This window comes from Ptychodera flava, chromosome 13 (genome assembly GCF_041260155.1).
Source record: "Ptychodera flava strain L36383 chromosome 13, AS_Pfla_20210202, whole genome shotgun sequence".
Taxonomy (NCBI): Eukaryota; Metazoa; Hemichordata; class Enteropneusta; family Ptychoderidae; genus Ptychodera; species Ptychodera flava.
The window spans coordinates 41,397,812-41,469,900 of NC_091940.1; the positions used below are offsets into that span (position 1 = coordinate 41,397,812).

Below are 72,089 nucleotides of genomic sequence, written 5' to 3' on the forward strand. Positions count from 1 at the left end.
CTTTTAATTTTACATCTTGTACATCCTTTACAGAGTTCAACTTTTACCATGTGTTTTTATGTTGTGTCTGAAGAGTGGCAAATGTATATTCAACTCTAATTTACTCATTTTAATATTGGACAATTCATCTTTCAAGCAATTTTTGTATTATGAATGTATGATAGAAACTAGTAAGTCTGGCCTTCATTGATTTCCACATATCTTTATCTAAATGTATTCGATCAACACTGATACCTTTATTTGTGAACAGAACAAAATCACAGAATGGTAAGTGTGTGACCCCTAATTGACCCTGAATTTGAAAGTACCATTTGGAAGTTTTCTTATATTATGAATATCTGTTTTGCTACTGGTTCATTTTCTATACCAAATTTGATGGCTTCAGAAAATATAGAATTGGAGCCTTTTGAAAGAATTCTAGAAACTAGATAATTATTTTTGTGGTTTCCCTGATAATGAGAACAATCATAAAATAGACTGGCAGTCAGACGGCCTTGTCTGTAATCAAACCAATGTTGTGTCTCTCTCTGACCAACAGTAAATTCATTTACTGTTGAAATATGTGTTCCATCAACATTGTCCTTCAAATACTGGAAGAAATCTGGCTCACTTGATGTTTTGAAACCTGAAACAAATTCAAACATTGTTTTGGGTTTTTCACTTGAGTCATCATCATCAGACATGGTATCAAGAGTTTGAAGTAGAAGAGAATTGGTACCAGCACAAGCATTATACATGTAAGATCTGATTTCATCTGGTGTAAGTAAAGGATTGCTGATGGCAGGATTATAGGTATCAATGAGTGGTTCAGGTGGTAATGGCACTGTCCTGTTTGTCCTGATGTCAATGTCATCAATAAGCATAGGTGCTGACTCCCTCCTTGGTTTGTCCCAAGTACATACTCTATCAGTCCCTGCTTCTGTATGACGGTCTTTATGCCGGTCTGTGAAACTACTGAGACTGAACAGAAGGGCGACGCAATGTTTACACGAACCATCATCCCTGAAAAATTTAAAATAAAAAAAAAAAGGTATATTTTTGTAGTAAAATTTTCATTCAAATTAAAACATTTGGATGAAAAAAAATTCATACTGGGTCCAAACATGCCACCCACCTCTTTCCTAAAATATCATGGTTGTGGAGAAAATGTAAACAAAACATAATGGGTGACACTGAGATTTGACCTCTGATTGTCAATAAAGTAACAATGTAACGCTGCAACTGTGTGGTCAATTTGCATTGCATTAGCTGACTAATGTCTGGTGTCAAAGGTAATTTTTATCAAATGTGTTATACCTACCACACATCGCCCTCGTGCGTCAACAATAATTAAATTCTTTCGTTTTCAACTAACTCGAATATAGCGTATTGGCTGATATAATTCAGAATTCTGAATTGTTTGAAGTTTTTGACTTTCATTAGCAGACAGGCCAAAAGGAAAACTGTTACAATAATTCAAACGAGACGTGATGAAAACGTGAATACGTTTCTCAGTAGTGCTCTCATCTAAGGGAGGCTGACCTACTAATACATGTACTAGCAACATGAGCCGACACACTGCTGGCTGTATCCATGCTAACACCAAGATTACGAACTGTTTTCGAAGTATGTATGGTGACATCACCAATCCGTACATCACAGCGAGACACCGGGTCGACACCTTTGAATTTAGATGAGAAATGTACAATCTCTGTCCTCCCGCCATTGAGAACCAGCATATTTTTTTCTCATCAACCCTCGGATATCCTCCACACAAGACTCGACAACATCAATAGGATGCTGATCGCCCTCACAAGTGATATAAGATTGGGTGTCATCTGAGTACATCATACCATAGGGTATTCAGTAGTCATCAATGATAATGAAGAAATATGAAAACATATTATGGAAAATCTGAAAATTATCAAAGAAATATGAAAAATATGAACATCATTATTGTTGTTGTTATTATTATTTTCAGCATGTTCATCATCATCATCATCATCATTACGAAGCACCATTGGCAATGTTGAATTCCTACCAAAGTTCGCATGCCGAGCGAAAAGTTGGTATCTACGTATGTAGGAATTCAACATTGCAAATGGTGCTTAATAATGATGATGATGATGACGATGATGATGATGATGATGATAAAATAATAAAAGAACAACAATAATAATTTCATATTTTTCATATTTCTTTAATAATTTTCAGATTTTCCATAATATTTTTTCATATTTCTTTATTATCATTTATGACTACTGAATACCCTATGATCATACAATTCATCCCGTCCTTTAATGGTGCAATGTATAAACTGCAAAGAATTGGTCAAAGGACCGAACCCAGGGGACATCGCATTCCACGATCTGTGACTTTTCTTCCGACAGGACTGACTTGACACAATCAGACTGTGTACGCCCCCAACGTAAGAATTGAAACACATGCGATTCCAAACCGATGACGCAGTCTGTGTAACAGAATGTCATATATGGTCAGTCGTATGGAAGGCAGAAGAAAGGTCGAGTAAAATCAAAAATACATCTGAATTACTTTGAAAGATTCGAGAAATTCACCAGAAAGCAAAGGCTTGTTTACAATTACAAATACAATGTTTCCATCTGGTCACAACATTGCTTTACGAATGTGGTAGGAATTGGATCCGTTTCCATTCAATTCCTGGTTAAGGGGTAATTCTAAAGGCAGTATCTATTTTCATGGCGACATTTTGAGATGAGTTCTGATCGTTTATTCAAGAGGTTAAACTTGTTAGCATTGATAATACGCAGCTTATCTACCAGACACAGGTTACATCTCTTTGTTGCACCGGAGTATGCGGTGGCATGCCACAAAACAGACCAGCTAGATGTGTACTGTATATTCTTTAGGTTTCAGCTGTGTTTAGAAAGATTTGTATTGTTTTTTTTGTTGTTGTTGTTGTTTTTGTTTTGTTTTTGTTTTTTTTTTTGCTTCTCATTGATGAAAGAGTGTACAGGGTTAGAGAAGTGGGTTTTGAAAGCGTTTTCTGTGAGGCCAACGAATTTTTTACTGCTACCGTATTTCGTTGATATATTGATTGGTATTGTAAATGGTGTTCCTAGTTTGGCAATCACCTCTGGGTGGACATTTATCTTTGGCCTGACAATTGCAGTCTGCGTTATTGGACTTGGCGTAGTGTTCGGTGGAGACCCGTTTGTTGTGTGATTTAATTGCATATGCCATGTTCCCATACAGCTATAACTGTCCTTGATTGTATTCTTGTTGAAGATGTTGTGCAGTTTGGATTTGTTTTGAAAACGCTTCTCGATGAGAAGGAATGTTTTTCCAATGTTTGTCTCAACACTTTTAATGAAGGGTGGATTGAACCAGGTGATGTTACGTTGTCCCTTTCTTTCCCGGTCTTTAATTTATATTCTATTTATTTATTTATTATTTATTTATTTTAAAAGAAAGTACTGGTATTTCCAATAACATATATGTTGTATGTCATTTGATAAAATATCTTTCAGCTGCAACCATAAATCTCAGCAAATAATTTCGTTTTGTATTATTTATTGTACATGTAATTACATTAACTCCAGTCTTCTGTCACATATGTTGAAGAATACATACAAACTATGTAAAACTTTGTTGAACTCAAAACAAATTTACAGACTTTCTAAAAGTAAACTAACTGTACTCGATGAAAGGGCAAAAATGTGACCTACAACATCTTCTGTTTAACAATATTTATAAAGATTTTATATAACGGCAAATTTCGTGGGATGCTTTGTGACAGAAAACTCAAACTTTGAGCAATCATGAAAGCATTTTCTACAGAATATTTTGTTGATATCTGAAAAGCGAAGCTTTCCTTAAATCAACACCGCTAATTTTGTCACAACATACAAGTTTTAGTATCTCAATGTGAATATCTGTAAGAACCAGCAAAGTAAATTTCAAAAAAAGAACTACACAAGCTCTTTCTAGGAAGATATATGACTACCAATTAAAAATAAAGACAAACATTTATACGAAATTGCAGAGTTGTCGAGGTAATATTAGTGATGATTTATATATATTTAATAATCAAAAAGTGTCAGGATCTGTTTTAAATAGGGAAGGCCTGCATGATGTATCTCATGCAAGACACTAGTCTTGTCATTTCCAATTTAGTGATGTTCCAGTAATGAATATGATTTGTACCTTTTAAGATGCCTTGGGAAAGTTGACAATGCCTCCCATGTGTTTACAAATTCATAGACTAGTTTTAAAAAATTGAAAGCACACTTTTAAGCACACTGTTTTGAATTTAAATGATTTGGAAAATTATGCTTGATTGAGAAGAAAGATTCCGTTCACAGCAATACAGAAAAAATACCGTCAAGGACTGTGTGCTGACATTCGGTTTGAATTGGTAAATTCAAGAAATATTTAAACCAGAAAAATAAGAATGACAAAAGCAAATAAGGTCTGCAACTTAGGTACTGGAGGTCATCTTTAGGAACATTCATATCAACTTCTATAGCAATGGGACAAGCGGATGCTACATACATAAGCAAATGTCAACAAAAAATTAGCCAGAGAAGCTTGACAAAAAGAAAAGGTGGGAGAGTGGGGAAAAAATAAAGAGTGGGAAAAAATGTACAAGGGATCTGGTAAAAGGTAACGCTACCTCATCAATCTTCTATCCCCTACCCCCTCCTGAATATCAAATGTTCCACCCCTTATATAAGACCAGCTGTCATGGCATGAAATGTATTTACAACCTTGGGGATGTTTATAATTAATGCTATGAGTGCTATCATTCGAATGTCAACAGGACTTAAGTCAGTTAGAGATAGTGAAATGCCTTCCACTGTGGGGGGGGGGGGGATTACGACATCTGGAATTATCCTGGATCCTAATTTCTCATCAGTTCTTGCGTGTCTTACATGCAAAAGTTGCAAAAATTGGTCTGCAATGAAAAAATTTACCTCAGCTTTGTTTTCTGGATCAAATTTTACTACAAATTGATACTAAATGTGACAAAATTATGTCTACAGCCTTCAAAACTCTCTCACAACATATCCTGGGTTGGTGTAGGTCATTTAAGGTAACAAAAGAAATTACCTAAGATATAAAAATTTGGGGTTTCCCAACACTTTGAGCAGAAAATTTATCTCATAACATCCCTCATGACTTTTGTACCAAACTAAAAAGCTATCAGACAAGTAATTTTGAGAACAAGTTTTCTTGACCAAAAATGACAAAATTGTCTTAAAAATACAAATTTGTATATTTCAGGACAATTTCCACATATCTAACTATTGTCATCCCTGGACATCTGAACACCAAATATAAAAGCTGTACGTGTCTGTCCAGGGGTTTAAAAAGAATATATCTTTTAAGATTTTTGACCAAAAATGACAAAAATTGCCCCAAAACAGTAATATTTCCAATTTCGTTGTAATTTCAACAATAAGAAGGGTAACACCCTTGCAAACATCCAATCCAAATTTGAGAGCAATTGGGCTAGCAGTTTCAGAGAAAAAGAAATTTTACTTAAAATGAGAAAAGTAACCAAAAAATTCAGCAAAAATACAAAATTCAAGATATCTTCACGACATTAATTAAACTGATTTTGATCAACCTTAGAGACCTGTATACCAAATATCAAAGCTATCACATTAGTAATTTTTCAATAAAAAAAGTTTTAACCAAAAATTTGGAAAATTGCCCCAAAATTACAAATATTAAAATTTCAATTCAATTTGTATACACTTGACTGAGGTCATCCTGAGGAACATGTATACCAATTTTCAAAGCAATCAGATGAGTGGTTTCAGAGAAAAACATTTCTTGACTAAAAACTGAAAAAAATAACCCTAAAAATAGAAACATGAAAATTTCATCCCAAATTCTAAACACCTACTTTAGAATGCCTAAAGGAACCTGCACACCAAGTTTCAACCCAATCTGATCAACGCTTACAGAGTTTTAGCAATTTGCAGGGTTTTCCTTTTTTCCCCTCAATTGCATATTTTTGGCACTGACATGTTCATTTGAACAAATTCACATCTCCACCCCTAGGTGCACCTGTACACCAAATACTAAGACAGTAGGTGCTGCGGTTTAGCTGTTTTTGACATACATACATACATACATACATACATACATACATACATACACACACACACACACACACACACACACACACACACACACACACACACACACACACATACATACATACATACATACATACATACATACATACATACATACATACATACATACATACATACATACATACATACATACATACATACATACATACATACATACATACATACATACATACATACATACATACATACATACATACATACATACATACATACATACATACATACATACATACATACATACATACATACATACATACATACATACATACATACATACATACATGCAAATGGCATGCAAATAAACTGATTCAGCTTATACGATTACCTCACATTGGTATACCAAATGTGAGCTAAAAAGTAATGGAAAGCAGGGAGACTGGTTGCACCTGTTTCATGAAAAGAAAAGGATATCATTTTTTTCCAATGGAAATGACAAAAGAAAGTTACTTGCTGACTTTTTCGGAGAATAATCCCTTCGTTTTGACATAGCTTAATTCCCAAAGATACCTGCAGAATGTATGACTTTAATGGTAATCTAATGATTATTTTGAAATTTTACTGAAATATATCTAAACGAGCTTTTACTAAATATTATTCGAGAATTTTATATGCTTTCCGTTACTGCTTATATGAAGAGGGTGAAATATTATAAGAAAAGCAACCTTCCTTGGTACAAATCAAGCAGAATTGTGTGTAATATATTGTGCTGTTCGTGTGCATAGTTTGCTGATCAGCAATTTTGTTTATTTTGTGAAAAATAATTGCTTTGACTATACTGGACCAAAAGATGTTTCAAGGTAACCTTTGGAAAAACTAGCTGCCAGGATGATTAAAAACAACTGCTGCCATACCCATTTCCACCAGCTTCATCCCCCAGAAATCAAATGGTCCATCCCTTATTTTGAGCCTTTCTCGCCATGCGAGCGACGCCCGGACTCCGTCTATGGACGTCTTAGAAGTTAATTGTCGGCCTTTGTGTTTAATTGACCTTTGCTAGTTAGACTCATCTTGGTGTCGCAACCGTATCCCGGCTCAGCATTAAAATTTAAGCTGGACTTTATTCTTGGTCTCCGAATTCTCCACCCCATCACATTTCTCATTACATCACAAATGCATCACCTATTTATTCCATGAAAAAGAATACCAGCGCTTCCGTTAACGCGAAATCCTTCGTATTTCACGCATAATTACGCAAACTAGGTTGACATCTGCGTAATCCGATAGGCATTGAAAAATCAACCGTCTCCGTAACAAAGACATGATCACAGTCACGTATAGTTCCCTCCAATGTGTAGTTTATCCATGACTAAAAAGAAACCGTTTGCTGAAAAAAATGTTCATTATTTTGAAATATCTTGTCCTACATCTTGTAAATCACGTCGCGTAAATTGCTTCCTTCACATTGAAAATTCTTACGGAAGCTCTAGAATACATTTCAAAAACCTGTCGTCATCTGGCAAGGCACAAGTAAACGATCCGTAAGTTTCTTCTAGCCTTGCGAAGGTGTAGAAAGACGGCGTTGCCATAGCCGGACACTTTCGCCCAGCGATTTCTCATGGGTGCTAAGAAGGCGATTGGAACTAATTTGGGATAATTGGATTAACATATTTTCAAAGTTCTCAAAAGCGTTAGATGCCATATAGCTGAATGTTGTAATATTACAAATTAGGCCTACTCATGAAAACAAGTGTGTAATGTAAAAAGAAAATCAGATGAGCTTACATTTGCAGGTTAAAACGACATTCCTGCATCATCCAATTATCCCAAATATTAGTTCTAATCGCGTTTAAGTTAGTGCCTGTAGATACCATTTGCCAGCACATTTGCGTATTTTTCCTTTTATGGTTTCCAAGGGAAAAAAATCTTTCGCAGTAGTCAAAATGTACAGGCAGAATGCGTCCAAAAATTGTCCCCATCTTTGATTGCAATGTTTAACAATACTTAACATACATGTAGCCATCAACAAAATCCCAAGACAAAATCAGAGTTTCCGGGAAAATATGATCGGTTGAGGTCGTATAAGGTCACCGCAGTGTTAGTTTATTTCCAAATGACATTTTTTACATCTTGAGTGTATACATTCATCTCAGGAAATATAAACGCCGATTCTACCGTGGTTAATGTACCGAAGAAAATTCACGCGCCGTTCACAAATTCATAGGCGCACGGCGAATTTTAAAATCATTTGTCTGTATTTTTAATGTTGAAATATGCATTTTATTAATAACTGTGCAAATGGTGCGGACAACTTTTCAGACATCCAGTGAACAGCACCCATCAGTGCAGTGCACGGCTGTGGCCGCTCAGCTCTGCTGTTACTTATACACTCGGCGAATTTTAAAACCGTTTGTCTGTAATTGAATGATGAAACAGGCAATTTAATTTCGTTTATTTTGCCGTTCAAAGTTCCGACATAAGTTGTGTCGTCGTAATAGACCAATTTTCACTGCCATTCGGCCCACAGCTATCCGTGGCGGGTTGACCTTTTGATGACCCGCATAGCGACGCACGCTACCCCTCCATCAGATAGCTGCGTTTCCACAGCTAACCTGGCGACATCCGCTAGGTTTGCTTAATAAAATATTTTTGGAAGAAAGTGGTACCACGTACAACTTAAACCGCTGTGGAAACATCGCCATGGATTGTTGCAGTGCAAAATATCAAAACACATTAAAAACTATAAAACATAACACAACATGAGCGTGTGGTGTGTTATAAAACACCTGTAACCTGGTCTTCATTGGGGCTATAGCGCCCGTTTATTACCCCTGGTGGCCGTGTATTACCAGAAACACATCAACCCCTCGGCCTACGGCCTCGGAGAATAGCGATGTGTTTCTGGTAACACACAGCCCCACGGGGTAAAAGACGGCCGCTTTAGCCCTCATGACCAGGCAACAGGTGTTTAATTTCCGTATTAACCAGCCATCTCTTAGTAGAGACTTTTTACCAAACATCCATAAAACGATTTTGATGTCAAGTGTCCTTTAGATCATGGCATTAAGATCGCGTTATTCTGCTGACGAGGTAGTGCTGCAACCGAAAATTTCAGTGACAAAAATCTAGTATGTGGAGAGCAAAAGTCTAGCTGACAGTAAGCGATAAACTTATAAATGCCAAACTTCACAGAAGCAACAATAGTCCGCACTGCGAATCACATATAGCATTGACAGATGTTTTGAATTAAATTTTGACATCACCAAATTTTTCAGGCCGCCACGCCGAACGTAATTAGGTGTCGAATTTCTTTCGCAGATTTTCACTCCTCCCACAAATATAACACTCGCTTCGGAAAGATCGCGTATTTTTACAAGGTTATGGGGGAAGGGTCGTCGGAACTGCGCGTGTACGACTTTCCTGCCTATACCTGTGAGACTTCATTGTTTACAATTCATTCTGTTTCATGTACGATATCTAGGCATATCACCATAGGGTATTCAGTAGTCATTAATGATAATAAAGAAATATGAAAAAATATTATGGAAAATCTGAACATTATTAAAGAAATATGAAAAATATGAATTGTTGTTGTTGTTGTTGTTTTCATATTATCATCATCATCATCATCATTATGAAGCACCATTGGCAATGTTAAACTACCAAAGTTCGCCAGCCAGGCGAAAAGTACTCTATCTACCGGTACATACATGAGTGTATGTAGATAGAGTACTTTTCGCCTGGCTGGTAAACTTTGGTAGGAATTCAACGTTGCCAATGGTGCTTCATAATGATGATGATGATGATGATAATGATTAATGATAATGATTAAAAATAATAACAACAACAACAACGTTATTATTTGTGAAACCGAAATATAAAATGGGAGTCAAAAGAATCAATAAGGATATAGAAAATTGTATAGTTCTTAAAATGAAAAAAGAGTTTTGGGGTGTTGAAAGATTTCTAAAAATAGGGATAAGCATGTGATTTTTGGTCTTGCCAAATATATTCACCACGGTATAAACAAGAGAAAGATGTCAGAGAGACCGCAAGTGTAAGTTAGATATATTATAGTACGGCGAGTGTGTCTGTCTTTTTGTAGTTTTCTTTTTCGGTAGATTTATAATTGTTACTGATAGTGTTTTAACCTTTGCCCCTTCAAAAGACTTATGTATTTCCTTTTATAGTTTGTGTAACGAAAGGCCAGTGGCCTATGTTATTGAAGCAATAAATTCAATTGTATTGTATTTAAACCAATACATTAACAACAACAATAATTATTTTCATATTTTTCACATTTCTTTAATAATTTTCAGATTTTCCATAATATTTTTTTCATATTTTTTTATTATCATTAATGGCTACTGAATACCCTTATGGTATCACATCAACTTTGCAGCAACATTTCACATGTTTCACTGAGTATTACCGAGTGCATCATAACAAACCTGTTTTAACATTCGATTGTACATTTAAATATTTACTATTTGGATGCAATTCCACCCTGCACCATCTTCGCTTGCCAAGGTCTCCGCTCCGGGCAGCTGGATTAGTGGTTAGTGGTTAGTGGAAGACTCCTGTCTGGCTAACGAGCCGTGCGAGCGGACGATGACCCTGCACCTACGCGGCCAATAGACGTGTGTGTACAGGCCTACAAGACGCGTAGGGGGAGAGCGCAATATGTCCCCTTAGACTCTCCACAGTCGCTGTGCCTTGTTTTGTGCGCGCCAAAGTTGGGCCTGCATTCGAAGGCTACGCTGTGCAGCTGTGAGCACGCGCTGCCAGACACAGCGACTGTCAGTTCTTGCAAGTATATGAATATTCATAAGGGTTGTGACTTCAGAAGAAACACCTATCTAACTGGGCGGAGAGAATTTGTACTGGTAGCTAGTAAACCTATATACGCGGTATGGTTTTATTTTTCATTTTTCATTTTATTTGGCTATGTTACGTGTCGTTTTTGTTTCGATTAAGGATGTATGATCGGTAAAATTAAAAGTAATGTCATTCTCTAAATTGTCAATTTTTGGATTCTCCTTTGTAAGTATTATCAAAATGTGTGATAAAATATAGGGGTCACCGCGCTCGTTTGTGAGATAAATGACCATGAATTTTGCCATTTGTGAGAAAAAATGCTGAGTCAGCATTTTTTCACCAATGCATTTTCTATGGACGAAATAATTCAATGCGTTTATCTCAAAATTTAGCGCGGTGACCATATAATTTTATTTCATCAGTATTATTTATTTTTCTAGACTGAGCTTTGTGCAAATTTTCATAAAAATGACATTAGTAGAAATTGATTTTCCAGAAATTTCAATGTAATCCTATGGGAAGTGACAAATTCCACGCGCGCGTACCGCTCGTACATCCTTAACAGATGTGTGGGGTTCTATAAAGTACCCGGATCAGGCAGAAATCCGACCGGTCGCTTGCAAGAACGTCCAGACCCTGGGATTCGCGTCGCGTCTCTGAAGGGCGCGCGCGTGTTCCAACTGACTGACACTGGGAAGAACGCGAATCGCAGGGTCTCTGCCAGACTATATGTCCCCTATAAATGATGTAAACACGTACGGCAGAAAGGGGACAGGGCCGCCGGCCGGAACCAGACTAATTCAGTAGGCCTCAAATGCCTGAACTTTGACCGCGTTCAGTCGTTAGAAGGGCATTCTGGGTAAGATTTCATGACGAGGTTGGGTGAAAACCTCCGTGTGATGAGAATGTAGGAGCAAGCTTCGTTTTCCCAGTGAATATAAGTAAGTTATCATTCACACTTTTGTAATCTTGTAATTTATTAATCGAAGTACCCGATTAACAATCCAAAGACATCGAAAATACCGTTTCAGAAGGCAGATGGGTTGTCGCATACTCATAGACCCTAAGGGAGCCGTCATTATTTATGGCCGGGGGGGGGTCGGAGGAATCTGAGGGGGGTCACTCAAAAAATCGAAAGCTACAAGGGGGGGTTGCTCAAAAGTGGAGAACAAGAAAGGGGGGGGCTACTCAATTTTGTTGACATGTATTGAAGCATTTAGTGGAGTTACGAATTAATACAACAATAATAGTAAAGATATGTATATTCATACCAGGTATTTGTGTACACACACACACATACACACAATATATATATATATATATATATATATATATATATATATATATATATATATATATATATATATATATATATATATCATAATACAGGTGGTTTCAAGTAGAAACTAAAATCTCATTACACTATGTGTTTCACGTTATTGTGATCTTCAGACGAGAATGATCAGCGATTCGACGTGGCAAGCCGTATGTTAGAGGCTAGTACTGAGTACATTTTTCAGTATTTCCTGATTAAAGATTGATATACTTGCCTGATCATTAATAAGAAACGTCTGCTTTCTATTGTATAGGTTACCGATAGGGGAAAATGTGTAAAGCAAGCTTATTCTGATGCTATAAAGTTTAAAACCAGTTGAATGCCTTGACAACAAACCCATCTTTTATTGCAGGAAAATAATAATAAATAATAAATGTGAATAAATGTATGTCTGTCGCTATTTTTTCGGTTTCAACAAATATAGTTGAAATCAGTGAACTGAAATATAAGTTTTGGAATACTGTCTCAGATTTATTTTCCTTTGAGTTTTTTATACGAAAAAAATACTCCCCAAGTGCCACCAAATAACACCATTTTAATCTCTATTTTTCAAAAGCTCCAATGGCAGGAGGGGGGACACCCCCCTCCTGACCTCCCCCCGCGACCGCTTATGCGTTCTCTTGTGGTGCTTTTGCACCACATCTTCCCCCTCTTGAAAAAAAATCCTATAGAATAACTGCATGTCACCACAGCACTGGATACAGACCTGTACATCAGCCCCTGCCACAGCAATTGGAACCTCCTTCCGACAAAGACCTATACCTCAGGGTTTAATAAGGGTCTGTACAGGGCCTGTCGCAGCAGCAATCCATTTTACTGTATAGAAATTTAACTTTCCCAATTTTTTTTTTGGGGGGGGACGGGGGGGTCACTCAAATTTTCTGTAGCAGAGAGGGGGGTTACTCAAACACGTCATGGTTGGCAGGGGGGTTACTCGAAATTTTGGAGTTTCGAAAGCAATTCCTCCGACCCCCCCCCCCAGGCCGTAAATAATGACGGCTCCCTAAGGTTCACAACAGGAAAATACGATCCGTTGAGGTCGTGTGAGGTCACCATAGTGTTAGTTTATTTCCTTATGTGACGTTTGTGGATGTGTAAACGTCTTTGTAATGGTTTCTTAATTAGTTAAGTGTCTTTTAATTGTTGTGTTTACGTTTAATTATAGTATCGAGTAGAGTACTGTCCTTGGTACATGCACTTAAGAGGTCAGTAGACATATCCGATGACATGACTGGACTGCATTCCAATGCGTCTCTTTGTCTTAGAGTGTGTAGTCATTTATCACTTCTTCTGACAGTTGTTTTTGCCAACGTGGCAGTATTAGTATTATGATGATATTAAGTAGGGATATTAATATACAGATTAGGCAATCATAATGAGCAAACTATTGTATGTCATTGGCTTAAGGCTTTGTTCGTGTGCAAAAGTAGCTTCTGATTGGCAGAGAAGTCGTACTTAAAGCCAGTGTTTTGTGTGATTTTGTTGAGTTAGCATCGGGCGCTACTCCACGCACAGGGGAAGGATGCTTTTATGCCCAGCAGTAGTAGCAGAGATCTCTAAGCTCTGGACTTAGAGTTTTGTAAGCAGATAGACGGAGTTGTGAGAGAACGGAGTTGCTGTATGTGCACGAGACGTCTCAGACGTCTCGGCGGCAAGGCTTGCAGATATCCTGAGCAGCTGCTGACTTAGCCTCGAGGGGCTTCAGCATTGATCCAGCGGCCAGTGTGCCAACAGCCAACCCCACTGAGACCAGGTTCCTGTTAAGCGAGCAGAGGGGTCAGTCCAGTTAAGGAATTGGTTAATGGCTGTATGCTGCTCGTTCCTGTTCCCAGAGTATCACCGTAAACTCTTGTGTTGCTGCCGTAGCCTTGCCAGATTGTCTTAACAGAAAGACAGTTCATTCCAGTACTCCGTTGCTGTTGAATAGTTCCAGTGGGCATACTTGGCATTCCAGACATTCATTCCCTGCTGAGTGGAGCTACGTACGATCCTGAGTAAAGTAAGCAGAGAGTTTAGAGAGCAGAGAGTTTAGCAGTAACGCTGTTGCTTTAGTTCCAGTAAGCTGTTGCTGTAGTTCCTGTTGAATGCTGTATTTAACCATTAAAGAATATAAGCCGAATGGCAGAGAGCTGTAATTCGCCGGCAGGTACCATTAAGTCAGAAACCCTTACAGGGCCTCTAAGCAGTGTAGTATTACTCAGGCCGGCTACCACTTTCCTGTTAAGATATACTCACTGTGTAAAGCCCTGTACGAACCCGACTCACGACACAAAGGCCAGAAAGATAAAAAAGTGTCGCACTTATAATATTTTTTACATCTGAAGGGTATATTTTCCGCTCGGGAAATATAATCACCATTTTTACTATGGTTAATTACCGAAGAAAATTCACAAGTTTCACAAAATTCATTATCAAATTCCACTGTTGCCTTTAAATTTTATACAGTTGTATTGTCGGTGGCTTGCATCCTACATTGTGGCTGGTTCTATGGCATGTGACGTCATTAATGGGACCTTACCTTGGTGGCTCGTGGTGTCGTACACGACAAAGGACCCGTAAACCTGAAAGGGGGACTTTGGCCGTGTGTCTGGCGACAAGCGATTATGCAGCTCAAACTGAAATCAATATGCACCTCAATAATATTCTGACCATAGGACGGAAGGATAACAAGTAAACTATTTAGAACAGAGATCAAATGATACAAATGACAATGATTTCTGATAAACCAAATGTTCCTGACGTTTTGGACACGGTACACTCAGTGTGACAGTTTTTTGACAGGGTAGTGAATTTCGTCCAAAGCCGTTTCATAAATGATGAGCACTACGAAATCTTAATACTACACCCTTTTGAAACTTGTTGTGTTTATCCTCAAACTGTTAACACGACGGAAGTGGTATTAAGGTGGTCAAAGTTGCCATTTTTTGACCCCATGTTAGAAAACTGTATGTAAATATTTTGTGATAATTAGTTACGATTAATCCATGGACGACTCAACAATATTTTGACGCATGTGGTGCTTACCTACCAGACACATTGGCCGTCTCTGTGTTTTGTTTTCAGCACCTTTTATCGTATGGCCTGGCTACCTTTGCCAATTTTGTAGCGCCCGAAATAGCTTCCACCTAAAAACTATCCAAAAGGGGACAGCAGTATAACCTGACTTAATATGCAGTCATGTGAATTGTAAAACGCTATCAGTACGGAGCAAAGCGAGTACAACGAACAGCATCAAATGTCCGAAAACTCAGGTTGTCCGAAAACTGTCACACTGAGTGTAGACTTCAAATTAACAGATTAAAAGTACATAAGGTGCAACTTTTTGCCACAGTCCATCTATCAGCGTGGGACTGTCTTTTGGCATTATTATCATGATCTTATATTGACATTAAAATAAGTTCATACAAATGTTCTTACTCAGAGATGTTTAGTCAAGTATAATTATCCACTGAGTGGGACTGCATGGGGAGGTTTCAGTAAGACAAATAATAAACAGGTGCCGCACCCAAATATGGCTGCCTCCATACAACTACATGATAAAGAGCATGAAGGGTGCATTTATACATTTTAATCTTTACAAATACAACATATTGCAACCCACTGAAAGGATGGGAAAGGGATTCACTCCACTTTCACCAAAGTTCTCTTTTTTTTCACTTAACATGGCAAGACTTTAAAAATGGCGGGAATTTAAAATGAACAAAATTCTGTTCAATTTCTTGCCTAATCTGCCACAAGCAAATATTGTTGAGGCACAGTTAATGACAATATCATTCAATTTCGCAGATGGCAATGAATATCCAAGAAAATTGGGGTACCTTTGAGGTTGGACAATTTTGCAGAGTTGCAGCTCCTGGGCCTTTAAAATACCCCTCAGGAGTTGAAAACAAAATCATGGTTCAGAAATAATCTTTAAGTGTAGAGAGTGGAGGTTTCCAAAGGAATGAATAAATTTCCAATAGAAAAGTTTATGTGTTGTTGCTTACAAGCTTAGCATTGGGAGTAGAATATATTGATATTATCATCCATATTGTCTCATAAGTAAAAGAGAGATGATGATATGTGATAATGCTTTATTGTAAAACTGCACATAATGATGATACATATCATATCACTCCAAATAAGTTATGCATTTGTCGGAAGTTGTCTATAAAGGGAAAAAATGCAAGAAAAAATAAATAAAGTATGCTGATTTATTTCCTCTACTTTGCTTTTTTTTCCAGGAAAGGCATAAAAATGACATGTTTATTCCTGGCTGAGAAGTGGTGTCGGATAAGAGACAGTGTGTCAGCTCTCAACTGTCAGCTTGCAAGTCTTGCAGCCCAAAATAGACAGAAGAAAACATGCTGTGTTGTTTTGAAAGCAACTGAAGAAGAAAAGAAAGATGCTGCTGTCTGTGGCGTGGAACTGATTCTGCCATGTTTGAGGGAGGACATTGTAGATGAATTTGGAAATGATGAGCCAAAGTTGAAGTGGCTACGTTTACCAGACGTATACTTCTGTACCCTGGTGAAGTTGCAGAATGTTGACTACATCGTTGAACATGTGCAGGATTCAACAACATTCCTATATGCAAATTCTTTAACAAAACATTATTTCCATGATGCCAATATAATTATAGTGAATCATACAGAGCCTCCCAATAATAACGAACTTAAAGCTACACAACGGAAATTTGCTGAATCAGCAAGTGCGGTTTTCTCCATTGGACCAACTGTCTTTGAAGAGTACGAAAAGCTGTATGGAAGAACTGACATAAAAGTTAAGCATGAACTTTATCTTCCAAGACCAGAGATGGCATTCTTTGATCTGAATGCAGACCGAAGCCATAAAACGAGTGACTTAAAACAAATACTATCCATCATAACTGACAAGGACGTTGAATGCAAAAAGTATGAAATTGTTTCAGCTGCAGTCGGTCAGTCAGCAGAAACATTTAACAGCATGTATGTTAAGATTCCAAAATGGCTTGTTCGTACCAAGTCAGAGACTGATCCTGATGACACAAGAGTATTTTTGACAGACCACTTGAAATGTTCTTGTATTGAACCAACAACATATCCTCCATACGGCTCTCAAGATGAACCCTACAGTGATTTACTTGAAAGTGATGTCTTGATCATACCACCTGATGAGCCATTCAGTATGGAGGCATTGCAGGCCATAGCTGCTGGACTTCCAGTGTTAGTGCCAAGGAGAACTGCCACGGCAGAATTTCTTAAAAAATACTTCCTCGACAAAGCAGAGTACTTTTTGTATGACCCTACAGTTGATGATCTCTCAAATAAGATAAATAAGATGTTAAACAGTACTTCAACTACAGATTTGGCCATCCAGCTGAAGAATAAATATTTAAGTCATCAAACAGTCATGGAAACACATGAAAACTTCAGATCATGTCTCTCGGGCACTTTACCACTTGCTCAACAAACTAGCCCAGGTAATGGATCGGCCTGCTGTTAGACTTTGTAGAACATATGATGAAGAGTGCAAAAGGCATTGCTATTTTTCAGGATTTTTAATGAATATTTAACAATGTGCAACAAAATGGCATTTTAGTGTAACTTTCTGTAAATTTAAGGAATCATGAGCACATTGGTAAACGACAGAAAACTGTCATTAACCAATGTGCTTAATGTCGTTGGCTGTTAATTTCATTGAATATAAGATGAGCGTGATGTTGCTTAGTGTAAAAATAATGTATTTTGCATCCTATCAATGATTTTTAATACAGTGTACTAGTCACCTTGACACTGATCTGAAATTCTTCTTTAATTGCTGAGTCACACACGGTCGTAACAATAATTAACTTCACAAATACATTCTGATCGCACATCTGTTCTGACAAAACAGGTGGCAAAGCAAAATTTCTAAATTACCTGAAAAAGCAAGTATTCAAAGGAGTGTGTTTGCTTCTCTAACAGATGTAAAAATTTGTCTTTCAGTCACCATTCATATATCTTCAGTAAATGGTACTCACACCAATTTGACTGATGAGGGTGTTGGATCTTATGAAGACAGTCAATCAAATCAGTCACAGTCTTCTCAACCAGGTATGTACACTTAAAAAAATTCATAATGCTGTGTTACTTGAATGTATTTACCATCGCAAAGCATTGCCTCTCAGATATTGTAAATGTTTTTAACTTTCATACGTAATATTTTCCAAACAAAACAAAGTCAACCTTTTCATAGCATTAAACCAGGTCTTATTTATTCATTTATTTATTTACTTATTTATGCTAGTTTTTTGTCTAGTCATTTACTTATTTTTGTCACTTTTTTCTTCTTTTTCTTTGTCATTTATGTAAAGTTTATTTTTTTCTTTGAATTGTCAGAATTGCTTCAGTTGAGACATCGTTATTTATTTTTACTGAAATGTTATTGTATTAAAATGTATGCCAGGTAACCATGACATGTAACTTAACTACTGAAATTAATTTGCATCATCAGACAATAGCCTGACTATGTTTTAGATTTTCCTGCTTATGTAATAGCTTATAAATGTTTGTATCACATCTTAGTAGAAGTATGATGTTTCCAATGAGGTCTGCACTTTTTTCATATCAATACTGCTGAACAAAAGTGTACGCAAATATCTCAACAACTATTATATACCTGATATTTGATCTTCATAATTATGAATCTATTAGATTTTAGATTTTAGGCAATAAATAGTAGGATTCTTAAGACAACTGATTAGCAGAGTTTTTATGGAAATGTTTTTCTGCTTCTCCAGAATTGCCTTCAACTGAAAATGGAACTCACAAAAGGAAGTGTACAACAAAAGAAGTGAATCAAAGGAACAGACCTTTCATGCCATGTGAGTCATTACATTCTTGCTCAGAGAATTTTCATACAACACCTTAAACACTTTGAAACACCCTTCTATGCATTATGAAAAAGTGTTTCATTCCCCTTTGAAACTACATATGCAAGATTTAGCCAATGACTGTGGTCCCCTGTTTTACTTAAAAGATTAGCAACTTGCCATTTCCCCCATTTTGAGGATCAGCAATACTTATCAATTGGCTAACTCTTTCTTTTAGTTCCTATCATACAATCTATCTTTGATATCAAAAGATGTACTGGTCTTATGAATAACTGAACGCAAACATTGCATTCAAATGTTCACTACAGATAGAATATTTTAAGCAGTTTCAAATAGTTCTATTGATTCAATTTTAACTTCAGGTAAATTTTTAGCTCACATTTGGTGTATATACCGGTATATATATATATATTATATATATATATATATATATATATATATATATATATATATATATATATATATATATATATATATATTTAATAAATAAACAGATTACTTCAAGTACAAAGTAATGAAATCTATTACTTAAGTTTCATGCATCTTGCAATCCGCAGATAGAGTGAAAGGATTACTAGCTCGACACTCTTACATATATGATCGGGACGAACCATTCTATTTGTAGGTAGTGTTAAAATTCGATAAATAATATTTGTTTTGGTGGCGACATTTTGAAACCAACTCAGAGCGTTTGTTTAACAGTGTAGATTTGTCAGCATTGATAATATGCAGCTTTTCTGATATACAAAGATTACATCGCTTGTTCATGTTAGAGTAGCTCAATGCTTTATCAATGATTGACCATGAAATGTCAAAGTCTTGCCCCTTATTTCTTAAGTTCCATACATATTTTGATAACTCGGTGTCGTTTTTGTATCTCTCGTTGCGGAACGACTTCATGTGATTAGTGTAGCGCGTCTTGAAGGTGTTATCAGTGAGGCCGATGTAAACCCTCTCTCCGTTGCCCTCCGTTGATACGTTGGCCTTGTACACCACGCCTTTGACTTGACAGTTACCCTTCAGGGGGCATGCCGACTTAACCCTGCAATTGCAATCAGCTGGTTGGTCCTTACGCTGTTCTCCGGAGATTACCCATTACTTTACTTTGTACTTGAAGTAATCTGTTTATTTATTTATAACGCTCTGCTTTTTGCATTGAGCACTGTAATTTCCCTCGAGGACATCTGTATACTTCAGTATATATATATTTATATATATATATATATATATCACATTTGGTGTATATATATATACACAGTCGCCTTGGTAAATAACTGATAAACACCTAGGAGATTTTGATGATGTTATTTCTTTGCTGTATATTAATTGTTATAAACTAATCCTGCTGATGTCATATCTTCATCATTCATATGACACAATCATAGAGAACCTATAATGATCTATTGCTTGCACTTGCATGACGTTACTTTACATCATTGCTGTATTTATTTCCATCCGAGTGAATTTAAACTGTTTAACTACTTTTGACTATATATATATATATATATATATATATATATATATATATATATATATATATATATATACAAAAGGTTAAGTTTTAGCGTACATTAAGTGTACACACACACACACACATAAAAGAAAGCTTATATTGTAGGTCAGCAGTGTCTGTATGTATGTTAGTTTATGCGGATGTATGTCTGTCAACATCAAAACTCCCAAACCGCAGCACCTACCATCTTAGTATTTGGTGTAGAGGTACACCCAGGGGTGGAGATGTGAATTTGTTCAAATGAACATGACAATGTCAAAAATATGCAAATGAGCTAAAAAGGAAATCCAGCGAATTGCTGAAACTCTGTAACCACAGACAAGATTTGGTTGAAACTTGGTATGCAGGTTCTTAAAGTGACTTTGGTTTGATTTGGTGAAATTGTGGTGAAATTTTGAAAGTTGTATTTTTGGGGCAAATTTGCCCGTTTATGGCCAAAAATCTTCTTCTCTGAAAGCCCTCTTCCTGTTGCCTTGAAATATGCTATGCATGAACCTAGATTTAAGGCCTCTGTCAGATTTATTCAAATTTTGGTGACATTTTCATATTTAGCTCACATGTTCACACATATGAGTTTATGTTGCAGCAATGTCTGTCTGTCTGTTTGTGTGTCTGTCTGTGTGTCTGTCTGTTGGCCCAATATCTCAAAAACCGCTTATCAGAAGCAAATCTGGTACATACATTCAGTTAGGAAATGGCAAGAACTGATTAGTTTCTGGTGCGTGTGGCTTGCATACTTTTTGCTCATTTGCATAATAAAGATTAAAGTAAAAAAAAACACGATATACATTGAAAACGGCTGCACACAATTTAATTAGATTTTATACAAATGTTGATCACACCAGGATATGTCACGCGTGAAAGGTATTAAGGGGTGACATGAAAGATAATTGCTAATTTGCATATTTAATGAACCTACCTAATTAGGGATATATATCTGAATTGACTTGACCAAAGTTGACGAAACTTGGTATGTATATTGAAGATACTGTGATTTAAAATTATATAAAGTTATTAAGCATTTTTACATCGGCCAATTCCCAATTTGCATATTTAAGGAACTTTCCTCAGTAGGGATATAGAACTGAATTGACTTGACTAAAGTTAACAAAACACCGCTATCCACATTGAAGATACTATGACATGACCTTAACAAAAGTTGTTAAGTGTTTTTACGTCATGCAATTCCTAATTTGCATATTAATAATTTTTTCTCATTAAAGGGGAAGTTCACCAAGGATGATTTTTACATATGTGCTAGCTTTGTGGTCACTTACCCCAGAAAAGCTATTTTCGCCATTTATAACTTGCACGATTTTTACAAAAACCGATAGAAATAGTACAGGAAGTTGCCCATGTAATTTGAATCATGGGAAAAAAGCGCCAAGCTTGGAGCTTGCATCATGTGATATGGAAGGCACCATTTTCCCATGGGTATGGCATTGTCCACTCACCCATGCTTAAACCAGGCTGTGCGTATTTACATAACTTTTGTTTATACTGAGTATCCTTGCATAAACGGTGAATCACTTATGATAAACTGTCCACTGTCAGATTTTGTGTTGCTGTTTACTACTGCATTACTGTGAGTGGACAATGTGGGGGCCATACCCATCCGAAGATGGTCCCTTCCATATCACATGATGCAAGCTCCAAGCTTGGGGCTTTTTTCCCATGATTCAAATTACATGGGCATTTTCCTGTACTATTTTTATCATTTTCTTAGAAAATCGGGCGAGTTATAAATGGTGAAAATAGCTTTTCTGGGGTAAATGACCACAGAGCTACCACATATGTAAAAATCATCCTTGGTGAACTTCCCCTTTAAGGATATATATCTTGATTGACTAAAGTTAACAAAACACTGCTATCCACATTGAAGATACTAGGATATGACCTTAACGAAAGTTATTAAGTGTTTTTATGTAATGCAATTCATAATTTGCACATTAATGAATTTTTCTCATTGAGGATATATATCTTGATTGACCTGACCGAAGTTGATGAAACTTGGGGTAATTTTCCTGATTTTTGGTCATAAAATCATCTTCTCTGAAATCACTTGTCAGATTGCTTTGAAACTTGGTATGCATGTTTCGCTAGGGGTGAACTTAAGTGTATACTCACTCTGGTGTGCCACATCAAAACAAATGTGAGTCCTGTGTCATTGATGCTATTTTTAGCTCCCATAGCCATATGTATATATGGCAATGGAAGCTATTCTTATAGGCTAGGGAAATGTCTGTATGTATGTATGTCTGTATGTCTGTATGTCTGTATGTCTGTCCGTCAACATCAAAAACTCCAAAACCGCTGCACATTTCATCTTGATATTTGGTGTGTACATGGATGATGGGCTGTAGATGAGATTTTGTTCAAATGAAGTTGTCATTGCCAAAAATATGCAAATTAAGTGAAAAAAATGTAAAAACAGTCAAAATTGAAAATCTCAATAACCACTGAGCAGATTACATGAAAAATTAGCATGTAAGTACTTTTGGCTGACCTGAAATAATTGTGCTTTTTTTGATTTTTTGATATTGTTGAAAATATACAAATTAGTGCCAAAAAAGGCGTTTTTGGTAAAAAATCTTCTTCTTCATGAACCGCTGGTCAGACAGCTTTTATATTTGGTATACAGGTCCCTAGGGATAACCCAAATTGGATTTGTTCAAATTGTGATGAAATATGCAAATCTGTATTTTTAAGGAATTTTTTTGTCATTTTTGGTCAAAAATTTATTTCATCAAAACCGCTCGTCTGACAGCTTTGATATTTGGTACACAGGTCCCTAGGGATAACCCAATTTGGATTTGTTCAAATTGTGATGAAATATGCAAATCTGTATTTTTAAGGAATTTTTTTGTCATTTTTGGTCAAAAATTTATTTCATCAAAACCGCTCGTCTGACAGTTTTGATATTTGGTATACAGGTTCCTACAGATAAACTAAATATGATATATAGAATATATGATGAAATCTGCAATTTTGTATTTTTGGTCAAAAAATGTGTTTCTCAAAAACTACTTGTCTGATGCCTTTGATATTTGGTATACAGGTTCCTGGGGGTTCTCCTAGTGTGATATAGTGAAATTTGATGAAATCTTCAATTTTTGTATTTTTGGGTCAATTTGTGCCATTTTTCGTCAAAATATTTGTTTCTCAAAAGTTACTCATGTGATAGCTTTGATATTTTGTATACATTTTTATACATAATTATGATGAAATCATCAATTTTGTATTTTTGCAGCTAATGTTGCCATTTTAGGTCAGGCCATCCTGAAATGAGCTATCAAAGATCTCAACCATCTTCATCAATACACAGGGTTTTACATCACTTTTAACTTTTGAGAGTCCCTGGGACTCCTGGTGTTAGAAAATGGGAGTCCTACATCAAAATATGGGGGTCCCAATTTATTTCACAAAAATGTTTTATAGTTTATCAATGCCATGGTCTTCACTGTGTTCAATTAGTATTAATTTGCATACACAGAGACAACAAGGTTCCATATTGTACATGGAGGGGTAACTATTGTGCAACACATGCACACAACTATAGGGCATATTCAACTGACTCTGTATAGTTTGAACCGCCTGTATAACTATAATGAAGAGTTGAAGACAAAAACACATTTCACTAACCTTTTTATCGATTAATTTTGGTGTTTGACCCAACTTACATTAGTTTAATTCACGTACGCGTGTGTAACTATCTGTGGCTTATCGAGTCACGGACTCGTACTACCATACATACTAGTCAATCCGTTCGCCAAGTTTGATCACATTTTTTGACAAGCACGCCACAAAATCCGCCACAAAATGGAAAGAAACCACTAAGTATCGAGAAAAAAGTTTCATGTCCGGTTTTTTTCAGTTAAAAAAATGCGTAACACGTAGGAAATGTCTCGCAATGTCAACAGTTCAGAACAACTACATTTCATTTACAAACCGGGTCGACTGTTATGGCCGTCTCGCTTCAGGGCGGCCGGAGGTCAAATATCAACAGTTTAAAGGGGCTTTTTGGCAGTCAAACGCTTGAAAATTCACAAAATACACTTCAATTTAACCGAATCCTTACAAATTTCTCAATCTTGCATGTTTTGGACTTCGAAAACCTTAACCTCGGGTTCCATGTCGAGAGTTAGGCATCACACAGTGCCGCCATCTTGGCCGCCGATACGTTCGAAGTTCACTATCGCGATCGATTTGGTCACCAAATCGCGTCATTTTTCCATAAAATATTCTCAAAAAAACTGTAAAATCTATCATTTCTATCACCCAGAGGGCAGTAGCTTGGCATAATATAGTTGTCTTCCGTGTCTACGGCATGGTAAAGCTTTCAAAACGTACGTACGTGTTTCGTTCAATGCACTGTGGCCGTACCCGTGTACGGGTGAAACTGCAGACCTGATTGAATATTCATGAAAACCGCTGACCTCTTTTGAAGAAAGTTCGCATAAATTACTGGAATTTTCGATTGTTAGGCTGCATGATGTCATTATTTTAGTCCTTATATGGTACTAAACTGGGTTCAAAGGGTCAGGAATACCCTCCTTCTGGCTGAGTTCGGCAATGCATAGCTAAGTTAGGCATAAGCATAGAACGCAATCACTGTCGGTTTATATACCGACGTGGCGCTGAGAGCGAGAATGCCGTGTCGGTTTATAAACCGACGCGGCACTTTAAGGGTTAAAGTACGGGGTCGGTAAGGTTTACTGGGATGTGTTTTACGTGTTCAGCAGCTTCGCAAGGTGTACACCAGCAACAGATATTGCTGCGTCCCAAGGGACGCGTGGTTTAGTTTTTGAGGGGTCCTGCGTCCGGTTTTATGCGTAAAGGACGCAGAAATGCGCGTCATGTAAAACCCTGAATACATATGTCACAAAAAGTTGCTCTCTACATAACACAGCAGAGCTCTGTCGACTATTGGGTCGCTTGTTTTTTTCAAAACCGCTGGTCAGACAGCTTTAATATTTGGTTAACAGGTCCCTAGGATGACCTTAGTGAGATGATTTCATACAGTCAGGAAATACTTAATTTTGTATCCATGTCTATAGTAGCTTCAGGGACATTGGCCCTATGTTTAAGATAATGTTGTGATTCAGTAAGCATTTGAAATGGTAAACTGTATTTGGTGTTGAAATGCGGTAAAAAATAATGAGAAAACATAGCTGGGGTGTTTCAGCAGGTTTGGTTTCCAACAAATATATTCAAAGTTTTTTTCAATGTTAAAGAGTGATGGAGGGGGGGGGGGGGTCCTGGCAGATTTTGAAAAAAATCCAAACAAATGTCAATAAAAAAATCAGCCACAGAAGGTTTGTCAAAAAGAAAAGGTGGGATAGTGGGAAAAAAGAATGTACAGTGTATCGGATAAAAAAGATGTTCCTCATCAATCTTCCAGACAAACCCCCTTTATCAAATGGTACACCCCTGATGTATTTTTGTGTGCCATTAAACATGCAGTGTATTTTAGTTTAAGATGTCAATCAAGTTAGGTAAGGATTTGAAAGGAATAGTCAAGTTCACCACAGTTTAACTTTATCTCTTGTGTCATCATCCTTGTGTAATTGGTTAAGTTTGTAAGTTGCTCCAGATGTGGATATACCAGCTGTTCTGGAAGAAAACAATGTTTACTTTCCCCTATAGGGTTTCTGAGTTAATGATTGCATGTTGAAATCTCTCCATGTATCTGGTGCATGGGCAAAATGTAAATATTGGTTGCATGTTATGTATTTCAGTCTACAGGGCTGTCAATTATAGCCGGTCACCGGCGGCAAATCGCCGTCTGACACGAGTCTTGCCGCCGGCTGTTTTCCCTGTTCAAGGCCTGCAGTACACACGTTATGAATTCTTTCCTGTCCCAATTCTACCGTTGGCTGCGCTGTGCTACAGAGGCGCAGCCCCTAAGGCTCGTTGGTAGCCGATTTCTGATTGGTTTCAATGGGTACTGTCAAAAAGCTTTGCGTGTTCTGATTGGTTTTCGGACGTACACATCGATATGGCTACGAAAAGAACGACAGCCACGTTGAATTTATGGGTCCAAAAAAGACCCCAAGAGGCTTACACTAGCTCTGGCTATAAAAGTAACGTTCATATTTGTAAATGATTTTATTTTCCTGAAGAATTTCAGTGATCGGGGGTTCAATCCATCCATGGTATAGCATGCAATGTAATTTTCACGCCGCGTGTGAGCAAAGTGCCTTAGCATTACGTGTATTTAGCGACTGGTTGTTTTCCCGTTTGCAGATCGTGAACACTTTACAATGAGTAAGAATCGTTTACTCAGCGCAAAAAAAAAACTTTGTTGGGATTGACATAATTTTTAGTGAGTTTTGACTACCACTGAATTTGTTTGCACCAAGCCGCCGTTCTATGAAATGTATTCTTACGGTAGTACATGCTTTGTACTGTGGTTGTTTCGAAGGCCCGAGTGTTGAAGTTTGATAAATATTTTCCGACATCCGAAATCTTTCCTCAAAAGCAAATATCGGTATTCCAATCCTTCAAACTCATTTACCAAGACCGACATTTTTTAATGTTTAGGGCAATCGCAAAATTTAGCTCTGCTTGACTGTATACTTTCGCGGTATCTTGCACGGTTTCTGGACAACTCAACCCCAAACCGACTCGACCCCAGTCAACTCGACCCCGAGTCAACTCGACCCCGGTCAACTCGACCCCGTACCCAAGTCAACTCGACCCCGAACCTTGAGCAACACTAACTCCGTATCATGTGCGATTATTTTCCACCTATTTTATTTTCCACCTGTCTCTCTGTATGTACGAATCTTCATTAACGTACGTACTCTATCCCACGCTTGTACGACAACTATTTGACTACGACAACGCATTCAGCCAGAATTGACGGGTTACCGACAGGCCATAGAGGTAGAAGTACGTCCATTCACAGAAGCAACGACGTTTATATGCATGAAAACAATAGAACACAAATATATTTCCATAAGTGTGTACAACGAACGCTTTGGTTTTTGATTTGCGTTCACATCACGTTCCGGCATCACGTCCAAAACGTCAACTTCAAGTGAAACTGACCAGTGCCAGGTAAATACTTAAACTGACAGGGCAAGTTATATACCAGGTCCATGCAGTTGACTTGGGTTCGGGGTCGAGTTGTCTTGGGTTCGGGGTCGAGTTGTCTTGGGTTCGGGGTCGAGTTGTCTTGGGTACGGGGTCGAATTGACTGGGGTCGAGTTGACGCGGGGTCGAGTTGACCTGTTACCTCTTGGGTTAGACGTACGTATGGCGGTAAACCATGTTTTGAATATGGATATATCGTGCATGTAGTGAGCCTATACCCACTTGGCCGGCGTGGGTTTCGACAAAACTCGGACTACTGTGAGGGATATCAGAATAGTTTATCATCAGGAGAAAAGATTTGATCGTTAACTTTCACGCGCAAGGATTTACTACGTAAATAAATCAACATATTCTCAATCTTGTCGATTGAGAGGCCGACGGACAACGAAGCCACGCAATGTCATCAGCGGATGTAAACTTGAGTATTGTAATTGTTTGTATGACGTAGCGTCTACTCAAATTGTCTCAGGTAATGGTCTCGTAGTTACCCCATTACATTTGTAAATTTTCACACTGGAAATTCATAGCGGGTAACTCTGAGGAGAAGTCTTGAAACAGACAAAATAAAATTACAGCAGTATCAACCAGACGAAGATTGGAATTTTTTGTCTTGACGTTATGACATTGTTGCAGTGGGGACAAGATTTTTTTTAATTCTAATACGATTAGCTGTTTTTGAATGGGAACGTATTACAATTATTGAATTGCTTTCTGCAGATGTTGTTTCTTAAGAAATAGTTTCTGCAGGTGTAGTTTCTAAAGCTACATCTGAGGAAATACTTTTTGCAGATGTAGTTTCTGAAGCTATTGTTTCATCAGCCTGAGAATCGCACAATATCGAGGTATTGTCAGCTGGTACTGCCATACAAGCCTTGGGCTATACTCCAGTGATTCTGATTATGGTTCAGATTATGATCTTTATTAAGCAGGTTATAATTCAACAGAATTTGTATGCAAACAATAATAACCTGGTGTATCAATAAACATATAAACTCTGTAATACTTCTGTTTGTCTTTCATAATTTATTTCACAAGATTCAATTTCATGTTACTTTTGATACTTCAGTTACAATAAACTTGACAGTAAATTGCCCTCAAAAGTGCCACCACAGGCCACCAATTGAAGATGAAGAATTAGAAAAGCTTCAGCTTCAGGAGGGGGACACCCCCCTCCTGGCTCCCCCCGCGTGCGCTTGCGCGCACGCCTTGCTCCGCTTCGCTCCGCACAAGGCTGTACCATCCTGTTCTTTCACTTGTACCCTTCTATTCTGAAAAGCATTGACAGCCCTGAGTCTATGTCAAATATTGTAAATGAAAAATCAAGAACAGTTTTTTTCCTTTCGGTGGCATGGTTTTCACTCCTTCAGTCGATGCTTGCTACTTTTATATGTCCTTTAGTGGTAAAACTGTTCTGGATAATGCTGGTTGTGCTGTATATTTTACTGGGTATTTCAGAGCAACCCGGTCAGTGGTGCACGTTCATGTCGGTGACCCCTGACCTTCGGTCAAATCAAGAACACTTTGCTGTGTGCTTGTAAAAGATAACATGTATGTCAATTAAATTATATAAAATAATTAAATATTAATATTAAATTAAATTATGTCAATTAAATATTAAAACTGCCTTGCAGTTTGATTGTCTTAAAAATTATCACAGAAGTAGAAAATGAAAAGAAACTAATCAAATTGCTGTAACATATTCACCCTCAGTGTCTGTAGGCCTGTACTTAACTATTTTATCATTACATTCAGCTTTTTGTTATATCTTTATCACTCTCCATGGGCCAAGGCACACTTGGGGTCAATGTCATCACTCTGTGCCAGTCTGTGAATGTCAGTCTGTCTGTATTTAGGCCCATGTTTCATACAATTGGTGGTTTGTTTTGATAACTATATTTGGTATATAGGGATAACCTAGCAATACAATTTTTTTGACAAAATGTGACATGACTTCGGTGACCTTTGACCTCAAATATACATATTTGTCCACAACTCAGTAACCACAAGTCAGGGGTTTCACTAAGTTTTGAAACAGGGGGCCAAATGAAAATTACAGGCGGGCTCTCAGTCATTAATTTGATTAAAATCCAAGAACGAATGCGAACGTTGATTACATTGACAAGCAGGCCGTTGTTTAACACAATTCGCGGCCACAGATAGCTGTGGGCGATTGCTGATGCATTCAGAAGAAACCTTTCCTGAGAGATATTCATAAAACGCCGCATAAGTATCAAAATGATCTGAGAAATTGCCATCGACTGTACCCTTCTTAATCAACCAACCCGTCTAACTGTTTCCATTTCGAAAGAACTGACTACGTATGGCCAACTACGTATGGCCGACATTATGTTGCGTTACTGCACATGCTCAATGACCCCTAACCTCCAACCACCCTGTGTACGTTGGACCGTGTTGTATAGCTGTACCAGTATCGCACGATACACGAATGCGAACCAACGACCACAAAAAATTTCACTGAAAACCTCGCAAAAGCGTTGAAAACAAGTAATTCAGCATGAAGGATACAGATCATTGTAAACTTTTACCGATATGCTGTATTTGTTACCAGCTATTCATTCCTGTAAGCGGCACAACAATTACATGATTTTCAGGTAATTACAGGCGGCCGTGATCGCCTTACAGCCGGCCATAGGGCCGGTGGCCGGCTTTTAACGAAACCCCTACACCCTTCATGTATAGTATGATGGGACACCTTATGACGCCACATATTGTACCTCATTAATTATGTGCATATCTAATTTTGAGCAAGCCAATAGAGCCAGAGGTCTGATTTTTGATATATAGGGATAACTATAGGAAAGAATTTTTTTTGACAAATGTAATGTGACCTCGGTGACCTTTGACCTCAAATATACATATTTGTCCATAACTCAGTAACCACAAGTGCTACACCCTTCATATCTGGTATGATTGGACACCTTATGATGCCACATATTGTAGCTCATTAATTATGCACATATCTCATTCTGAGCAAGCCAATAGAACTGGATGTCTGATTTTTGGTTATAGGGATAACTATAGGAGAGAAATTTTTTGACCAAATGTCATGTGACCTTGATGACCTTTTACCTAAAATATATGTTTATGTCAATAAATAAGTTACTACAAGTGCTATGTCCTTTGTATTTAGTAGGATGGGAGACCTGATGACAACACATGCTTTACCTCATTAATTTTGCACACATCTAATTCTGGGCAAGTGAATAGAGCTAGAGGTCTGATTTTTTGGCATATAGGGATTAATTAGCAATATAATTTTTTTTCAAAATGTCATGTAACCTCGATGACCTTTGACCTTGATTATACATATATATGCATATCTCAGTAACCACAAGTTCTATACCCTCCAATTTTGATAGGATATTAGACCTTAAGATGTCACATCTTGTACCTCATTTATTATGCGCATATGTATTCCTGGCTTGCCAATACTGCTAGAGGTCTGATCTTTTTTCCCGATTTAGAACCATAACTTAGACATGCCTCATGTGTTTCAAATTGGGAACAACGACATAGACCTATTTGCCCATAGATCTCAACATATACACTCCAGTGATACTTCATAATGACCACATTTCCCTGCCCCATCAAGACTAATACTCCTATTACAAGTGGGGACTGTCATTGTCAATGACTTGTTTAGTTAATGGTTGTATCACAGTATACGATATTTCTAATTCTCTATTTTTTCCATTTTATATTCTGAATAAATACATTAAACATATTTCACTGTCTCCAGTACATTACATTTAAGTATTTTCACTTCATGCACTTTATCCCTTTCACACATGTTCAAATATCTGACCAGAGAACAAACACTAAATAGTCCAGGATGGGAGCTACAGTGTCATTGACGCTATTTTTTACATTTGCAGGCATCCGATGTGATAGCAGCCTTGATATTGATGAGGAAACGAGTAAGGCTGAAGCCCCGCATCTGACAGACTCACAGAAACAAAATTTAGAATACCAACGACTGAGTAACAAACATAAAATGAAACAAAAAATAGAGGAAGCAAAATTGGGTAAAGCACAGGAGGTTTTTGAATTAGAGATTGAAAGTATAAAGAAAGGGGAATACCCTGAAAAGGCAGAACAACTAAATGAGACATTTGAAAAGTTTAATGCAAGACTGGATCAAATCTTAAGCGGTTGTTTACGATGTTTATTGAGTTTCTTGTCAGTTGACAACATTGACAATTTCTGGCTCAAGTATGAGGCAGGTGACCTTGATGAAACTTTGGGAGGTATTCTCATCACTCCTGAGATGCAATCACTAGCAGATGAGGCTGGTTGCACTGTCAGAATTAGATCAATAATAGATAAAATGGAATATGAGCTTGTCAGGAAGATACTGCAGGGTAAGTATACAATCTGGAGAAACTGTCTTTGGTCAAGTATTCAAAAAGCTGTCACTAAATGCTATTAAATGGATTTCATCAAGTTTTTGTGGCAGATCAGTTGTTTGAAATCATTGTATGGCATTTCCTGTACTCCGCCTCAATGAAATTAATGAGTCTTATATTGCATAACACTGTTTGAGGTTTGTTTGTTGTATCTACTGTATTTCACTGGATATGATTACAGGAAACCAGGTTATATATTGTACTGCACCCCCTGTTAACTTAAATATATATTTAGCTCATGATTGTGATAATAACATTTAATACGAGAACTTGTCAGCCTGGTACATACTGTAGAACATTAATTTCAATATGTCACATTACCCTAGCAGCCCAAGCACCCTGTCATGGATGACAGCATGAATTGAAAACACTGCAGGATGAAAATTGTCTGTGATGCTCGCTAATACCACTATTGTTTCATAATATAAAATCACAAGGGTCAAAAGAAATATGCAATACTTCTATTAATTTGAAGTGCACATTCTGTTATAAATAAGTTTATTTTAGCACCTACACTGTGATATGTGATAAAGTGTTGGATTTTTAAAGTGTTCACATATTGTTAATCACGTTTCCTTGTCATATAATTTATGCTTACTTGTCAGTTGCCAATTTCATTTTTCCTCATACAGATATCTCTGCCGTTTATACAATCCCTGACAGAACCTGGGTGAGGACTATTGCCCATGACCGTTGGGAGAGGTACATATTGCAGCATGTAGAAGAACACCAAGCCAAGTATTTGATTGAGCAGTCAAGATATAATCCGATTGTCAGCGAATTTAGATCTGATGAATTCTTCTTTCCTGCATTCGTATCCTTTTGGTATGAGAATTGTTATACTTTACCATCAACACTGACTGAAGCTACTGAACATGCAATTAGACACCATGTTGATATGTATTGTAAGGAACATCAACTTCAAATAGAAAACGTTTGGCATGTAGTGCAGTGTAGGCTTTCCGAAATAGGCAAGCAAGTATTTGATGCATTTATGGAAACCAAGACGTTTTCTCAGAAGCTGGATGTTCCTTACAATGAAGCATACTTATTCGGTTTGTTAAAAGATGAAGATCAACCATCTCCTATGTGGCTGCTTTTTAAAAAGCAAAGGAAAAGCAAGAGAGTTTTTGTTTCTCAACAGGTGTATTTCTATTGCTTGGCAGTTTATTTGAGTAAAACTAAGAATGTCTTTTTCACGAAGAACATGTTTGAACCATGTGTTAAAGAGTTGCCAAGTGTCCTATACTATGTTGCTGGCATTCTTAAAGAAAAATCAATGTCTTTCTTCATGGCACTTAGAAATTGTCTCATGAAGACATATCCTAGAACATTTGAGCAACTTTCTTTGCTTGGCAGAGCTCTTCTTGAATCGAATTGTCCTGGCAAATTCCAAGCAATTGCTGGACAATTGATCACCTCATTCCGAGCCTTAGATTTATCAGTCACAGATTTAAATAACATATCTCCACAAGCTGTGGAAGCAGTGACTTTCATTTTCAGCAATATTTATCATATAAATAATATCACCCTGGTTTCTTTAAAGGAAAAACAATTCCTGTCGCAACGATTTAAGGAAAGTCTTGAGGATTTCCTGAAGAGTCAGACATTGTTTGTGAATGGAAAAGTTAAAAACAAAGTGGAATTGGCGGTGATTTCTCGATACATTGTCTTTCACCAGCTGTTCACCTCACAAGGAGACTGTCAACATCATATAACTTCTATTAAAATAGAAGCAGTCCATGACAACTTCAATCATGTTGACAGAAAAGTAATGCAGGTATTTGTTAATGCATTAGCATCATTGCCCCGCCTAAAATCGTTACTCATGACTGGATTTGAAGAAAAGTTTCTAACAGACATGTTTGAAATAATGATAGAAGACAATGTAATACTTAAGGTTAGGTCACTTGGATTATCACAAAATAATTTAGAATACACGTTTACAAAGATAATGTTGAAAGCTGTCAGATGTCTACCATTTCTCAAGCAGCTAGACGTAGGAAGCAACAGGTTATGTGGTCTTGGTTGCATCAGGTTATTACCACTGTGCGGTGAAGTTGATGTTCTTTTGGAAAACAATAAGGTTGAAGATTGCTTAAAGACATTGTCAGAGAGTGAAAAACTTGTTTGGGGGTCAGAAGAATTTATGCAAGAAGTGACGCAAATAAATTCATTACAGGATATCAAAAATTTACAGAAAAGCATGAACAGTGTAACTGATGTTGATTTATCAAATGCATCACCCAAAATTGTAAATGCACTCTGCCACACTTTAGCCTTTTTCAGTAATTTGAACCGTTTAAATCTCAGTAACTGTAATATTACCAAAGATATTGCTATAATTCTTGCTGACAGTCTTGAACATCTGTTGTCTTTAAATCATCTAGATATCAGTTCAAATAACATAGGAGATGAAGGTATCATATATATAGGAAGTAAAATGCATGTTCTTAAACATCTTAGATATGCAAATTTTCATGATACACAAATTAGTGTCAGAGGCATGGTTCATTTGCTTGATATTGTGCAAGAACAACAACAAAAATACATCAATGTGTCTGACAATATGAAAGGGTTTTCTCACATACTACCGTATATCAAAGAGCAATTACCAAGGTATCATCATGACTTGGAGTTAGACACAGAGGAGCTACTCCTTATCACATTGACGTTTCTTCATGATATTGAATATATAACTAACTTTAATTTTCATGATACGCAGCTTAGTCATACTGAATTTGAAAATCTCTGCCTTGGTCTGTCCCATCTCTATGGTCTTGAAGAACTTTCACTGAGAAATAACAACATCAGCGATATTTCTGTTAAGTTTTTATGCAGTGCACTGGCAACATCAGCCAAGGTTAGAAATTTTGACTATAGTCATATCACCATAGATGTTAGTGCTGAAAGTCTAAGAGCAAGAATGATGAATATAATAGCTCAAGTAGTACATATTGACCTCAGTCATAATAACATTGGTGATGTTGGTGCTGAGAGTTTAAGTAAAGGGATGGAGAATATGACTTGGCTGGAACATTTAGATCTCAGTCATAATACAATTGGTGATGTTGGTGCTGAGAGTTTAAGTAAATGGATGGAGAATATTACAAGACTGCTACATTTAAATCTGAGTCATAATAACATTGGTAATGTTGGTGCTGAGAGTTTAAGTAAAGTGATGGAGAATATGACTGAGCTGCAACGTTTGTATCTGAGTCATAATAACATTGGTGATGTTGGTGCTGAGAGTTTAAGTAAAGTGATGGAGAATATGACAAGACTGCTACATTTAAATCTGAGTCATAATAACATTGGTAATGTTGGTGCTGAGAGTTTAAGTAAAGTGATTGAGAATATGACTGAGCTGCAACGTTTGTATCTGAGTCATAATAACATTGGTGATGTTGGTGCTGAGAGTTTAAGTAAAGTGATGGAGAATATGACTGAGCTGCAACGTTTAGATCTCAGTCATAATAACATTGGTGATGTCGGTGCTGAGAGTTTAAGTAAAGTGATGGACAATATGACTGAGCTGCAACGTTTAGATCTCAGTCATAATAACATTGGTGATGTCGGTGCTCAGTGTCTAAATGACATGATGGTTGATGTATCACAGCACATAGATATTGACATCAGTCATAATGATATAAAAGATGTTGGTGTTGAATTTCTAAATAGAGAAATAAAACATTTGAAGACGAAGAAGAAGACAGATCTAGATCTCACTCATAAATGCCTTGGAAATTTCGCAGCAGTGACTCTAAGTAAACTTATGAGAAATATGAATTGGCTTAAACATTTAGATCTCAGTCATAATAACATTGGTGATATTGGTGCTGAGAGTTTAAGTAAAGGGATGGAGAATCTGACTTGGCTGGAACATTTAGATCTCAGTCATAATACAATTGGTGATGTTGGTGCTGAGAGTTTAAGTAAGGGGATGGAGAATTTGACTGAGCTGCGACGTTTGTATCTGAGTCATAATAATATTGGTGATGTTGGTGCTGAGAGTTTAAGTAAAGTGATGGAGAATATGACAAGGTTGCTACATTTAAATCTGAGTCATAATAATATTAGTGATGTTGGTGCTGAGAGTTTAAGTAAAGTCATGGAGAATAAAACTGAGCTGCAACGTTTGTATCTGAGTCATAATAACATTGGTGATGTTGGTGCTGAGAGTTTAAGTAAAGGGATGGAGAATATGACAAGGCTGCTACATTTAAATCTGAGTCATAATAATATTAGTGATGTTGGTGCTGAGAGTTTAAGTAAAGTGATGGAGAATAAAACTGAGCTGCAACGTTTGTATCTGAGTCATAATAACATTGGTGATGTTGGTGCTGAGAGTTTAAGTAAAGGGATAGAGAATATGACAAGGCTGCTACATTTAATTCTGAGTCATAATAATATTAGTGATGTTGGTGCTGAGAGTTTAAGTAAAGTGATGGAGAATAAAACTGAGCTGCAACGTTTGTATCTGAGTCATAATAACATTGGTGATGTTGGTGCTGAGAGTTTACGTAAAGTGATGGAGAATATGACTGAGCTGCAACGTTTAGATCTGAGTCATAATAACATTGGTGATGTCGGTGCTGAGAATTTAAGTAAAGTGATGAAAAATCTGACTAGGCTGCAACGTTTAGATCTCAGTCACAATAACATTGGTGATGTCGGTGCTCAGTGTCTTAATGACATGATGGTTGATGTATCACAGCACATAGATATTGATATCAGTCATAATGATATAGAAGATGTTGGTGTTGAATTTCTAAATAGAGAAATAAAGCATTTGAAGACGAAGAAGAAGACACATCTAGATCTCACTCATAAATGCCTTGGAAACTTCACAGCAGTGACTCTAAGTAAACTTATGAGAAATATGAATTGGCTTAAACATTTAGATCTCAGTCATAATAACATTGGTGATATTGGTGCTGAGAGTTTAAGTAAAGGGATGGAGAATCTGACTTGGCTGGAACATTTAGATCTGAGTCATAATAACATTAGTGATGTTGGTGCTGAGAGTTTAAGTAAAGTGATGGAGAATATGACTGAGCTGCAACGTTTGTATCTGAGTCATAATAATATTGGTTATGTTGGTGCTGAGAGTTTAAGTAAAGGGATGGAGAATATGACAAGGCTGGAACATTTAGATCTCAATCATAATTACATTGGTGATGTTGGTGCTGAGAGTTTAAGTAAAGTGATGGAGAATATGATTAGGCTGCAACGTTTAGATCTCAGTCATAATTACATTGGTGATGTTGGTGCTGAGAATTTAAGTAAAGGGATGGAGAATATGACTGAGCTGCGACATTTAAATCTCAGTCATAATAACATTGGTGATGTTGGTGCTGAGAGTTTAAGTAAAGGGATGGAGAATATGACTGGGCTGCAACGTTTAGATCTCAGTCATAATAACATTGGTGATGTTGGTGCTGAGAGTTTAAGTAAAGGGATGGAGAATATGACTGAGCTGCAACATTTAGATCTCAGTCATAATGACATTGGTGATGTTGGTGCTGAGAGCTTAAGTAAAGTGATGGAGAATATGACTGAGCTGCAAGGTTTGTATCTGAGTCATAATAATATTGATGATGTTGGTGCTGAGAGTTTATGTAAAGGGATAGAGAATATGACAAGGCTGCTACATTTAAATCTGAGTCATAATAATATTAGTGATGTTGGTGCTGAGAGTATAAGTATAGTCATGGAGAATATGACTGAGCTGCAACGTTTAGATCTCAGTAATAATGACATTGGTGATGTTGGTGCTGAGAGTTTAAGTAAAGGGATGGAGAATATGACAAGGCTGCTACATTTAAATCTGAGTCATAATAATATTAGTGATGTTGGTGCTGAGAGTTTAAGTAAAGTGATGGAGAATATGACTGAGCTGCAACGTTTGTATCTGAGTCATAATAACATTGGTGATGTTGGTGCTGAGAGTTTAAGTAAAGTGATGGAGAATATGACAAGGCTGCTACATTTAAATCTGAGTCATAATAACATTGGTAATGTTGGTGCTGAGAGTTTAAGTAAAGTGATGGAGAATATGACTGAGCTGCAACGTTTGTATCTGAGTCATAATAACATTGGTAATGTTGGTGCTGAGAGTTTAAGTAAAGTGATGGAGAATATGACAAGGCTGCTACATTTAAATCTGAGTCATAATAATATTGGTGATGTTGGTGCTGAGAGTTTAAGTAAAGTGATGGAGAATAAAACTGAGCTGCAACGTTTGTATCTGAGTCATAATAACATTGGTGATGTTGGTGCTGAGAGTTTAAGTAAAGTGATGGAGAATATGACAAGGCTGCTACATTTAAATCTGAGTCATAATAACATTGGTGATGTTGGTGCTGAGAGTTTAAGTAAAGGGATGGAAAATATGACTGAGCTGCAACGTTTGTATCTGAGTCATAATAATATTTGTGATGTTGGTGCTGAGAGTTTAAGTAAAGTGATGGAAAATATGACTGAGCTGCAACATTTAGATCTCAGTGATAATAACATTGGTGATGTCGGTGCTCAGTGTCTAAATGACATGATGGTTCATGTATCACAGCACATAGATATCGATATCAGTTATAATCATATAAAAGATGTTGGTCTTGAATTTCTAAATACAGAAATAAAACATTTGAAGACGAAGAAGAAGACACATCTAGATCTCACTCATAAATGCCTTGGAAATTTCGCAGCAGTGACTCTAAGTAAACTTATGAGAAATATGAATTGGCTTAAACATTTAGATCTCAGTCATAATAACATTGGTGATATTGGTGCTGAGAGTTTAAGTAAAGGGATGGAGAATCTGACTTGGCTGGAACATTTAGATCTCAGTCATAATACAATTGGTGATGTAGGTGCTGAGAGTTTAAGTAAAGGGATGGAGAATATGACTAGGCTGCGATGTTTAGATCTCCGTCATAATAACATTGGTGATGTTGGTGCTAAGAGTTTAAGTAAAGGGATGGAGAATCTGACTTGGCTGCGACGTTTAGATTTCAGTCATAATAATATTAGTGATGTTGGTGCTGAGAGTTTAAGTAAAGTGATGGAGAATATGACTGAGCTGCAACGTTTGTATCTGAGTCATAATAATATTGGTGATGTTGGTGCTGAGAGTTTAAGTAAAGGGATGGAGAATATGACAAGGCTGCAACGTTTAGATCACAGTCATAATAACATTGGTGATGTTGGTGCTGAGAATTTAAGTAAAGGGATGGAGAATATGACTTTGCTGCAACGTTTGTATCTGAGTCATAATAATATTGGTGATGTCGGTGCTGAGAGTTTAAGTAAAGTGATGGAGAATATGACTGAGCTGCAACGTTTGTATCTGAGTCATAATAATATTGGTGATGTTGGTGCTGAGAGTTTAAGTAAAGGGATGGAGAATATGACAAGGCTGCAACGTTTAGATCACAGTCATAATAACATTGGTGATGTCGGTGCTGAGAGTTTAAGTAAAGTGATGGAGAATATGACTGAGCTGCAACGTTTGTATCTGAGTCATAATAACATTGGTGATGTTGGTGCTGAGAGTTTAAGTAAAGTGATGGAGAATATGACTGAGCTGCAACGTTTAGATCTCAGTCATAATAACATTGGTGATGTTGGTGCTCATTGTCTAATCGACATGATGGTTGATGTATCACAGCACATAGATATTGATATCAGTCATAATGATATAACAGATGTTGGTCTTGAATTTCTAAATAGAGAAATAGAACATTTGAAGACGAAGAAGAAGACACATCTAGATCTCACTCATAAATGCCTTGGAAACTTCACAGCAGTGACTCTAAGTAAACTTATGAGAAATATGAATTGGCTTAAACATTTAGATCTCAGTCATAATAACATTGGTGATATTGGTGCTGAGAGTTTAAGTAAAGGGATGGAGAATATGACTGAGCTGCGACATTTAAATCTGAGTCATAATAATATTAGTGATGTTGGTGCTGAGAGTTTAAGTAAAGTGATGGAGAATATGACTGAGCTGCAACGTTTGTATCTGAGTCATAATAATATTGGTGATGTTGGTGCTGAGAGTTTAAGTAAAGGGATGGAGAATATGACAAGGCTGCAACGTTTAGATCACAGTCATAATAACATTGGTGATGTCGGTGCTGAGAGTTTAAGTAAAGTGATGGAGAATATGACTGAGCTGCAACGTTTGTATCTGAGTCATAATAACATTGGTGATGTTGGTGCTGAGAGTTTAAGTAAAGTGATGGAGAATATGACTGAGCTGCAACGTTTAGATCTCAGTCATAATAACATTGGTGATGTTGGTGCTCATTGTCTAATCGACATGATGGTTGATGTATCACAGCACATAGATATTGATATCAGTCATAATGATATAACAGATGTTGGTCTTGAATTTCTAAATAGAGAAATAGAACATTTGAAGACGAAGAAGAAGACACATCTAGATCTCACTCATAAATTGCTTGGAAATTTCGCAGCAGTGACTCTAAGTAAACTTATGAGAAATATGAATTGGCTTAAACATTTAGATCTCAGTCATAATAACATTGGTGATATTGGTGCTGAGAGTTTAAGTAAAGGGATGGAGAATCTGACTTGGCTGGAACATTTAGATCTCAGTCATAATACAATTGGTGATGTTGGTGCTGAGAGTTTAAGTAAATGGATGGAGAATATGACTGAGCTGCAATGTTTGTATCTGAGTCATAATAATATTGGTGATGTTGGTGCTGAGAGTTTAAGTAAAGGGATGGAGAATATGACAAGGCTGCAACGTTTAGATCTCAGTCATAATAATATTAGTGATGTTGGTGCTGAGAGTTTATGTAAAGTGATGGAGAATAAAACTGAGCTGCAACGTTTGTATCTGAGTCATAATAACATTGGTGATGTTGGTGCTGAGAGTTTAAGTAAAGTGATGGAGAATATGACAAGGCTGCTACATTTAAATCTGAGTCATAATAATATTGGTGATGTTGGTGCTGAGAGTTTAAGTAAAGTGATGGAGAATATGACTGAGCTGCAACGTTTAGATATAAGTCATAATAACCTTGGTTATGTTGGTGCTGAGAGTTTAAGTAAAGTGATGGACAATATGACTGAGCTGCAACGTTTAAATCTGAGTCATAATAACATTGGTTATGTTGGTGCTGAGAGTTTAAGTAAAGTGATGGACAATATGACTGAGCTGCAATGTTTAGATCTCAGTCACAATAACATTGGTGATGTCGGTGCTCAGTGTCTTAATGACATGATGGTTGATGTATCACAGCACATAGATATTGATATCAGTCATAATGATATAAAAGATGTTGGTCTTGAATTTCTAAATAGAGAAATAAAACATTTGAAGACGAAGAAGAAGACACATCTAGATCTCACTCATAAATGCCTTGGAAATTTCGCAGCAGTGACTCTAAGTAAACTTATGAGAAATATGAATTGGCTTAAACATTTAGATCTCAGTCATAATAACATTGGTGATATTGGTGCTGAGAGTTTAAGTAAAGGGATGGAGAATCTGACTTGGCTGGAACATTTAGATCTCAGTCATAATACAATTGGTGATGTTGGTGCTGAGAGTTTAAGTAAATGGATGGAGAATATGACTGAGCTGCAACGTTTGTATCTGAGTCATAATAATATTGGTGATGTTGGTGCTGAGAGTTTAAGTAAAGGGATGGAGAATATGACTGAGCTGCAACGTTTGTATCTGAGTCATAATAACATTGGTGATGTTGGTGCTGAGAGTTTAAAGTTGCAATATGGATCAAAATTGTCGATTTTTTTTTCGTAAAACTTGAGCAAATAGACCATACTACGTTGAAGTACTCTTCTTAGCTAAGCCTCTTACCAATCCCGGCATTCAAACACGTTCATTTTGATACGTTGCGGCCGCCTAGAAAAACTGTTTTGTAAACAAACTTTCAAAACAAAAACATTGGCGTTTCTGCTGTGCACGTGACAAGTACCACCAAGAGTGATGACGTCTCAATAGAGTGCACGTTGGAGGGACGATGTTGACACGATGACAGAACTGGACATACATAAAGTAATTTATTGTAAATTTTGCGTTTGCCTAACTTTGGTGGCATCACAGTCTTTCAGAAATATAAGTATATCGATATGATAAAGTGCAGCTCGACAAAAGATCGTGTGATTGATTTTTCTCACCGATATACACGTATGTCAGTGCCGCGCCGTATGCACCTACTGTGTACGTTCGATCGACCGAGCGTCCAGACCACGTACACCGATCTGGTTGTGTTCACCGCGTACCTGACAGCGTTTCCGCAATCCTCTCCCCGTTGTATGTTGTTACATTTTTCATGTTAAAAGGCGAGGTACTGGACGTATCTGCACACTATATTTATTTGAAAGCTTTGCCCACTTCAGCATACGGTATCATCCACCACTGCAGAAGTTCGGGCAGCTGTCTTGCCCCTCAGACTGGTCTTGCATGGCCATGTCAGCGCGTCGATCGACGCGTCGTAAATAAGACCATGCCATTAATGATGGAGACTGCAGTTTTTCTTTGTTTCCGAAAAATGCGTATTTGACCTGAAGGATATAGATTATCAATGAATGCTAACAGATCTAAGTTATTTCCTTGCGGAGGGACTACGGCCCGGTTCATCACATTACAAATCGTTGCCCGAGGAAACATCGCTGGCTAGCGAAGTTGATCATCACACAGTGGCGACGTAACGGACGTTGGTGTTTTCGCGAGAAACTGTAGACACAATCTGCCTCCCCGACGTGGTGCAGTAGTTGCGTGTCACTCTTTTTTCTGGTTCCATCTTTCGATCTGACAAAACAATGTTAACAAAGTTTATTTTGCCGACATTTTTGGCTAATTTCTTCCATTTTTACCAGGCTGAATCAGTAAGCAGAGACCCAGGGCGCGGGCAGAGACCTGACCGCTTTCCCGTTGGAAGGCTAGCTAGGCACGTTGACACGATGTTGCAATTTCGCAAACCGTTACCATGCACCAAATGCGCATGCGTATATATTCAAATAGTAAAAATGACGTTTCAAATTCTGCGCTTTACTCTCGCAATCAGTACGTACCAAAACAGCAATTTATTCGGTAATTAAATCAATTTACTCAAATTAGAGCCATCCCCGTGTTCCTGTTAATGGTCGAATCTGCAAATGAAATAGTCATGGATTTTCTATAGGGGGGTCTAAAGTTAAATCTTCGAAATATGAAGGTCAATTCTGATCCATATTGCAACTTTAAGTAAAGTGATGGAGAATATGACTGAGCTGCAACGTTTGTATCTGAGTCATAATAACATTGGTGATGTTGGTGCTGAGAGTTTAAGTAAAGTGATGGAGAATATGACTGAGCTGCAACGTTTAGATATAAGTCATAATAACCTTGGTTATGTTGGTGCTGAGAGTTTAAGTAAAGTGATGGACAATATGACTGAGCTGCAATGTTTAGATCTCAGTCACAATAACATTGGTGATGTCGGTGCTCAGTGTCTTAATGACATGATGGTTGATGTATCACAGCACATAGATATTGATATCAGTCATAATGATATAAAAGATGTTGGTCTTGAATTTCTAAATAGAGAAATAAAACATTTGAAGACGAAGAAGAAGACACATCTAGATCTCACTCATAAATGCCTTGGAAATTTCGCAGCAGTGACTCTAAGTAAACTTATGAGAAATATGAATTGGCTGCAACATTTAGATCTCAGTCATAATAACATTGGTGATATTGGTGCTGAGAGTTTAAGTAAAGGGATGGAGAATCTGACTTGGCTGCAACATTTAGATCTCAGTCATAATAACATTGGTGATGTTGGTGCTGAGAGTTTAAGTAAAGGGATGGAGAATATGACTAGGCTGCGATGTTTAGATCTCCGTCATAATAACATTGGTGATGTTGGTGCTAAGAGTTTAAGTAAAGGGATGGAGAATCTGACTTGGCTGCGACGTTTAGATTTCAGTCATAATAACATTGGTGATGTTGGTGCTGAGAGTTTAAGTAAAGGGATGGAGAATCTGACTTGGCTGGAACATTTAGATGTCAGTCATAATAACATTGGTGATGTTGGTGCTGAGAGTTTAAGTAAAGGGATGGAGAATCTGATTAGGCTGGGACATTTAGATCTGAGTCATAATAACATTGGTGATGTTGGTGCTGAGAGTTTAAGTAAAGGGATGGAGAATCTGACTTGGCTGGGACATTTAGATCTCAGTCATAATAACATTGGTGATGTTGGTGCTGAGAGTTTAAGTAAAGGGATGGAGAATCTGACTAGGCTGCAACGTTTAGATGTCAGTCATAATAACATTGGTGATGTTGGTGCTGAGAGTTTAAGCAAAGGGATGGAGCATCTGACTTGGCTGGAACATTTAGATGTCAGTCATAATAATATTGGTGATGTTGGTGCTGAGATTTTAAGTAAAGGGATTGCAAATATGACAAGGCTGCAACGTTTAGATCTCAGTCATAATAATATTGGTGATGTTGGTGCTGAGAGTTTAAGTAAACGGATTGCAAATATGACAAGGCTGCAACATTTAGATCTCAGTCATAATAATATTGGTGATGTTGGTGCTGAGAGTTTAAGTAAAGTGATGGAGAATATGACTGAGCTGCAACGTTTGTATCTGAGTCATAATAATATTGGTGATGTTGGTGCTGAGAGTTTAAGTAAAGGGATTGCATATATGATAAGTCTGGAACACTTAGATCTCAGTCATAATAACATTGGTGATGTTGGTGCCAAGAGTTTAAGTAACAGGAAAAAGAACATTGGCTTGCCAATACCTGTCACTTTAGTTATTGATTTGCATCACAATAAATTGAATCTCATGGCTGAACAACTTAAAATAATGCCACATTTTGACTGTGAGATTGAAATTCTTGAAATGCATGATTATCATAGGATGTTAAGCCCTTCATATACTTCTACCATTGATCATATTCTGCATGGTAGTGATGACAATATTGACCTCTTTCAAAGTAGTTATCACTGTAGCAACAGGTATCTAAGTAGTGGTCACGATTTTGAGACATATCTACCGGTAGGTAGTGGTCACAGTAGTTACAGCTATCTACCGGTAGGCAGCGGTCAAGGTATTGAGACGTATCCAGGTAGTGGTCAGGGTAGTTACATCTATCCAGATAGTCGTCACAGTAGTTATAGTTCTGCAGGTAGTAGTCACAGTAGTTGCAGCTCTGCAGGTGGGGAAGAGTGAGAAGAATGATTTTGCTGTGTGCTGCAAACAGATTAGGAAGGTGTGTGCCGAAGTAACAGACTGGCTGCCTTTTTGTGTGCATAATACGTACAAAGCGTGATGTCATTATGAATTATTTATAACAACAAAAATTAAGCAATCTGCTAAAGTCTGTGGGTCTCACTGTACTCGGTTTGTAGCTTCAATTCTGCTTTCATCTCATCCTCAGCACAACGGTCTGCTGAACTTCATTTTCACAATTTACTCCATTTTGAGATTAACATGCCAACAGACTAGGGGCAAGTCTACAAATAGATGAATAATAGTTGCATGTTTGTGTGATATTCATGATAGTTATAAACGATCATTCATTTTGATAGTCACTGATAAATTCAATGGTTTCTTGAGTAGGACAGTTATTCATAATCTTATGCAAACTTAGTGTTACAGTAAACTGAAGGCAACACTTCCTAATTTGACCAAACTGACTTTATAGTATCACACTATCAATGTAGCTTAAAAGCATTCACTGACTTTAACATACTGTGTATTGATGATGTAGATTCTAAACCACGACCCTTGGAAACACTACTCTTACTACAGAGTCTTCAGTATGTTCAACTGGCGCTCGTTTCTACAAAGTGGGTATACACTGAAACAGTAGTATACAATATAAACATATCTGCTAAGCAAATCCTTTAATATCAATTTAAAAACATAGCTTGAAATCGTAATGTATCTGATTGCATATTCTTAATCATTGTCATGATCTGGAATCATTAGAGGACCAAGCCCAGTGTGAGCTAACCCCTATTGTATCTACTTTGGATCTTTCCTCCTCTTCGTCTTCCGCCAAGTTTTTGTTGTCCTAGAACTCAAAAACTGTCAAACATAAAAATTTTAAATTTGCAGGGTTTATTGGTCCTACTGAGTGCTGGTGCACATTACTGTTCATAATTTGATTGGTCACATGACCTGGCTGTTATTTATTAAAATTTTTAATTCCACGCAATTTGCATAAAACTTGACCAATCGAGAATCTGTCAAGAAGTTTTCCAGACCATACTACCTAGATGCTACAAAATTTCATGGTCATTGACCATGCCATTTTTGAGAAGAAAATTTTTAAATGATTTTTTTCTGATTTTTAAATGACCTTCGACCTGCCTGCCCTATACCTAGACAGCCAGGCTACGGTGATGTATTCTGCCCTATTTAAGGTGGAGCTGCATGATGCCAACAATTTTTTTCAGAGGAATATTTCTTATTTGAGATGACAAGGAAACCCTCTCATACCATATATTTTCAAAAAGCAGAGAATCTAAAGTTTACTACGGTAGCAATAATTAACTCAAAGGATGAAAGGGTGTATATTAAGGGTAAAAACCTTAATCTTGGTATCAATGATAAAAGTTAGTTTAAGTCAGAAAGATAATACTATTTTCTGCAATTTAATATTTAATTTGAAACAAGAGTAGATATAGAAGAAAACTGCTTTATTTTCCATTATCTATCCTTATTCTAAAATGACACTCAAAAAAAGATTCAAAACATGATTAGCAAAATTAAAATGCCGTTTATTCAAAATGTAAGAACTTTATTGTTATATAGTATAAAGAACATAGTGTGACAATTTCAGAAAATTTGACCCTGCCAGAGTTGAGGTAAATTCCTTGTAAATCTTGAAATTTGGAGTAAAGAAAGGCCAAGAGATCGGTGATTTGCATACATTATATAAATTAACACTTCTTTATCGTGCAACTTATGACTGTTTGACAAGCTTAAGGTGATACCGAAGGATTGAAAGTGCGCGTCGGTTGTTAACGCTGGCAACGTTCCAAACATGCACTTTTGCATGTGCAAAATCTTACCTTTCCGTTTTTTTTCTATGGATTTTTGATTCCTGATATTTTGAAAATGCTCAAAATCTTTCAACTCTCTCAATTGTAAGCCAATTTAGCTGATTTTGGTAGGATTATTGAAGTCATAGTTGAGAATATAGATTATGCATTTCTAAAAAGTCCGGACTGTTTATGAGATATCGCCGTTAAACCCTTCAAAATTTCACAAAATGGCACAGTAGGTAATTTCCTGTTCAAAAATCATTTGTACTCAAACAGATGACCTAATCCATGCTAGGGGCTCTAAACATGTATCTCATGTGTTACATTCTGATATTTTGGAAAATTTGGTGCAAATTTGTAGGAGCTGAAACGTTTTAAAATAGAGCTGTGAAAATTTGTATATGTGTGGAATTGTATGATTCTGTAAATCTTTATTATGCAAAGAAAACCATGAAAACTTTGCATTTTGATTGATTTTGGAAATTACCCTTAGCAACCCTTGCTTAGCAATCCTTCGGTATTGCCTTAAAATTGACCCCAACCAATATTTTAATCTTTGGTTAAGAAATCAATTAAAATTGAATAAATATTTGCAAAAAAAGTTATTTTGAGCAAAATACACTGTGTTGGGTGCAGCGCCCCCTTAAGAGTCTGAGAGGACTAGTTTCAAGTGAACAATGATGGACAGGGGACTAAATTGCACACTAAAATTTTGAGGATCAACTTGACCTTTGACCCTGGCATGTTCCTGCACATATTATGCACATATCTGATTCTGGCCTTCCAGATATACCTACCAGTCTGATTTTCTATACACAGGGACAAGTATCAGAGTAAAGTTATTTTAACAAAGTGTCACATGACCATCACATCATATACCTCATTAATTATGTACATATCTAATTCTTGGCAGCAAATAGAGCCAGAGGTCTGATTTTTGGTACACAGGGATAACTGTTGGAGCAAAGATTTGTGACAAAATGTCATGTGACCTCGATGACCTTTGACCTCAAATATACTTACATGCCTATAAATCAGTAGCCACAAGGGCTATACAGATCATATTTGGTAGGATGGTAGACCTTATGGTGCCACATCATGTAGATAGAGTCAGAAGGCTGATTTTTAATAGTCGCGCCAGCGGCTTACTGACTACGCATGCGCTTATTCATAATATACTATGCGAGTAACCGGAAGTGTACCCTTCTTTCGTGGGCGCCGCCATGTTTTTTTTTGAGTACTCGTAAATAAACAAATACGAAATAAATTATTGTTATATAACATGCCATTTATAAAATATACCTCTTTTATTAGCCAGTAAATGTTATTATGCACCTTGTCGCTGATACAGAATATCGTTAATATAGATAAAGGGAGAAAACTGTCGTGCATATGAATGGTGGCATACGCAAAGAATGCTGGGATTTAATTTTAGAAAAGCGCCCCAGTGTCAATAATTAAATTCAAAAATTGCCAGTTTTTAGACGGAACGCTATAGTTTTCAGCTTGCAAGTGGAAGTTGGGCAGTGCGGTTACCATTGCAATGATAATGATTGCATGATACGTCCCTTGTTTAACGCAATAGGCTGTTATCAATGTAAAACTTGCCAATTTTTGTCCAAAATTTTTACACGTTACAGAAAATCTATGTCATATCTACGTTTATGAAGTAACAATTAATTACATTTTATCATGAATCAATACAAATAACATTGCCAATCTTAACCCCTGGCGCGACACCAAGGGCTGAGCCCTATATAATATTACATAGGGATAACGATGGGAGCAAATATTTATTACAAAATGTCATGTGACCTCGATGATCTTTGACCTCAAATACAACCATAGGCCTATAATCAGTAGCCACAAGGGCTATACCCTTCATAAATGGTAGGATGGTAGACCTTATGGTGCCACATCATGATCATGTGTTTCATTAATAATGTGCATACCTAATTCTTGGCTAGCAAATTGAGCTAGTGTTCTGATGTTTGGTACATAGGGAGAGATATGAAAGCAAAATTTTTCGAAAAAATGTCAGATGACCGGAATGACCTTTGACCTTATTTCACAAATTTGCCCATAAATCAGAATTAGTGCTACATCACTCATATTTGGCAGGAAAGTGGAACTTACTATGTCACATATTATGTACTTCATAAATTATGCACATATGCAATTCTTAGCCAGCAAATAGACCTACAAGTCTAATTTTTGGTTCATAGGGACGTGTAAGGAAGGAAAGCTATTTTACAAAATATCATGTGACCAGGACGACCTTTGACCTCAAATTCACAATCAAGCCTTAAAATCAATAACCTTAAGTGCTATACCCTTCATACTATCTTTGGTAGGCTACCTTATGATGTGAGATGATGCCTCTCATTTATTATGCACATATCTAATTCTAGGCTTGCCAATAGACCCAAAGCTCTGATTTTGGGTACACAGGGATATGTATAAAAGCAAATTATTTTGACTAAATATCATGTGATCGGGATGACTTTTGACCTCAGTTTTATGAAAGGTCTATAAAGCAGTAACCACAAGTGCTATATCCTTCATATTTCATAGGATAGGTGACCTTATAGTGCCACATCCTTTTACCTCATTAATTATGCACATATGTAATTTGGATAGCCAGTGATGCTACAGGTCTTAATTTCGGTTGTCAGGTGTAACAATGGGGGTGAATCGTTTTTCAGAAATGACATGTGACCAAGATGACCTTTGACCTTTCTGACAAGCTTTGTGTAAAACACTTAGATTGCTTTGCCCCAGCATTGCTGCTTGCGGCTACATTTTATAACTATTCTTGGTATTATTGGATGTAAAATAGCATCACCATGTATTAGTAAACTTGCCATGCTTACAACAATGTAATTTCAATACTACTTGATTGTAAAATCACACATATAATCCCAGTTTAACAAATACTAGTAGGTGTCTGGAGAGTTATATCCTTCTTTTATGCATTCAAATGCATAATTAAAAATATGGAATATCACAATAACCCATTGTAAATGTGAAAGAGCTGTGATAATAATGAAGAACATATGCAACAAATATGAACATTTTTTATGCATTTTAGTGATGTGATGCATTGATATCTGCAAATTTTACACAGAAAGAGGATAAATTTATTAAACAACTGCAAACCAAGAAACTCTGCTTGAGCTTTATTTTCAAATTTGCTACAATAGAGAATTCTGGGAGACCTTTCCAATGAATTGCTGTCAATGCTAAATTCCCTACTAACTTATGAGTACTGCCATAATAGAAACTTTTCTACTCCAAACAATATTGGCATCTTATATTTAGTGACATTTGACTCACTAACAATGTTCTAAGAATAGAGGGTTTTAAGGAATCGCTCTTATGAACAAATCACTTGTAATGTATGACAGTTACTTTCCACGCACCAAGTACAGTTATTGCAAAGTTCATTACAATATTACCTACATGAAAATGTAACATATTTTAAATATTGTAATGATTTGCAAATTTAAATAAAGGGAAACATGTATATTTTTCAATCACTGTATTGTGTAACTTGTTTTACTACTATTGTTGTTGTTGCTTTTATATGTTTGCTGTTCTGTTGTCTTTTGTTTTAATTTTTTCAGATTGTCATATCATACCGGTAGTTCTTTGTCCTTCAATGCCGTATTGCACACACTGAGACATTCATCTACAACTGTGTGTGTCTCTGTCTGTACATCTGTCTGGCTGGCTCACAGTGGCATCTATGGAACAGTTTCCTTTTTTGTGTAAATCTAATAATGTAATATCATTGTTATTAGTGTAGAGCTGGACTTTATAGTAAGAGTGAATATCCGAATGATTTGTGAAGATAAATTACTTTTGTGTTTCTTAACGCTTTTGCGATGTGCACCATTTAAAGAGTAGCCTAAGGTTATTTCAATGAAACAGTTTTATGGGCTATATTTCTTGCATCATTTCCTCCATATTTGAGTTTGTATGACAAATATTATGTTAACATCTTTTCCTGTACTCTACTTCACTGTAAATGTCACTTTGGAATGCATGTATTTATTTGCACTTACATATTTAGCGTTTTGTCAAGAAAATAAGTCTGTATACATTTTAAGGCTCTTATAATCATATACTTACTATTTTAGTCCAATTTTCACGACAATATCCTGTTTATTTCTTTGTTTGAAAACATAACGTCACCTCACCTGAAACTGCTTAAGTTAAATTACTTTCCTATTTATTGAAACAGAAATGTGAACAGATGTTTTGTTTAGTGGCAAAAATGCCTAATTAAATGTTTTTAATGATACATTTCTAGCTTTTATCTGCTTCAAGGATTTCCACCATTAATATCATTGTGGAAATGTTTCCTTTGTGAATACATTAATTTACCGTAAATAATAAGTAGATGAATAAAAATGAAGTACTTCAAGAACCAATACTGTTTATTTGCATCTGGCAGGGCTCGAAAATTCTCGCCGCCCGACGCCCGTGACAAGTGAATTTTGAGTCCGGGCAAGTGAAAACAACATTCTCCCAGCCCGACGGACAAGTGAATTTCAATGAGGCCACTGTACGTACGCGCTGCCACTCTCTAGTTCTTTGAGTGTATCGCTTTCGATATGGCCGGCCGATAAAATAGCTCTGTTCTGCTTGGTTACAAAATGGCAAAATACTGACGTCTTTGCACGATCTTATGTTTTTTTCTTCTCATGAAATCATGTCACGATGCCTCCTCAACAGAAAACTACAGCTTTATACAATAAAATGTTGTAAGGTGTTGAAACAATTTACCCTCCTTCCTACAAAGTTACAATATATTGAACAATTTACTCTCCTTTCTACAAAGTTACAAATTCCCTGGAACGTGAAGCAAACATTGTTGCTGTTCGGCCTCTCAGTCACTCATCATGGACGGACCGTGCTACAATACATCATGGACGACCATGAATACACTGAGGCCTGGCTTTGCCAGTGAGTCCCGCGTACCGGTCGTCCTTTTTAGCCCAAGTTTTACCTACTTTGCTTGAATCAAAATTTGGCCTGCAATTACTCAGTTTGATAGTAAAAACCATTATTTCAAAGGAAACTTTCACAAACAGAGTCAGAATACAAGGGAAAAGGAGAAAAACTTGAGGTTTTCTGAAAGGTCAAATCTGGGTCATCTTATGTGATGTCATGATGAAGACCTCTTAAGTACACAATTATGGTTCAAAAGAAACCACCTAGGGAGGTCTGATAGGTACAATCTTATGATAAACGGTAATTTCTTGGTGCTTTCCAATTTAATGGCATTTAGCTTGACAGTTAGTTTTGAATTAAATTCTATTAACAGTTATGGCAAAGGGAAATTGTCAACAGTAGTTGCAGTAAGCATATCCATTTCAAATCATCACATTAATATTTCTGCAGATTCCTCCAGTTTAATGATGTAATAGTGAACATCACCAGACATTTCTTGATGATAACAAAATATCAAATGAAACTGTTCCTGGGCTACAATGTTATCATTATCATTAAAACTATTATTACTCTTTAAAACATTGGGAAATGAATTGAACAATATCATTGTGTTCTTGTTATAAAGGATTTTGACCTGACCCTTTTGTCTCAAGAAAAATACTTATGCTGAAGATGCTATTGAGCCTGCTTGATCACAACTATGACACAACACCACAATACTTGTATCTACACTATCGCTATGCTACCAAATGCTTTCTTCTGCATGGAAAATTTGTATTTGTGTGACTGACAAAACCACATAAGGAGCTTGTAGTGAATATGTATGATAAGTTGTCATACTGTGAACACTGACTCAATGCTGCAGAAGTATTCTGTATCTGTGGTAATATACACTTCACATTGCTACCTGATTTTTAGAATTGCCACCTAATTATTTCTTGTGGCAAAAGTTTACCACTAGAAATGAAAAAGTATTTCAATCCCTTCAATGTCATAAAAAACACAGATAATTAATGTAATAAAAACTAAACAAATATTTCTTTAATGTTAAAACTATCATGAACAACATACAAAACATCTTGATTTGTAAAATTAGGAACTCCTGAATGCCGAGAAAGCTGTTGCTACACTTGAGATCATAAACTGTTTAAAAGTTGCTCAAAGTGGCTACAAGATTTTTGATTTGGCTAATGAGTTGGCTAATCATTTTGGTGACTTTAATAGGGGAACCCTGCAGTTTATGCACATACCATGTGGTAGCAGTAAACTAAATGATACTGCAAGTTTCACATGGGCACAATTTGACACAACACCGGTGGCCTATTATATACTTACCCTTAGTGCACCTACCTGACTTGCCTTTTAACACAAGGTACCAGGTCATGATGACACACAATGACAATGTACCGGTGTTGTTTTATTGAAATACACTACATGTCCCCCCCAAAATTTAATTTGTCCCCATTAAGACCTACTATGGGTCACTGTGTCCCCATGCAAGCAAAAGCTGGCTGAAACACTGTGCATGTATACATTACATAAGATATTATTTTTGATACACAGAATAAGGACACAAATTTATCAGTAAGTTACAGCTACTGTTTCTTTACAATGACATGAATAAAACCATACACATTTACTCCTTAAATCATCTGAAATTCAGGGCAAGTGAATTTTTCTTCCGGACAAGTGAAATTGAAAATTCACTTGCCCTATGGCAAGTGAATTTTAAAAAAAATTTTCGAGCCCTGGCATCTGTATAAAATGATGAAACAGTCCCAGTAGGCAAGCTTTTCCACTCGTTCGACCACCACTTTTATCCGAAATTGTATGCAATTTCATTTACATTTGATTTTATAAATGAAAGCGGCAATAATTCCATGTTTATCCACAGCTGTAATTTATTCAATGTTTATTACACTAGTGAAGTGTGAAATTAATCTAAAGTAATAAATTAAAGGCCCATGAGCTGCAACTCTGTGAAATTTGTCGAACCTCCAATTTCTTCGGATAGTCATTGCAATCTGCAAATTGAATGATATAGTCATTAACTATGCTTCAACAGCGTTTGTTTGTGGCAGAATAGGCAAGAAATTGAACAGTTTTTTGTTTGTTTTAAATAGCCCGCCATTTTCAAAATCTGCCATGTTATGTGAAAAATAGAGAATTTCTTGTCAATGTGGAGTGAATTCCTCTCCCGTCCTCTCATTGGTTGCACCATGTTGTATTTGTTGAGATTCAAACGTATACATGCAACATTTATGCTGTTTATCATGTAGCTGTATTGAGACTGCCATATTTGGGTGCGGCACCCGTTTATTATTTGTCTTACAGAAACCTTCCCATGCAGGTCCTACTCAGTGGATAATTGTACTTGAGTAAACATCTCTGAATAAGAACATTTTAGTCTAAATAAAAATCATGAAAATAATGCCAAAAGTTGCAGCTCATGTGCCTTTAAAGAAAAGAGGAGCTATTATTAAAACAAAGCAAGATTCACCCTTCCATTATCTGTTGCCCATGCCCATTCTTAATTGTAGCTTAGTAAACTTCTTCATGACCTTCACAAAGAAATCATGTAATGTAATGTGGTGAAGTGTCAGGGTCCATACCCTTCTGGAAAGTCCTTTTAGGTCCCATTATTTTCAAACACAGTTGAAAGTCCTAGAAAAGTCCTGGAAAATGAATTTGGAGCCTTGGAAGGCATTGGAAATCATTAACCCATTCATAATTTTAAAAATGACAAGATATGAAGTCGTGACAATCATATGTACATTGTTGTAATATTGATATTTTTACAAACAACATCTAATATCGCAATCTAGATAAAAAACGCTTTTTGAAAACTATCAATGTTCTTAAAGAGTCCATGAATTTTAAGTGATTTTGAGTCAATGGCCTTGAATTCAGTGATTTGTTGGTCGGCACTTAGTTGTTTTCCCCCGTCAATTTTAGCTAATCCATTGACATTTTTGCAAACTTGCATTTATTTATCTGCAGTTCCAAAGTTGACATTAGGTCCAATGCTATCAAGGTCGCCCATACTTGTCAGTTTATCGAAAGGAGCTGTCATTAATTATGGCTGAGTGAGTGGGAAGAATTGGAGGAGCCACTCAAAAAGTGATGAGCACAAAGAAGGGGTCCTGCAGAAAACAATGAATAAAACGGGAGCTTAATTAAAATTATTCCTATGTGATAGTATATAGTTCTAAGTATCAGAAAATCACTCTATTTTAATGCCAAATTTTCAAAAGATTATGTATCAGAAGGGGGAACCTTTGTTACCTCCCTCATTGTTCACTGCTCTTCAGCGTGGTCGTCAATAAACATAGTGTGGAAATCTTCCCAAATAATAAGCCCTGGATCTTAAAGTCACTTAAAGCCTTCCTTAATCAGAAAAAGATTGCCTTTGAATCAAATGATCAAAATGAAAGAAGGAAAATCCAAATAAAACTGCAGAAAGGAATTAAGGAAGCAAAGAAGCAGTACAAGGAAAAAATAGAAAACCAGTTTACCTCAGGAAACATGTGTGATGCCTGGAAAGGGCTGAAGACGCTGTCAGGTCTGGGTAAAGCGAAGGATAAAATTGGTGGGTCAACTTTGGCGGAACAATTATCGATGGCAAACGAGTTGAACAAATTTTACTGTCGCTTTGACAAATTTGATTTCAGTAATGTTATCGGGGATATTAGATCAGATCTTGAGCAAAGGGTAGGGGAAGAGCTTTTTGAGATTACCGACGAACAGGTTAGGTCCATATTTGGAAGGATTAATACACGGAAAGCAATGGGACCAGATAACATATGTGGAAAGCTTTTGAGGTTTTGTGCTGAACAGCTTGCAAGTATTTTCAGTAAATTGTTTAACTGGTCTTTGAATGGTTATACAGTACCAGATATTTGGAAAAACTCCATCATTTAAGCAATAAATATTATTATCATCTGCCCTTTTGCCAAAAATTTGAAACCCACTTCCCTGAATGATTACCGTCCAGTAGCTTTAACGTCCATTATAATGAAGTATTTTGTACGTATCGTTCGCTGCCAACTTCTAAAATACACAAATCCCTATCTTGACCCGTACCAATTTGCTTACCGACACAATAGAAGTACAGATGATGCCACAATCACACTGTTGCATCACGTGTACACTCATCTCGAAAAGCCAGGTGCATTTGTGCGTTTGTTGTTTATAGATTTCTCATCAGCCTTTAATACAATTCAACCCCATCTTATGGCACAAAAACTTCTTAAATTTAATGTCAACCCCAAACTTATTCTTTGGATCGTTGATTTTCTTGTAAATCGCTCTCAAAGGGTTCGCTATGAGTCAACCTATTCAATCTCTCGGTCCACCTTTACTGGAGCTCCACAGGGCACTGTTCTTTCCCCGATTCTATTTACACTTTACACAAATGATTGTCATGGTAATGAATCTACTCAACTTGTCAAGTACTCTGATGACTCTGAGTTAGTACATTTATCCAACTCTGATACCACCTACTTTAGGGAAGTTGAAAATTTTTCAAAATGGTGTAAAGAAAACTATCTTGATTTGAATGTAAAAAAGACAAAGGAAATGGTTGTTGATTTCAGGACAAAACCAACAGTCATTACCAGTCTTTTGATAGATGATGTTGCAGTAGAAAGGGTTACTACATACAAATATTTACGTACTATCTTAGACAACAAGCTCAATTTTAAAGCATACATTGATTACATTAACTCAAAGTGTCAGTCCAGAATTTATTGCCTTCAGAAGCTCAGATCACTAAGTGTCAATTCTGCAATCTTAAAAACGTTTTATCGTTGTTTCATCGAATCCGTGTCAACATTTTCATTTTTAGGCTGGTTTGGAGGTTTGAGTTTGTGTGGCAAAAGCATTCTTGGTAGAATTGTGAATATATGTAACAAGATTGTTGATGGGCGACAGTTAAATCTCAGTGATCTATATATCCGACGCATAAAAAAGAAGGCAAAAGAAATTTTAAAAGATCAAAATCACGTCTTAAGTAGATTCTATGAGAACCTGCCATCGGGCCGTCGTTTACGAGTTCCAAAGTAATAGAGCTGTGAGAACGAAGCTGAGTTTTATTCCCAATTCAATTTCAATTTTAAACAAGTCAAATTAGGGTAAGTCCAGTCTCAGTTTTTATCACTTTGTGTGTAAGTGTATTGTGTGTTGTGTATTTTTTGTGTTAAGAACCATATGTAAATTTCTCTAGAGGAGATAATAAAGTTTTCTGAATCTGAATATACAAGTATAAATAATTATGCAGTGGCTACACACACCTTAGTTTGCTTCAAACTTTCCCTATATGTTCTTGCAGTAATGTGTTTGTCGTCATTCCATCTCACTGCTAAAGAATATCGGGCAACTGTAAATTTATTTTTGATGCACATCTTTAGCCCCTATATCCTGCCAGACAGTATTACTTCCTATGTCAAGTCAGGAAAAAGCAGTAGTCTTGATTCCGGGTATTGAGTATTTTTGCGTACTTGCCATGGCAGTGATAGCAAGTTCAATCAGTGAAAATCCCTGTTTACAGTATCTGTTTCAAATTTGGTAAATGTATATATACCAAAGAGAATTGTTATTGTTATAATTGCTGTACCCGCAAATTATACTTTTCACCTGATGCCGTATCGATGGACGATCTGCGCATCAGCTCTCTGGACTATGCTAATCTGCACTCTCTCCATGTGTGTAACCAAACTGGCCGTGGCTATGTGTTCTGTTAATGTTGCAGCAAAGTTGGACCTTAGCTTTCTTTCGTTTAACTGACACCTTTTACAGCGCCAAGGATTACTTGTAATTCGGTATAACTTTTATAAAAATAATTAGTACTGCTCTATGACTCCAGAAATAGTTAGATTTTCTGAGCAAAACTTCACAGGGGAATTTCCGAAATTTTTAGAACAAGAATTTTTTCCTGTTTATCCCCGTATCAAAATCAAGAAAAATAGATGATGGAAAACCAAGAAAACAAAGTTATGATTAGTTTGTATATTTTTACTAGGCCAGGCTTTGACACTCTCTTTAAGGAGTAAATATGAACATGTAATCACTGATTATCAATGATTTTTTTCTAGTCACTTTTGAAATTATTTGTTAATTTTACAGCTCAAATTTGATCTTATACAGCAAAGGAAAGTCACGTGAAGTCAAATATATGTCAGTACAAATCGAGAAGACTTGTATGAAATTACAGTGGTGTTCTGGATGGTATCATGACGTCATCTGTAGTGTATTAAAGTACAATATATGGCGATGATATTGGACGTTAGAATATAATATCTGTGAGGTGTAATAAACCTTACCTACCGATATCGAAAATGTGTTCTAAATTTGCACAAGTTTAAAGGGATATAGTCATCAGAACTGCTCTCAAAGGTCGTATGGGACCCATACAACCCATGGCAACAATGTATCCAAGGCACAATCATGGTGATTGATGACAGTTAAAACATGTCTGTCATAATCTATCATCGTATAATTTAAATATTGCAGCTATGATGATGAGGTGCATCTTGATATTGTGCACGAAATACATTGTTTGTAAACAAGAAACTCGCATAGGCGCAGTCCCGACGACTATATCCCTTTTAATTTGGGCATTGACATGTCTGTAACGAGAATTTTACATAACTCACCGTCTTAGAGAAAGTATATATAGTGAGGTATACGGTATGTTCGGAAGTTCTCGTGTTTTGATATCCAAATATATTCAATCTGGGTCATTTCATAGGCTTCACGCACTGTTTTCTCGGTGGACCCCTACAGAGATTACACTTTACGTAATTATGTGCATACAGTCAACCTTGATGTAGCGCCACCTTCATTCCAGCATTGGAGTTCGTACTCAGTAGTGATCCAAGAGGGCGCACTTAACAGATTTCTCTCCATCACAACACGTGGTAGGGCCTATTTGGTTTTATTTGTAATACATTCTGAAGTAGCCATTACCTTCAACAGTTGCTACATTAATTACAGTAGTAGCTTTAAGTAACTGAGAGTTCAGCAAATCTGTACGGCTCTGTCATATTAAATTTGCTCCGTGTCTGGTTACTCGCGTTCAGAAACTACTATTCAGTCATATTTACTATAAACATTAAATCAACCAAATCTAAGTCTTTCTCAGACTGCAGATTTGGTACTGTCGGTGATGTCAGTTTTAAAAAACGTATTGTCCTGAAGACTGCAAACTACCTCAAAATTGTTGGACCACAGAATATTTGCCTCAGAACGAAACGAAAAGATTTAAACTCCTTCTCAAAATTTCCCCATGGAGACTTTCAACCATACCCTTATGAAATCAGGAACAAAAATCAGGGGACACCATACAAGTTTAATACCAGAGAAACAAGTTACCAAACATTTATCCATACTTGAAATTCAAAATCGATGTTCATTTTCAACAAACACTGATGGTACTCAATGGATGATTTTAAGGGGTAACAAATGATGAATGTATTCATGATAGAAAACTCGGAGAAATTAAATAGACAAGTGGAAATTTAAAAAAAACTTCTTTTCTTTTTTGTTTACTCTCTTAGGAAAATTAAATTTCCGAGTTTTGCAAAACTAAGAGCTTGCAAATTTCCCTAACACCATGAGTTTCAAAATGAGCCATAACGAATGGTATACCAAAAGAGTGTTATAAATGTCTGGAAGTACGGATATCTGTCTCCGAAACGCATTCTAGCTTAAAGTTGACGAACGTTGACTGACATTGGCCCGAGTGACAGCAAGGCTGAAGATCTGCCTTACCTCTATCGGACAAAAAGGTTTGTTATTGTTATCACTTGACACGTATTTTATCATCATAGCTGCTAGGAAATTTTGCCTGCAGCCGCTTTTTCTAAATTTCCCAACATATTATCTGTCCAAGTCCTAGACGCATTGTGGCTGCGAGACATGAAATTATGTAACCATATCCAATTGTTAATATTATAATGTACTTTATGCAATCGTGATTAAACGTACTATTATTATTTCTATTCTTTTTATTATTATTATTCTCGATGTACTTCCGCTTCTTCTTTTACATAAAGTCTATCCAAATACTTGATGCATGTAGCATACTTAAGTACAGATAAAGATGCATTAACACGTGGCATATCACGCCATTATTGAGCAATAAAGTTTATATGGAATTATATTTTAAAGTATTAGCATTATCATCATCGTCATTACTGTTAACATTGTTTTAAATGCCCCACATCAACGTCTCAGTGTATTGTACATAAAAGACTGAAGAATAAAAATTACAACCAAAGATAATGAATGTCAAACATTGAATAAATCAATGAACCGGATAAAAGCCGGATGAAAGAATAAACAAACATGTCCAATTGCACCTTGTCAAATAAAGTGAGATGACAAATAGCATATTTATACAACATCAAATATTGAAGTCAAAAAGATCAACATACTGGTACCCAGTTGTTTAAAAATATGTGCTTGGAGCAAGTCAGCCCTTAATGAGAAATCACCCAGAACCAATAAATGCATTTAAAGCTGTACGGTTTGCGGAGTTCACGATTACATCAACAAAACTATCGGTTCCAGAAACATTTGGGTGCGGTGATACAGTTAACTAGTAAAATAGTGTGTGTTCGCGTCATGAGGAAATGTATCTGAAGCACTGTACGATATTTCTGTAAGTTTGCTTTGCCAGACATTACAGAGGTACATATTATAGATTTTATTCGGGCACTTTGGCTCAGAAATTGTACTCTTAGTTATTTTGAGTGAACAGAACTAGAATGCAATGGTCTACAAAAAGAAACGTTTGCATATCCATAATTACCGTCTGTGATCAAAATGATGCTTGTCAAAAACAAACATTTTGATAAGTCTTAAATATAGCCATTGCAAAACTGAAGAGAAAATAAAATTGGTTTGCATACATTAGTTGCGATGTATGATCTTGACGAGGTAGTGTTGGCCGAGTTTACGAGTCAAGCCAAGTTGGAGTAAGTTTTAACTATTGAAGATGGGTCCAGACCAGGTAGGTTTCGGCTCGAGTTGGCTGACGGGGTTGAGTTAATCAAACTCGTGTGTGCATATGGCATTTAAAATTATCTGCTTAATTTGTATACCATGATATTGCACACGTAAACAGTTGAATTCCAAACACAAAGACAGAACATTAATCGTAATTTTTACAGTTTCCAAATAAACTGATGATACCCTTCAGCAGCGCAAACGACTTTACTTCTTTTCCGCAATTAAATTTTGACACGATCATGAAACCACCATCTCCATTAATGGCTTTGGTAGAGGAATGTTTCTTACAAAAGAGGTGACAGCAAAATAAATGTATAGCATACTCATTTATCTTGAGTTTATACCAGCAAACAACAATTAAAATAAAGAGGTACCCTCGCAGACGTCATTATGTCAACCTACTAAACTCCAAACAAATGCACATTGCTATTCTATGAATTTCGTTTCCAAGTAACCACCAAATTGTGCCTTTATTTTTATCGATGCTTTAAAATTTAAATGGCAGGTAACCTCAGCATATTATAGAAATCATAAACATCAACACATCAATCATTTCATCACAAATACTATTGGTTAGTTGCGTTACCTTCTGAAACAGTGACTTTCATAGCTTTTTATTAAAAATAGACCTGCCCCTTTTATTTCCCTCATAGCCAATCGAAGCACGTTTTGACATGATCTATCCACCTAATCACCTATTTGGAGATTGTTTTCTGAAATGATATGCACGAAGGAATGGAAAGGTACTCCATTGTTTGAGAGTGACGTGTGTGTGATATACTGAAGCATTCTTACTAAGCGTCCTTCAACATTCCCTCCATTTGGCTGCCAACGCTGTAAGGGCTTTAAATCTGATTGACTAACGATGCCAACTAGAGAGGGAAAAGCAATTGCTCATCCGTCACGATGGCTATTCAAAAATCCAAGGAAAGACCAGTTTCTGAGGTAAGTGTTATGTATACAAGCACCAATGAAGAGTGCAGGTGACTCTTATGTAATATAAATCTCCGAAAATGTCTGTATGTGATTCATACAGTACATAATGTACTCATAGTTCACCTTCAAGAAGAAACTGCCTGGAAAGTGTAAAACCTCTCATGAATTTAACACATTTTTGGACTATGTATGTATGAAATCAGATATTTGTCTTCCTTTATTGCCTATGCTCTACTTCAATATATCTCCATTTACATATCTTTCATTTGAAGGCAATGTGGCTATTCTGCAATTGGATTTTGTAATCTGTCTCTTAAAAACAAATAAATGCTTTCATTCAAATTTGTATAATTTATATGCATAAAGTTTTCTGAATGCTACTTAATTGCACTTTCTCTTCTAATGCCTTAGCAATTTGGCTTGTATCTGGTGTACTTCAGCAGATGTGATATTTGCAAAGTGTGCTTATATGCTAAGACACTTTTCAGTTCCAAAATAAAAAAAACTTTGCTGCTCAAGTGTTTGAGCATTTAAAGATACAATTCTACGTTTTCGGAGAGATGACAGTACACCTTATGTTTTTTCAACAGACCATGGTAAAACAGGGAAAAATTTATTTTCTTCCACCTCGCATCATTTTTAGCTCACGTGTTCACACACGTGAGGTAATGTGGCAGCGATCTTTGTCTGTCTGTGTACCTGTGTGTTTGTCTGTCTGTCTGTCTATCTGTGGGCTCGATATCTCAAAATGGCTCATCAGATCAGAATCAAACCTGGCACGTATATTCAGTTTGCATATGGCAAGAACTGATTAGTGTTTGGTGGGTATGGCTTGCTTATTTTTTGCTCACTTGCATAATTAATGATTTTGGGGAAACAACGGATCTACATTGAGAACGACAGCGCATAATTTGATGAGATTTGCTACAAATGTAGATCACACCAAGATATATCAGCCGTGAAAGATATTAAGGGGTGACATTAAAGATAATTGCTAAATTGCATATTCAATGAACTTTCCTAATTAGGGATATATATCTTAATTGACTTGATCAAAGTTGACAAAACTTGCTATGTATATTGAAGATACTATGATTTAGCATTAGTAAAAGTCATTTAGCATTTTTACCTCATCCAATTCCTAATTTGCATATTTAATGAACCTAATAAGGGATATATCTGAATTGACGTGACCAAAGTTGATGAAACTTGCTATGTACGTTAAAGATACTATGATATAACATTGTTGAAAGTCATTAAGCATTTTCACCTCTGCCAATTCCCAAATTGCATATTTAATGAACTTCCCTAATTAGGGATATACATCTTAATTGACTTCATCAAAATTGACGAAACTTGGTATGTATATTGAAGATAATATGATACGAGATTCTTGAAAGTAATAAAGCATTTTAACTTAAGCCAATTTCTAATTTGCATATCTAATGTGCTTTCACAGTTTGGCATATATAGCTTAAAGGACTTGACCAAAGACAATTACACTTGCTATATTAAGTGGTAATAAATGAGAGCAGCCAAAGAAATTTACATGATTTTATTTCAGCTAACTACATATTTGTATACTTAATGGCCTTTAGAATTATTCTGTGGTGAATATTGTTCATTATATGTTGATCATAACACTTTAAATGAAGTTGCAAACATGTGGTAAAAGTTTACACACAACTGCAATATATAACGAAACATGTGAGCGTTTTCAGTTCATATCTGGTTATGCATTATCGGTATATGCCTTATCGGATAATTAGGGTTTTTTTTTAATTAGCCGGATCTAAAATTGCACATGGGGAAAGCCCTGCAATGTATCCTTATAGCGTACCAGGATATTTTGATTACGAAACAAGAACGTGTTTCTGAGGATGCTGAATTGAAATGATGTTGATTATCACTTATGAATTGTAAATTAAACTCTTATTCTGAAAAAATTAAACGCTTTCAAACATGTAAATTGAAAAATTAATTGAAAACTTGCTGAAATATGCGTTCAGTATTAGCACGCTTCTAACGAGGATCGGAGTAAGGCTGAAATGATGTCTAATATTGTGCGGAAAATACATATTTTCATTTCGTTGGCAAATTCGCCATAATTGTCATAATTAATGGTTATGAAGATGTCCTGATATTGTAAAATATTCGTACCCGTGCATATAAAATAACTAGAATGCACTTAACTGGTACGAAGTATTTCGCCATATGTTCACCCTCGTTAGTTTCAAGCTGTAGAGACCAGATGCATGACATGTGTCAAATAAGCCAACTGTACAGTACTTTGGCCAATGAAAGAGTTTAGGCCAAAGTATAAATTTTCAGTACTGTGATGTAGAGTCGTTTTTATATCTAGAATAAAATTATGGTTGCGTTGCTCGACGTGCTCTCTAGAGTAGAATCAGAATGTACAGTATTTATCTTATTTATCAAAACTATAAATGAGTTCCAGTTTTACTGTTCGTTGGTTATATTGCGCCTTCTGCAACAAATCTGTGAGCTTACCTCATATATTGTTTCGGCTCCAGAACAACTTCTATAAACACGTCTTTATTGAAACAAGTATGTTTGTGACTCTCGATGAAACCATAGTAAACACTGGCTACAAGCAAAACCTTTGTTCAGGAAATATGTACATTAAACGTAAACATCAGGTCACCATTGACCAAAGTGTAAGACTCTCATTAGATTTAGATTCAGATCAGAGGATACGTATGAATACACATAAGTGTACACATAGTCCTGTATGGACAAACCGCGAAGGAAAGCTAGACTGAAAAGTTAGGTGACATTTTGATTGGTTTATTTCTCGAGGATAGAAATTCTATCCACTCTAGGTGTGTGAACTATCCCACATCCCGTCAGGAGAAGCTCTAATAGTCAATGTGTGTAGACCAAGGATAAATGATCAACAAAACTGATTACAGATTAGGTAATGTAGGAGACGTGAGAAAGGGTTTGGAGCCTGAACGGTAAGCTTATTTACAGATGAAGGGAAAAATTATATCATTACGAGCAGTATCTGTTTTGCCGTACAACTTCTATGAATGATAGACAAATATTTCTTTGGGACACAAACCTCAAAAATTATTCTTAGCTTGCTAGGATCTTACTGGTATATTTCTTGAGGTCTAAACCCTTATCGCATAGCTTAAACAACAAAAAGGAACAAAGGGGGAACTTTTCAAAGAAGGGGCCCTTATCATTGAGGCTGAGGATTTACCAATAATGAAAAGTTTAATTATTAAAATAGTAATCAACACAAAATAGTTCCTGGTATCAATATAACTAAGTATAAAATATGATGGTTCTCTAGCAAACGGGATCAGTAACATACTGCGAAAGAGTGTATTTGGTCGTCTACACTGCCGCATTGCTGAACCTTACTCTAGTCACAGCTGTTGCGTAAACAAAGTAATGCAAAGCACGCCAGAGAGTTGCATTACACGGAAGGGCTTGATTTTAATGAATCATTATTTTACTTGTTGACGTGGATGTAAATCTAACATAAAAAGTCACGATATACGGTACTAGCATCGTTACGCAGAATACACGTTTGTCTCCAAACGTTCAAATCAATGATAATACATTGCAGACCCATCATTCAATAATGACCATGGTTTTAGGCAATCAACTAATACAGTTAAAAAACAGGAAATGTATACGACCTTTATAGTCATTAGTTACGATTGTTCAGCGATATCGTGTATTCTCATAAGATAGTGTTGATTTCTATGTGAGTTTTGTCACACTAAGTCCATTGCCTTTTAAAACTAAGTTTTTCGAACACTGTAATTTACGTTTGGTGCTTAATAGTCTTTATTTTGGGGATATTTTATAAGGTTTTCTATTTAAACTTTCAGTGAAGAAGGCGTACCATCAGATAACATTTTACAGTTTCAAAATCCAATTGGGAATGTCTTAACAAATGCTGACCATGAAATCTTAAAGGACAGAGAATTAGGATCCGGGAAAGCAACGGCTGTCATAATTTCAAAAGACCACATCACAGGACGATCAACAGCTGCCAAACCTGGGATGATATTTCCTGACGCTAACAAAGCATCCATCTACGCAGTTGGGAAAAACTTCCTGTTAAACACAACAGCTCATGGAGTACCCCGATTAGCAGCCTCAAACAATTTTCACAAACGTCTCCTTTGGTTCATCATCATCTGCGGCTCAATGACAGCGTTCATAGTACAAACTTGTTTCTTGGTCGAAACCTTTTTGAAGTACCGTGTAACAAACAAGGTCAGTCAATCGCGACTTGTTAGAATCAAGGGGGCGATCATTAATACAACTCGATGCAAACAAATGTTTGTGGAAATTCGAATTGTTAAGTATAGCTTATGGGGAAAACGCACACAGACTCGCATAGTTGTTTAAACTTCATTTTTATTTCTACAACTTGTGTACACTATGACCGTTTCACGAAAGGCCCCTATAATGATGTATGAGGTGAAGGTGCGTCATAACATTACGCATATTATATAAGAAATTCATCGACGATTTATGCAAATCTCAGGTACTTTAATGTCTTTTGCAGATAACCATAGTAACGAAGACTTCAATGACGTTTCCTACAGTTACAATATGCAACACCAACAAAGTCAGGCGTTCTGCCATCGCTGATTCTCCACACAGGGACGTGCTTGTCATTGATGATGCCATTACACTGCCGTACTACGGTAAGTGAATAGTGACCAGACGGCTTTTTAGTTCCCGTACAGCAAGCCTGTTTACTTTACGTATACATTAGTATTTGTAAACAATCGCTGATTAAAACTTGTTTATGTCCTCTTCTGACATCAAACGTACTGAGATATCGCCTCAACGACTATGTCCTTGTGACAGTAATTAACACTAAAATTTTGCCAACCTAGGTCCATGCATGGAGGGAGACTTCATGTGTGACGATGGACTTCTTTGTATCAAACCATTCTTAAAGTGTGATGGAGTACGCAACTGCATTTGGGACGGCAGTGATGAACTTGGATGTGAATATGGTAAGGCTCAAGGTCAAGCTTAACTAATTACATGGCCCTAACCGACATGAAATATGTTTTGATGTCGTAATTGTATTACGTGTGAAATGTCATATATGAGAGAGAGAGAGAGAGAGAGAGAGAGAGAGAGAGAGAGAGAGAGAGAGAGTGAGTTCACCACACTGAGATTAAGTTTGTGTCTTTTTCATTTGAATGTCGGTAAAAATGACACAGCAATTAATGATTGATGAAATATGACTCAGTGGTGACTCAAAACGTTTTTGCAAAGCAGAGACAATGAAATTGCGATTGTGAATTGAAATCAGAATACAGAAGATGGAAACAAAAAGTGGCGTGTTTATTATATGTACATATACATGAGGTTGGTTTTTTGCAAGACGGGATGTTATAAACGGCTTTGTTAAAAGTGCGACAGTACTAAAATGACGTCTATAGACCATGCCATGTGTTTTTTTCTCTCTATAGGAACATGTGGTGATAATCATTTCCGATGTGCCAATGGAAGTCAGTATGGATTTTGCATCGAAAAACTTCTATACTGTGACAAGAAGAAAGATTGCTATGACGGAGAAGACGAAGTTGGTTGTGGTTAGTAGAACGTTCCTTTGGATCACAATTCACACAAGATAACATATTTACCTTTCTGTTCAGATCGCACGGGACGTGGATTTTGCACGGTATCTTTATTTAAGCATTCCACAAACAGATTCCATGAAATAGTTGACAAGTCCTAGGGGCCAAAAGAAGTTGGTATACCTTGAACAGAGCACTGAACCAATAAGCTCACTGTATAATAAACGTAGCTTGTTTTACAATTACATGTTTAAATTTGTTAGACGAGTTTGACGTTGTTTCACTGTAATTTAACTAGCCTGGCGTGAGTATTTGACCTTGAGCCTGCCAATTTCTTTACGAGTGTTTGCCTTGAAGTGAGCAGCCTGATAGAAATACTGCTTAATTTATTTGATGCATCTTAAGGAGACAAATGCTGCGTTTGACCTTCGGTAGACCAATTTGGCAAAGTAGCAACACCTTGAGTAAGCGATTCTGACACTGTTGTTTGACCGGTATGACCTTCAGCAATTTTTTACAAGTTGCTGTCTTTTAGGCAGTTTTGATTGACATACTAAGGAGAAAAGTTTGGAAAAAGTCGATGCACCATCAGGCTCGAAGATTTCTCTCATTGTATTGGAACCAATTTTATAAGTTGCTGCTCCTCAGTGCGAGTTCATATCCGATCGAAAACTTATTGAAGTTCCTGCCCTGGATGTATACCTTTGCTGGCGGACAGCACTGTTCACGATGCTCTCTGATCTCCGCTTTAAACGTGTTTTATGTTCTCGTGTATATTTTGTTACATGATTGGAACTAATTTGGGAGAATTAGAGCTTTTAATTATTTAAATTTATCAAAAGTGTTAGCTGTCCTATAGCTGAAAATTGAAATATTACAAATTAGTCATAAAAACAGGTGTATTGCAAAAAAGAAAAGCTAACATTTGCAAATTAAATCAACATTACTACACAATCCAATTGTCTCAAATTAGTTCCAATCGTGTTATGTATCTGTTACATTGAACTGTTGTTAAGTGGAGTAGTCGAGGTCGACATTACAACTACTACACTGGGTCATTGAACCACTTTTTAGAGGGACCTATCTGAGTAGTTTTTATCACTGTTTTTTCGCTAAGGAAGAAGGTACCGTGCCTTGCGATGTTGAATCCGATAGAAAGGATTATTGAATTGAACGGATATGAGTGGCAAAAAAGATGACTTAGCGTTGAATAAAAAATTATAACATAGCTTTGACTCGGCTGCTGCTGTCGCCCATTGTTTCAAGACAAGAAATTGACCTTTCTAAGCTAACAATTCTCTAGTGGTTAATAAGCTCAGAACCTCCGTACATTACATATTTTCGAAAAGCCTAGATATAAGGGAACATTTTGGTTACCATAGTGTCACCATTGTTTACATAACTATCACGTGACAGGTAATTTGCATAACCTTTCAAAAATCGGTTTTCCCTATGTTTTGTTTCAATGCTTTGAGATATGAGGCTGAAATTTGTGTGAGTGCAAGCTGTCATAAGGATCTTCCAAAGTGTGTTTCAGAATTTTTTAAACCTTCTAAAACAATTTTTATGCCAGAAAAACTTCCAGAGCGGTGAATTTAATCCTAGTTGATTTCTTTAAAATTGTGCTCAAATAGAAAAATTAAGCAAGAGATAAAAAAATCTGAGACATACTTTGGAAGAGTGTTGTGATAGCTTGCATTTCAGAAAGATTGAGTAAGATATTCTGAAGAATCGAGACACAACATAGGGAAAAAACGATTTTGAAGGGTTATGCAAATTACCTGTCACGTGATAGTTATGTAAACAATGGTGACACTGTGGTTACCAAAATGTTTCCCTATATCTAGGCTTTCAGAAAATGTATAATTTACGGGGGTTCTGAGCTTATTAACCACCAGGGAATTGTTAGATTAAAAATGTCAATTTCTTGTCTTGGAACCTTAATAAGTAAACCTTACTATACTGAGAGCGCAGTCACTCCTATTATACAAACAGTGTGTTGATTTGACACGTTTCTCATCTCTTCAACCTATGATGACGATTTATCTAAAGCTACCAAGCATGATGTCTTTTAATGGTGTTATCTTTTCATTGAAATATCATTTTACATATCGAACATACCTTATTTTAAAAACGGCTCATAGTATCAAAACCACCATATAAACGATTACTTTTCTGTACCTGGATTACTGTCTAGATTTGTATCGCTTTAGTAAAAATGTTGTTTTATCCTGGCGATACAAACATTTGCTGATGATATTTTCATCTTTTACGCTGTACATGGGCTAATGTATATATTGACACGTTGGAACTAATTTAGGATTATTGAATTTTCATATTTTTTCAAATTTCTCAAAAATGATAGGTGCCCTATAGTTGAATGTTGCGATATTACAAATTTCTTGTAAAGACAAGTGTGTAACGTAAAAAGAAAAGTAGATGAGGTTACATTTGCAGATGAAATCGACATTACTTCACCATCTAATTATCCCAAATTAGTTCCAATCGCATTTATTGTAATGAGTAGCTGTAATCCATGCATTGTACTCTTACTTTTCTGCCATAAGAATGCAAACGAGATGAATTTCAATGTCAAGACAAACGAGGATGTATCGCAAAGAAACAGCGTTGTAACGTCCACTTCGACTGCGACGACAAATCAGATGAAAAAGACTGTCCCGGTAAGTTTTAATTAGAAACTCCAAATAAAATAGTGGTGATACTCAAACAATCTTCAGTCAGAATGGATGTATTGCAACATTTTCCTAATGGAGTAACTGAAACATTGTACAGTGCGTAATTGCTTATGTACTTGGTCTGTGCTCAAACAATCAAATATGTCCCCAGCTCTGAGTAAAGTATTATCCCTGTGTGGGAAGGAATAATCATCTTTTCTGTGTACATTTCGTGACTATGTTCAAAACAGAGAGAAAAATCGCTTTTGCAAATACCTAACTTAAAACATGAAAATTGGCAGGCAAATGGAAGTATATTCAATCTCTCTCGCTCGCTCGCTTGCTCTGGTTCCTCTGTGTTTTTGAATTATGCTATTAATTATTTAGTTAATTTCTATGTTCTATAAAACCGTACATAATGTTATTACTGATTACCTTTCAAAATGCAGCAAAAGATTGCGGAGATGCCTTGTGGTGTGCAGCTGATGATTATTGTATACTAAATGAGTTTATCTGTGATGGCTACAAGGACTGTTCAGATGGTCTGGATGAAAGAAACTGTACAGCTGAAATTCCAAGTAAGGAGTTGGCATTTCCTTTAATTTGACATCTTTAGGTTTTGGTGATAATGACAATCCTTTTATGACGTCGTCTTCTCTTTCATAAAGTAAAGGGTCAATAATATATTGCCACACTGAACGCAATGTTGTTTTGCAAGTAATTTGTTCTTTATCTGAAATAGTTACACCCTTCTTGTCATAGGGCAAATCGCCATGGGAAAGTGCATGTTGCAAGTCATTCTCTGAGAATTGATGGGCTGCAAGTTGGCCGACGTGCTGCACAGGTTAATCAAACTGACAACTATACAGCAAACGAGTTCCCCAAACTATACGCACCAACTGTTCAGAATATTTGCCTGTGTTTTATATGATATAACCGACCAGGGTCATGTAACAGTGATATGTTTAGGTGTGTAATTGGGTACTGTATACCGCAATACTGGAAATGTGATGGCGTTACTGATTGTGCGGACGGCTCTGATGAAGATTTCAGTATTTGTGGGACGCCAAAAGTTTTAGGTATGTTCATTCTAAAACAAAATGGCGGGCCAGACACATCTAGCTCATTATGTGACCAACATATTTGAGTTAACCAATCTATGAATCCTTTTGTCTCCTGTCTGTCGCCCTGTCTGGCCCACAATCTCTTACAGATTTGGATTGATAATTGTATTTTTGCATATAATCTTGCAGTCGATTGCAACAAATCTGTCAGTCAGATTAATGGAACCATATCATCGGTTGCATATTCGACAACAGGTCTGTATTGATTAAGGTAGAACGCACCTCGGGGACAGATATTCGGACTCTCAAACTTTAGCAATTCGTTTCTAATATACCACTTGTGAGGGTTCATTTTAAAGCTCTTAGTATAAGAAAACTTTTCACCGGCTTAGTTTTTCGAAATTCGAAAATTTTATTTTTCCCCATAGAGTTAACACAGGGATGTCGGCCATTTTGAATTTGAAATATCAGTAATTCGATGGCTATTTGTTTCTCTAGAACCAAAATTAACACGGTGACCCCCGATTTTATTCTTGATTTTGAAAGAGAACTGTTGAAAGATTCCTTGATGAAATTTTAAGCAAAAGTTTAAGTCTTTTACTTTCGAGGTGCATACTACCTTAAAATAGGTTGAACCTCCCGTAGGTCAATTATTTTTGGAAATAAGTCACATTGGCGCGATTTTTTAGTAATATTTTATGATAAATGTTTAT

General features: G+C 36.6%; 1 protein-coding gene across 1 annotated transcript; it reads left to right on the forward strand.

Moving 5' to 3' along the window:
- Positions 1-11,691: 11,691 nt before the first annotated feature.
- LOC139148625 (uncharacterized) lies at positions 11,692-41,891 on the forward strand. The gene is made up of 6 exons (XM_070720111.1): positions 11,692-11,824; positions 16,443-17,659; positions 18,165-18,272; positions 18,959-19,042; positions 31,559-32,044; positions 32,722-41,891. Exons 2-6 carry the CDS (start codon positions 16,456-16,458, stop codon positions 41,889-41,891), a joined length of 11,052 nt encoding a protein of 3,683 aa, XP_070576212.1. The 5' UTR covers positions 11,692-11,824; positions 16,443-16,455.
- The last annotated feature ends 30,198 nt before the right edge of the window (positions 41,892-72,089 follow it).

Coding starts and splice junctions, on each gene's coding strand:
- LOC139148625 (XM_070720111.1), top strand. CDS start 16,456: ATGACATGTTTATTCCTGGCTGAGAAGTGGTGTCGGATAAGAGACAGT. Junction 19,043..31,558: donor GAACAGACCTTTCATGCCAT/GTGAGTCATTAC, acceptor TTACATTTGCAG/GCATCCGATGTGATAGCAGC. Junction 32,045..32,721: donor TGTCAGGAAGATACTGCAGG/GTAAGTATACAA, acceptor TTCCTCATACAG/ATATCTCTGCCGTTTATACA.